This window comes from Euleptes europaea, chromosome 1 (genome assembly GCF_029931775.1).
Source record: "Euleptes europaea isolate rEulEur1 chromosome 1, rEulEur1.hap1, whole genome shotgun sequence".
NCBI classification, from domain to species: Eukaryota; Metazoa; Chordata; class Lepidosauria; order Squamata; family Sphaerodactylidae; genus Euleptes; species Euleptes europaea.
In genome coordinates, this window is record NC_079312.1 from 175,068,246 (window position 1) to 175,131,127 (window position 62,882).

At 45.3% G+C, this 62,882-nt stretch overlaps 4 protein-coding genes and 1 pseudogene across 5 annotated transcripts; 2 read left to right on the forward strand and 3 right to left on the reverse strand.

Annotated features, from left to right (window-relative positions):
• The first annotated feature begins 3,474 nt into the window (after positions 1–3,474).
• LOC130485861 (olfactory receptor 1L3-like) lies at positions 3,475–4,410 on the forward strand. Its single transcript, XM_056859011.1, has one exon. The coding sequence runs from the start codon at positions 3,475–3,477 to the stop codon at positions 4,408–4,410; it is 936 nt and encodes a 311-aa protein (XP_056714989.1).
• A 9,654-nt stretch (positions 4,411–14,064) lies between these two features.
• LOC130485871 (olfactory receptor 1L1-like) lies at positions 14,065–17,122 on the forward strand. 2 transcript variants are annotated; one of them, XM_056859021.1, is made up of 2 exons: positions 14,068–14,979; positions 17,108–17,122. In XM_056859021.1, exons 1-2 carry the CDS (start codon positions 14,068–14,070, stop codon positions 17,120–17,122), a joined length of 927 nt encoding a protein of 308 aa, XP_056714999.1. The 2 variants fall into 2 exon arrangements, with proteins under 2 accessions (XP_056715007.1, XP_056714999.1); XM_056859029.1 differs by lacking the exon at positions 17,108–17,122 and having other exon boundaries at positions 14,065–15,003.
• Positions 17,123–20,638: 3,516 nt separating this feature from the next.
• LOC130477927 (putative olfactory receptor 1F12P) lies at positions 20,639–30,694 on the reverse strand. Its single transcript, XM_056850012.1, has 2 exons — positions 29,768–30,694; positions 20,639–21,577 (listed from the first exon to the last, which is right to left on the reverse strand). The coding sequence occupies exons 1-2, from the start codon at positions 30,692–30,694 to the stop codon at positions 20,639–20,641; spliced, it is 1,866 nt and encodes a 621-aa protein (XP_056705990.1).
• An 8,012-nt stretch (positions 30,695–38,706) lies between these two features.
• Positions 38,707–56,758, reverse strand: LOC130477936 (uncharacterized). The gene is made up of 4 exons (XM_056850025.1): positions 56,708–56,758; positions 55,431–55,818; positions 49,689–50,181; positions 38,707–39,652 (listed from the first exon to the last, which is right to left on the reverse strand). The coding sequence occupies exons 1-4, from the start codon at positions 56,756–56,758 to the stop codon at positions 38,707–38,709; spliced, it is 1,878 nt and encodes a 625-aa protein (XP_056706003.1).
• Positions 56,759–58,603: 1,845 nt separating this feature from the next.
• LOC130477944 (olfactory receptor 1L4-like) lies at positions 58,604–59,535 on the reverse strand (annotated as a pseudogene).
• Positions 59,536–62,882: the final 3,347 nt, after the last annotated feature.

Below are 62,882 nucleotides of genomic sequence, written 5' to 3' on the forward strand. Positions count from 1 at the left end.
CGCATCACACTGCTGACTCATGTTCAGTGTTTGGTCTACTAAGACCCCAAGATCCTTTTCGCACACACTACTGCTAAGACAAGTCTCCCCCCCATCCTATAATTATGCATTTGATTTTTCCTGCCTAAATGCAGAACTTTACACTTATCTCTGTTGAAATGCATTGTGTTGGTTTTAGCCCAGTTCTCCAGCCTGTCCCATTGAAAGGTAGACTTTGGATCCAGGGATGTCAACCTCTGTCCTGATAGGATTAAAAATAGTCTACTACCAAGCGTCCCGTTGGCACAATCCTTATGCATGTCTATTCAGAAGTAAATCCCATGACATTCAATAGTGTTTACCATTTGCACACAAAGACTCACATGCAGGCTTAGACTGAATGGGAACTCCATGCATATTCTCTAAGGAGATAAAAGCAGTGTGTGGGGAAATAGAGGGGACCCCTTCCACACCTGCTCAGCAAACCAGACGATTGTTGCGATGTGTAGTGGTTAAGAGCGGTGCTTTGGAGCGGCAGACTCTGAACTGGAGAACTGGGTTTGATTCCCCACTCTTCCACGTGAGCGGCGGAGGTTAATCTGGTGAACCGATTGGTTTCCCCACTCCTATGCATGAACCCAGCTGGATGACCTTGGGCTAGTCACAACTCTCTTAGAGCGCTCTCAGCCCCACCTACCTCACAGGGTGTCTGTTGTGGGGAAGGGAAGATGATTGTAAGCCAGTTTGATTCTCCCTTAAGTGGTAGGGAAAGTCAGCATATAAAAAGCAACTCTTCTTCTTCTTATCATTTTTTTTTTTTAATTGGCCATTTATATGGTGTTTCTCCAGAGTCCTGCACAGGGAACTAAATGATCCCCCCCCCCCCAACTTCGAAAACTTCTCACTGGCTTCTGGGAGCACAATTGTTTGACCATTCGACCTTAATCCAAAGCAACTTATCTATTTATTATTTATTTACTGCCTTCATTGCCTGCCTTTCTCATCAGTGAGATCCAGAGTGGCTCATGAAATTCTGTCCACTATTTTAGCTCCACAAGAACCCTGTAAATTAGATTAGGCTGTGTATACCTAGCCCAAGCTTCCATGGCAGAGTGGGGATTGCTGTAAACATTAGGTAAATTGGCTAAGCCCCTGAGGCGGTGTCTCTGAGCCAGTCCCCAGTCCCCAGAGGATCTCTCAAGAGAGAACCCAACTGTCCCATCATCCCTGAGTTCTTGATATCACCGCTCCCAAGAGCCCAAAGGCAAAAAAACTTTTCAAACCTTCTGGCAGAACTACCCCCATGACTCCTAGACCTTATGCAAGTCCAATATCTCTGGCTGCATTTATTTGATGGTTTTCCCTCTGCCAAGTTGTTGGTCAACATGACTTGGGTGGTGGTTCTTCTCCTTCCAAATGGCAGTGATCTTGACTATTGTCTTCCGGTAGGGAAACCTAAGGAGGGGGCAGCTCTGCACAGCTCTGCATCCTCTCTCGGGGTGTGGCAAGTCCCTTGTGGGTCCTTGGAGCCACTCCACACAAAAACATTTCTCGGGGGGGGGCTTGCTTTAAACCTTGGGCTAATTGGCTAAGCCCTTGAGGTAGTATCTCTGAGCTAATCTCTAGAGAATCTCTCAAGAGGGAACCTGGCTGCACCATCCTCCACCCCTGAGTTCTGGATATCACAGTTCCCAAGAGTTCAAAGGCATGAAGAAAAGCTGGTGCTACCATTACATCACCATCTTCTCATGCCACAGTGAAATATGCACCAGATCTGCTCAACAGAGGAAGCTCCCTGTATGAATTTCCCTGCATCCTTCAGACTGGCAACATCGATGACACACACACAGAATTCCACCTTTTGCTTCTGGAAACAGAAAGCATATTTTGGACTTTATTAATCAGCAGGGTAAGTAGGAGCACTTTGTACCCTGCAAGATTTCTACCATCAGTAAGCCTACCAAGGTCTCCTTTCTCTGAGGGCTACCAACCTAATGTGCTCTCTACAAAGGACAACCTTGTGATGACAGAGATGTATTTATTTAGAACTTCACAGGGGCATCTCAGCCATCCTGATGTTCCCAGAATTCCTGCCACCCCATTGGGATTTCTTTTATGAAGTGTGTGGCCAGCCCTCTATCCCTCAGTTGCTGTTCACGTTATTGGCCCCCACTAACAGCAAAGGTTTTTCATACGGGCAGAAGGAAGGAAGAAACGGGAGAGAAGTTATTTTGACGTCTTGGGCATTCAAAATGGTTTAGGGAGAGCTGGAGGAATGTGTGGTGTGCCTCACACTGATGACATGGACCCTGTCCAATAGGGGCTCATCACAATGTAAATGCACAATCACTGTGCTAGGCCAGGTCGTCTCGGTGTCTTGAGAGCAGGCTGTTAGTAGTTCAGGAATGCAGGAATACGGGGGCGGGAGGGGTCCCACCAGGAGCTGGAAACCAAGATAAAGTCGGTGTGCAGAGGCAAAGTCAAAAGTCTGGTCCACAGGGTCAGAAGTCCGTTTATCAATGTCTAGTAGCGTCAGCAACAAAAGTCAGAGATCCTTTTGCAACAATTGCTTTCACAACATCTGTCTGTTCCAAGCACAGTCTTGGAGCCATCTTCTTAGTGCCTGTAGGCGCGCACTTCTCCTTTTACTTTGCAACTCCATTCTCCCTTTTTGCCTGTGCTGTTGAGTGGCTTCAGGTGAGCTGGGTGGGTCTTGCTTCTGTGGAGTTACAGCTGCATCTGGTTGTGCCGAAGGAGGTGATTCTGTGTTTACTTCCAATTCCTCAGCAGGGCTAGTGTTTACTCCTACCTGTTGTCCTTCACCCTGCCCTGCATTCTCAGCTGCCTGAGGTGCAATGCCCGTTATTTCTCCCTGCTCTGGCTCTTCCTCTGATGATGCTTCACCTGTTGAAGTCTGGGCCATGACAATCACTAACCCCACAAAAATGTGCATATACCTTCTCTTGCTGAGTCAGGATTTCATGAAACTCAGAATTCCCAAGCCCTGAAACACGACTATTTTCTAGCTTTCCTTGGCTATTCGTGGTAGTCACCTGGTTTATGTTTGCTGTATAGGCCACCATCTGATACTCAGTCCCTGAAGTAGGCAGGTTGAGTGGGAAATTATATATTACTTACAAATGCTGTAATAAATCCTAAAGGCTGTTTCTTTAAATTAGATGAATAGGAGGGCAGCGTTACGACTAGATAAATATGTATTCAGAATATTCGGTCAGAGCATGGGGAGGATTCGGAGGAAAAGGGGAATTAGCAGAAATGTGTCTAAGCACCCTGTGGTCACTCATTGCGTCTCTGCTCAAAACCGCACCCTTCCAAATGGATGTGTTTTCATGGCAGTTCAATTTCTACTTATGCAAACTGCGTAGCGAGATGAAGGCAGGAGGATTGTGTGCCTCGGAATCCATCAATCGAAATTTGAACTGCAGGATTCTCTAGTTTTCTTCTTATTTTCACCCTTACAGCAGCATCAGACTAATGGATCACAAGAACACGACTCAGGTCTCCGAATTCTTCCTCCGTGGGTTCTCATCCGAGCCAGAGGATGAAAAACTCCTCTTCCCGATTTTCCTCTTCATGTATTTGCTCACCATTGTGGGGAATGTAACCATCATCCTGTTGATCTACTCAGATAGGCACCTCCTCCAAACCCCCATGTACTTCTTCCTTAGCCATCTCGCAGTAGCTGATTTGGGTTTTGCCAGCTCCATCGTCCCCCAGGTGCTACAGAACTTGCTATCTCAGAAAAAGACCATCTCCTACCATGGCTGCCTGGCCCAGATGTTTGTTGCTATCTTTATCGGTAATGCGGACAGCTACATTTTGGCTTCCATGGCCTATGACCGCTTCGTGGCGATCTGCCGCCCGCTGTACTATGCCTCCATTATGAACCGCAAACGTTGCCTCCAGATGGTCACAGCCTCCTGGACTATCACCATGTTCCACTCGTCGATTTATACATTTTTGATGTCCCGCGTTGAGTTCTGTGACCCTGGGGAGATCCCTCAGTTTTTCTGTGACCTTTACCCTGTTCTGGCTGTTTCTTGCTCTGACTCGTACATCATAGATCTCGTATTGATGACTGAGGGGGTGGTGGAGATCCTGGGGCCGTTTGTGCTCATTATCATCTCTTATGCATTCATCTTCTTCACCATCATGAAGATTCCATCAGCCGTTGCCAAGCGGAAGGCTTTCTCCACGTGCGGGTCCCACATATGCGTGGTGGTCATGTACTTTGGTGGTATAAGCTTTGTTTATTTCAAGCCAAATTCTAATCTGGTGGTACGACAAGATACGTGGGCTGCTATGATGTATACCATGGTCAACCCCATGGTGAATCCCTTCATCTACACCCTCAGGAACAATGAAATGAAGGCAGCCCTGAAGAGAGTCATTAAGAAGCATTTTCATTAGTTTTGCAATGGCCAAACTAGCATTTTCTTGGAGATTTGTGATTGTGTGTTCCCTGAGGTACGGATCCTCTCCTATATACCTTTGAGGAGATTCCCCTCTCCATTTTGTTGAATTCCCCTCTTGCTTAACCTATATCATTAATAATGATGACCCATTTCGTCATTGGAAGGGAAATACTTTTTAAAAAATGCAATGTGGTTTACATTTATTTCATTTTTTTAAATTTAAGTCTGTTGATATTTAACATGGAAAAAATTAAATGAGATATTTTTTATTATCAAAGGAAAATATCCTTGCTTCAATAAATGATTCCTCAGGCTGCATAAAAATGTGTAGGCCCATGTTTGCTGGCATTAGAACTAATAATTTCTTTTATAACTTAAATTGTATCAACATTTTCCAACTTTTGTGAACAACCACAAACCACATTATCTATCCTATCCTGTCTTATTCTAATAAGGCTGAGGCAGTTATTTCTTTAAAAAGAAGATGATAGATAGATAGATAGATAGATAGATAGATAGATAGATAGATAGATAGATAGATAGATAGATAGATAGTTTTTCTCCATCTCCCATAATACTAGAACACGAGGTCATCTGTTGAAGCTGGAGGGTGACAGATTCAAAACAGATAAAAGGAAGTATTTTTTCACACAATGCATAGTTAAATTGTGGATTAAATTACAGCTGATCTCCAGGTGCCAGAGATCAGTTGCCCTGAAGAAAATGACAGCTTCGAAAGGCAGACTCTATGTTATACCATAGAGTCCAGGAGAAACAGAAGGCCCTCCCCTAATGTTGCCAGGTACCTCCTTTGGCTCCAGTGGGAGGTATTTTTGGTGGAGCTGAGGCAGGGATCATGTGCGTGTGGCCGTGCCGAAGTGATTGCGTCCCTTCCTGGTGTAAACCTGAAGTGATGTGATCACGTTGGTGTGGCTGCGTGCACATGCCATCCCCGCTTCCAAGCTGAACACTGGATTGGCAAGCAATTGCCCGCCAATCTAAGCCACCTGGCAACCCTCCCTTCCCCAGGTACTGCCCCCCACAAACTCCAGGAATTTCCCAAGCCAGAATTGGTAACCTTAGCTCAAGTGTGACAAAAACATGTTTGGCTGGATCCTGGGTTATTGATCCAAATTGAAGGAATGCAAAAATGGAAACTATTGATATTAAAGAAGGAATACATAACTATCTATGGATTAAGAAGTAATTAAGAACAATGCAAACTCAAGATGGAAGACCTATTTTTAGAGATGGTTTGTTAAGAATATGGTTTCAATGCATAGGTAGAATAAGTCCACCAACCTCTCCATTGACATCTCCAGTTGAAGTTTACTGTGACAACAGTAAAGGTAAAGGTCTAAAATGTCTTATTCCATGAACTGCAAAATTGTGGTCAGATGGAAGGATAAAATTAAAGTCTGAAGAAGCAAATCAACTACAAGCAAAACAAGATAAAAATCGGGGTCTTGTTACTGTATTGTTGCATGAATTATGTTGGATAGCACAGTTTTTGCTAACAGCATTTATGTGCACTTAAAATTGGAATACATAAGCAGTGTTAACTGTATATGCAAGAGTATATGATATTGTATATGCAACAGCAGCAGCTCCGAGAAGAAACATATTATTGGCCAGCTGGGATCAGCTGACCACGGAAGCAAGTGCATCCTTCAACGCGGCTCGGAGGATTCCTGTAGCCGGGTAGTAATTTTCTTGTTCCAATTCCCTGAAGAAATACCACAACACAGTGGAATACAATACAGTTATTGAGATTGATATGGGACCTTATAACAAGCTTATAACACCGGATGTTATGGACTTTGAGGAAGTCTGTATGTTGTGAACATATGGTCCGGTTTATGCACTAATATTGTATGTAACATAACTCACTGTATTATTATTTTGTAACTTCGGTATAATTGTAAATTGAATAAGTTACCAATATAAGAGGAACTGAAAAATATAGAAAAGTATAGTAATCAGTGGCAGCATGTTGATATACTGATTTTCCTATCGGAAATTTACTAAGTACCTGGAGAATGGCAACCCTAGCCTACAAACTGGCAAATATTCTCTAACCAGGGATGGTCTCAGAATTCCAACTTCCCTACCAGCTCATGGGAAGTTCTAAACCTCCCTAGTTTGTATTATATACTAAATAAAAGATTCCAGTGACTTCAGAGTTTCTGATCCTCCAATGGCAGGAGGTTTTGAGGGTGGAGCCTGAGAAGGGCGGGGTTTGGGGAGGGGAGGGACTTCAATGTCCTAGAGTCCAATGGCCAAAGTGGCCATTTTCTCCAGGGGAACTGATCTCTCTTGGCTGGAGATCATTTGTTACAGCAGGAGATCTATGTATCCGATAAGGAACCTTAAGTGAAGGATTTGCAATAGTATTGTAAGCAGTTTGGTACATTGAAGGACACATAAATGGAACTGATGAAGCTGGACAACGAAACAAGTCATTTCTACAAGACCATTTTCCTGCTGGCTGGCTTTCCCACTGGCTACATGCTGGCTGGTGGAATTTGACATGAAGTGCTTCAGGAAGGCGCGCACTGAAATTGCGCATCTCCTTGGGACTTTGTTTGACTGTATGACTATATGCACTACATCTTGGAAGTCGCTTTCTACATGCTTTGCTCAGCTCTGTTTTTGTAATACCATATCAAGATTTATAATAGGCAGCACTATGTCTTGGAAAATGTAAATTTGTAGTAGACTTATACACGTGGTATGAGGAGACAATGGAGGCATTGATATTTACATGTTATTTAATTCATTTTGAATAGCACAACATTGTTGAATTACTCTTATTATAGGTCGACCTATGTATTGTTTGGATTCAGTCCCTGGAGGATAGCAACCCTAGCCATCCACTAGGGAAGAAAGTGTTCATTCTTCCCCGCATAGCAATAGCTTTAATACTTAACGGCGATGCCCTTGTAGCGCCAATTTTACAGTGCCACAAAATCATTATTGGGATTTCCCACCATGCTCTGCTGTTAGGAAGGGAGGTTAACCAGCCCGGCCCGCTGGACATATTGGGCAAAGATCAATGGATTTTCCTATCTCTGTAAGTATGCTCTCACTAGATAGCTACATAATTTAACATATAATGTTTCAGTGCTTATTAGGGTTGACAACCTCCAGGTCCTAACTGGAGATCTCCCGCTATTACGGTTCATCTCCAGCCAATGGAGATCGGTTCCCCTGGAGATGTGAAAGACCCCTGCCTGAGACCCTGCGGGTCTGAGTAGACAATGCTGACTTGGATGGACCAAGGGCCTGATTTCAGTAGAAGGCAGCTTCATGTGTTCCTCCCTACTTTCGTTCCCTTCATGCAAGCAAAAGATATACTAGTCATGAACTTTTATAGAGTCTTCCTGACTTCATATTGAAATATATCTACTGAATTGAACATATTTATTGACTTGAACCTACCAATTTTTAAGACTATAATTGTTAGCTTAGTTTATAAGTTTTCGTTTTCTACACTCTTTGCACTTTCACTGTTGTAATTGTCCAATACATGTTTTTGCAAATTGATTGTTTGAGCCTTGTACTATTGTTTCCTCAGCCAGACTTTGCTAGTACTAGTGCATATTTCTCTCAGCAGTACCTGGAGGTTGGCAACCCTAGCTTGGAAACCCTCAACTAGGGATGGTCTCAGAATTCCAACATCCCTACCAGCTAGTGGGAGGTCCTAAAGCTCCCCAGTTTGTATTATATATTAAATAAAATATTCCAGAGCTCAGAGCTCAAAAGTACAAATAGATAAATGGATAAATAAGTGAAGTGGAGCTTAGATGAAAATCTGATATGGGCGTAAATATAAAATATAGAAATATAGGGATATATAAAAATATTTAAATGGATAGGAAAAGCTGGAATAATATCAAAAATATCAAAAATAATATCAAAAGAAATCAAGGTGATTTAATTATAGGGATTAGGGAAAAATAGGAATAGTAGGGGTAATTAGAAATTATTAAAAATAACTAGATATAGCTGGTTTAAAATATGGGTGTGGCTGTTTAAAAGCAAAAATATAATAGAGTAAAATGAAATGAAATAATCCTTGTCTAAAATAGTTATGTAGGAGCCTGCCAAGGCCTGAATATATAAAGTAAGTAAACAAAGAAGATAAGCGCAAAAGGGGAAAATGACATATTCCAGTGACTTCAGAGTTCCTGATGCTCCACCAACCACCCCACCAGACTTAGCACCAGACTTGCCAGGAAGGGTATTGATACCCTTGCCAGTAATTAGGACAGAGGAGGGGAGGGGAACTAAGGTGTCTCACCACCCCCTGGCTCCCATCATTAATGGGACTCCTATGGACTACCATGTGACCGTTGGATCTTATGCCTGGATTTCACCACTGCCAGGTCATTAGTCAATTTGACTGGTGGTTCTCCCCAATGACAAAGAAGACGAAAAGTACCCCAAGCTTGGTCTTTTGGAAGTAGCTTAGGGAGTAAGCAACTCGGCACTATTCTGCATCCAATTTCTGCTTCTGGAAAGTTCCTTGAGGATTTCCTGCTGCCATTCTATGGGAAATGTGCACGTTGTGTTTTTTTTAAGGAGAGCATGCCATAAACAGGCTAATTTGCTATGCCTTTGGGGTCGTGTCTCAGAACTCTTCCTCGGGGACGGCTCTGGAGGGAAACCTGGCTGAGCCATCCTCTGAGTATCAGAGTGCCGAAAGTGCCCCAAAGCATGAACAAAAGCTGGTGGTGCCACCGTGCCAGCACGGTTTCACGCAACAACAAAATATATGTCAGAAGGAGGAAGCCTTGGTTGACCAAGAGGAAGTCACAGCTGTGCTCACAAACTCTGCTGCTGCTGCAAACAGAAAGCAGACTTTGGGTAGCGTTCACCAGTTGGGTAAGTAGCAGTGCTTCCATGCACTGGAAAATTTCTACCAGTAAGCCTGCCAGAGCCTCTTTATTGCTTCCTTGTGGGATCTCTACCAAGGAAACCTTTGTGAACCTTCTGGTGAAAGAGAATGTTTGCAGTAACATCCATGGCAAAGTTCTGCAGGTGGATAGCTAATATGCACTGATTAAGAAATTCAGTCTTTTTAGCTGCATGTGTGTTAAGTGCCATCAAATTGCTTTCAATTTATGGAGACTGTGAATTAATGCCCTCCAAAATGTCCTATCCATTCCTTTACAGCCTTGCTCAGGTTTACTCTCCTCTGGTTAGACCCCACCTAGGGTACTGTGTTCAGTTTTGGGCATTGCAATTTAAGAAAGATGTAGACAAGCTGGAACGTGTCCAGAGGAGGGCAACAAAGATAGTGAGGGGTCTGGAGACCAAGTCCTATGACGAAAGGCTAAAGGAGCTGGGTATGTTTAGCCTGAAGAAGAGAAGACTGAGAGGTGATATGATAACCATCTTCAAGTACTTGAAGAGCTGCCATATAGAGGATGGTGCTGAGTCGTTTTCTGTTGCCCCAGAAGGTCGGACCAGAACCAACGGGTTGAAATTAAATCAAAAGAGTTTCTGTCTAGACATTAGGAAGAATTTTCTAACAGAGCAGTTAGAACAGGCTTCCTTGGGAGGTGGTGAGCTCTCCTTCCTTGGAGGTTTTTAAGAAGAGGCTAGATGGTCATCTGTCAGCAATGCTGATTCTATTACCTTAAGCAGATCATGAGAGGGAGGGCATCTTGGCCCTTCTTCTGGGCATGGAGTAGGGGTCACTGGGGTGTGGGGGTGAGGTAGTTGTGAATTTCCTGCATTGTATGGGGGCTGGACTACATTACCCTGATGGTCCCTTCCAACTCTGATTTTATGTCTTGCAGATTGAGGGCTGTGGCTGCCTTAGTAGCGTCAATCCATCTCATGTTGGGTCTTCCTCTTTTCCTGCTGCCTTCAACCTTTCCTAGCATTATTGTCTTTTCCAGGGACTCTTGTCTTGTCATACCATGACCAATATATGATAGCCTCTGTTTAGTCGTTTTAGGTTCTAGAGAGAGTTCAAGCTTGATTTTATGTAAAACCCACTTATTTGACTTTTTGGTGGTCCATGGTATCAATAAAACTCCTCCAAAGCCACATTTCAAATTAATCAACTTTTTTCCTGTCAGCTTTCTTCACTGTACAACTTTCACACCCATACATAGTAATGGAGAATACTGTGGATGAATCGATTTTGGTCACCAGAGAACACATCTTTACTCTTCAGATTCTTTTCTAGCTCCTTCATGGCTGCCCTTCCCAGTCTCAATCTCCTTCTGATTTCTTGGCTGCCATCTCCATTTTGGTTGACGACGGAGCCAAGGAATAGAAAGCCTTGAACAATTTCAATTTCTTCATCATCGACCTTGAAGTTGTGTAATTCCCCTGCAGTCATTACTTTTGTCTTCTTGATGTTCAGCTGTAATCCTGCTTTGGCACTTTCTGCTTTAACCTTCATCAGTAGTCGCTTCAAGTCTACGCTATTTTCTGCCAGTAATGTGGTGTCATCTGCATATCTCAAAATGTTAATGTTCCTTCCACCCATTTTCACTCCGTTTTCATAATCCAGTTTTCCTTAATATATGTCCTGCATGCAGATTGAACAGATAGGGAGATAAAATACATCCTTGTCTGACACCTTTGCAAATAGGAAACCATTCTGTTTCTCCATACTTGTCCTAACAGTAGCCTCTTGTCCAGAGGACAGGTTGCACATCAAAACAATCAGATGCTGTGGCACACCCATTTCTTTTAAAACCAATCATAGCTTTTTTTTAAAAAAAATAATTTTTTATTATTTTTCAAACTAATTCACATTTGATTCTTGTAGGTTATCCGGGCGGTGTAACCGTGGTCTTGGTATTTTCTTTCCTGACGTTTCGCCAGCAGCTGTGGCAGGCATCTTCAGAGGAGTAACACTGAAGGACAGTGTCTCTCTGACACAGCCCAGATAACCTACAAGAACCAATGAACTCTGACCTTGAAAGCCTTCGACAATATTTTTTAATTCACATTCAATTGTATCATTCCATTCACATAGTGTATAATATAAACAATTTTTATCTTATCACTAAAAAGATATATATATAATTAACTTCCCCTCTCCCCTCCTCTATCCATTTAATATCCTTATTTTTCTCTTTGTATTTAAAGTCTAATTCATTATAATAACCCACATTTATTATTATCTTAAAGTCTAATCTTTAACTTTGATATCTTAATTGCTTCAAACAATTTGAATTAGATCAAAACATATCCCTTAATATTTCCCAAGTTAAATTCATTTACACAGTATGTTGTCCATGCCTCCAATTCTCCCACAAATTCCGTGTTTTCCTTTTGGTTTATTAATGCAGTAAGTTTTGCCATTTCAGCCAGTTCCATCATTTTATCTATCCAGGCAGTCTTATCTTGTATCTCAGATGTTTTCCATTTCGTTGCATAGACCAGTTTTGCAGCAGTAGTGGCATGTATCAAAAATGATCTCTGAGTCACTATAGAATCTGGTGTTATACTTAACAACATCATTTCCGGTGTTTTAGGGATATTATGTTGTACTATCAACCTTAATTCGTTGTAAATCATATCCCAAATTTTTTTTGCCTTTTCACAAAGCCACCAGACGTGGTGAAAAGAACCAACTTTTTCTTGACATTTCCAACATTTTGGTGACATTGCTCCATACATTTTGGCTAGTTTCTTTGGTGTCAAATACCATCTATAGATCATTTTATAAATATTCTCTCTCAATGATTGTGAAAGTATATATTTCATATCTTTTGACCAAAGTCGTTCCCATTTATTCAAAGGAATATCATGACCCAATGTCTGTGCCCAGGTTATCATCGCTGGTTTGATTTGGTCTTGTTCCGTATATAGTATCAATAACATCTTATACATTTTTGAGATTAAGTGTTCATTATTTTCCAATAACATTCGTTGAAAAGTTGATTTATCTTTAGTAAAGCCAGTCTTCATGTCTTGTAAATATACTGATTGTATCTGATGATATTGGAACCAAGTCATATATTCCTTCAGTTCTTCATGTTCCCTTAGGGCACATTTATTATCTTCCCGTACCAAAAGGTCTTGATAAGTGACAAACTGAGATGGTCTCAATGGTCGCAATGTTAACATCTCTTGTGCAGAGATCCATAGGGGTGTTCTAGGTTCTAAGACAGGGGTGGGGAACCTTTTTTCTCCCAAGGGCTATTTGCATATTTATAACATCATTCAGGGGCCATACAAAATTATCATCTTAAAAATTAGCCTGCTATATTTGGTCAAACATTTAGCCAAGAGGCACTACCGGAGACGGCTCCGAGTGTCTGCCACATAGAGCGACTCGCTTTTGAGCTCTGCTGTCCCCAGCTGGGCCCAAGAGATTCAGGCAGAGCAGCATCCTTCTGAGCTAGAGATCTACCAGGACCCATAAAGGGCCAGACCAAATGATTTCGAGGGCCTTATACGGCCCCCAGGCCTGACGTTCCCCACCCCTGTTCTAAGAGATGTTTATATTTTAACCAAATTTTTATTAATGAAGATTTTACAATATGATATTGAAAAGCCTTATGATTTTTAAGTGTATCATGCCATAGGTAACCATGCCACCCGTATCTATTATCAAAACCTTCTAAGTCAAGTAACCGGTTATTCTTTAGTTGTATCCAGTCTTTTAGCCATACTAAGGCTGATGCTTCCACATATAGTCTATAAAACCAATCATAGCTTTTCATGATCCACCCAGTCAAAAGCTTTCCAGTAATCTAGGAAACACAAGGAGATATTCTTCTGAAATTCTTTTGCATGCTCCAGTAACCAACCTAAATTTGCAATATGATCTCCAGTGCCTCTTCCTTTTCTGAATCCAGCATGTACAAGAATAACAACAAAAGCTGGGGGGGGGGGGATGACAACGTATTAGACCCAGTAATTCTAGCTGACCAACCAGCAACATTCCAGCACAGAAATTTACAATAGGGATGCGTACTATCATTGTTGGTTCCAAGGGAATTGTAACATTTCCTTTAAGTAAGGTAGAATCCTGGGAATGCGTCCCTCTCGAAGCTTTGTGCTCGGTGGAAGAGGACGACTGTCCTAGATAGGTATGTACTGTTCTTCGGTCAAGGGTATACTGAACTATACCCGACCCCATTTTTTAAAAACAGGGCTCAGTGGGAAAATTAGATTTTGTTTTAAAATCCTGAATTTCAGATCAGGAACCTCACAGTTCTGACACAATTCTGACACAGAATCTTGATGCTGATGCACATCTCTAGCGTGGCATGAATAATGCCAGTACTTTTTCCACTATTATGTGCTGAGAATTGTGTCTGGAGGGTTGAATTAATATTGCCAGTAAGGTTGTCATAGAGAGAAAGTGCTTGGATTACATCAGAGGCACCACTCAATTCCTGCTTGAGCTCGGTCAAAACTCTGGAATCAAGAAGCCCAGAGATATTTTCAGACACTGACCGACTCGACATGAATAATGCATGAATCAGGGAGAGGGAGACAGAGATGTGAGATGGAGAGAGACTGCATCATGGAAGGGTTCTCTCATAGTTTGGTTGTTGGGTAGGTAGATAGTAGTGGAAGGGAGAATTGTGAGTCTGGGAATTTATTAGCCAGCATTGGCTGTGGGCCTCTAACTTTCTTGCTGTCTCATCCCTACAGCGCCATCGGTCCAATGAATCACAGGAACACAACGGATGTTTCTGAATTCCTCCTCCAAGGTTTTCCATCCCCTCCTGAGGTCCAAAGACTCCTCTTCCCGCTCCTCCTTTCCATCTACCTGCTCACCCTCCTGGGGAATGTAACGATCATTTTGTTGATCCGCTCCGACATGCAGCTGCTGCAGACGCCGATGTACTTCCTCCTCAGCCACCTTGCCCTAGCAGATATCGGTTTCACCTCCACCACCATTCCCAAGGCGCTAGATAATTTGCTGTCTCAGAAGAAGACTATCTCCTACCGGGGTTGTCTGGCCCAGATGTATTTCTTTATATCTTTTGGCAACTCAGACAGCTTCCTGCTGGCTTCCATGGCCTATGACCGCTACGTGGCTATCTGCTGCCCACTGCACTATTCTGCCATGATGAGTCGCAAGCATTGTCTCCTACTGGCAATGGTGTCCTGGACTGTCCCCATAATCCTCGCTTCGTTGTATACAATTTTGATGTCCCGCATTGAGTTTTGTGACCCTGAAGAGATCCCTGATTTTTTCTGTGATGTTTTCCCAATGTTGTCTGTCTGCTGCTCTGATACCAGTATCATAGAACTGATAGTGATGACCGAGGGGGTCATGGAGATGGTGACGCCTTTTGCGCTCATTATCATTTCCTATGCGTTCATCTTCTACACCGTGATTAAAATTCCATCCGCCGTTGGGAAGCGCAAGGCCTTCTCCACCTGTGGCTCCCACATTTGTGTGGTGGTCTTGTTCTATGGCTCTATAAGCTGGGTCTATTTTAAGCCAGATTCCAAGAACCCAAGCTTCCAAGAAACTGTAGCAACTGTGATGTATACTGTGGTGACCCCTATGCTGAATCCCTTCCTCTATACCCTCAGGAACAGTGAGATGAAGGCAGCCCTGAAGAGGGTCATCAAGCGCCATTTTCGTTAATTTCTTCACGAGCTAACCTACATCTGTGATTGGGTATCCCTATCTTTTCCTCAAGACTCAAGAGCAAGAGGGGGAGTGGAATTGGAACCATCCATAGGGTTGCCTGGTCCCTCTTCACCACCGTTGGGAGGTTTTGGGGGTGGAGCCTGAGGAAGGCAGGGTTTGGGGAGGAGAGGGACTTCAATGCCCTAGAGTCCAATGGCCAAAGCTGCCATTTTCCCCAGGGGAACTGATCTCTCTTGGATGGAGATCATTTGTTACAGCAGGAGATCTATGTATCCGATATGGAACCTTAAGTGAAGGATCTGCAATAGTATTGTAAGCAGTATGCTTCATTGAAGGACACATAAATGGAACTGACGAAGATGGAGGACGAAACAAGTAATTTCTACAAGACCGTTTTCCTGCTGGCTGGTGCTCCAGAATTTGATGTGAAGTGCTTCAGGAAGGCGCACACTGAAATTACGCGTCTCCTTGGGAGTTTGCTTAACCGTAGGCACTACATCCTGGAAGTCGCTTTCTGCATGCTTTGCTCAGCTCTGTTTTTGTAATATCATATCAGGATTTATAATAGACAGCACTATGTCTTGGAAAATGTAAATTTGTTGTAGACTTACCGCTTATTCCTGAGAATTGGCACAGGCGAGCCATCTCCTAAGGCCATTCCCCATACTCCAATAAACAAACAAAAAAGCCATTTCGCTTTTTTTTCTTCCAACGGGGCCTTTCGCCCCATTGAAAACAGCAAGGCTGTGCCTGCCAAACAGCAGGTGCAGCAACGCCATCCTAGCCACCGGCGTCTGGGGCCGAAAGGGCCCCCCAGCCCACCCCGGACACACCCACCACCACCACCAGCACGGCAATTCTCCGCCATGGCCTGCGCCACGAAGAGGCTGCGCCAGCGGAGGGGCGAGGCGCTGCTCTGCGGTGCTGGGGCACCGGCGGAAGTACCCTCGCTGCCAGCATAAGTGTGTCTTGTTGCGTGATTAGATGCACTTACACTGGCGGCGAGGTCATGCCGCCTCCTAAGAGGACTCGCCCCCCCCCCTCAGGAATGCACGGTTATATATGTGGTATGAGGAGACATTGAGGCATTGATATGAACATGTTATTTAATTCATTTTGAATAGCACAACCATTGCTATTCAGAGAGCCAGCATGGTGTAGTGGTTAAGAGTGGTGGTTTGGAGCGGTGGACTCTGATCTGGAGAACTGGGTTTGAGTCCCCCACTCCTCCACATAAGTGGTGGAGGCTAATCTGGTGAACTGGATTGGTTTCCCCACTCCTACACACGAAGCCAGCTGGGTGGCCTTGGGCTAGTCACACTTTCTCAGCCCCACCTGCCTCACAGGGTGTCTATTGTGGGGAGGGGAAGGTGATTGTAAGCCGGTTTGATTCTGCCTTAAGGGGTAGTTAAAGTTGGCATATAAAAGCCAACTCTTCTTTTTCTTCATTGTTGAATTACTCTTATTATACCTTGTATAGTGCATTGTTTGGGGGTCAACCTATGTATTATTTGGATTCAGTACCCGGAGGTTAGCAACCCTAGCCATCCACTAGGGAAGAAAGTGTTCATTCTTCCCCTCATAGCAATAGCTTTGATAATCACGGCGATGCCCATGTAGCGCCCATTTTACAGTGCCACAAAATCATTATTAGCATTTCCCACCATGTTCTGCTATTTGGAAGGGGGGTTAATCAGCCCGCCCCATTGGACATATTGGGCAATGATCAATGGATTTTCCTATCTCTGTAAGTATGCTCTGACCAGGTAGCTACGTAATTTAACATATAATGATGCTTATTAAGGTTGCCAGTCTCCAGGTACTAGCTGGAGATCTCCCGCTATTACAACTGATTTCCTTTTCCTTTTATCCCTTAGAAACTCCTTGATCCATTGATCTTGAGCAGCATAAATCTAATGTTTGAGGGACATAAGGACTGAAATAAATCTTGCCACTGACAATGTAGCCTTGGGATCCCTGTCACTTAATAAAAAAGGCATTATGTCAGACACAGAGGCGTTAGATTGATATGTTAAAAGGGGAGAGATATAACGTGATCAAAGTTCCTCATAAAAGTGGCATTCCAAAAGGACACGAGCTAATGAATCAGTAGAGCCAGAAGAGCAAGGACAGGTCCTGTCTGGGTATGGTATAGTCAAAAATTCTGCCCTGCATAACCATAGAGGGGTTAGCATTTGAAGGAAGTGAAAAATCTCAATTAATTTGGTTTTCACTGTGCATCACAACAGTTCCAGTAAGCGCACAAGCTAAAATCCAAGTTTGTAGTAAAGATATGTTAGTCACAGTGTAACTGTATGAGCACACATATTATAGCGGTACCACCTATAGTACCACTTCACTGAAATATGTCAGAAATGTATGAAAAGCACTTCATTGAAGCATTTAAGAGAATGTATGTATAAGCTTTAGATATCTACATAGGCAAGGAGGGACTTGGCTCTCCTCAGAAAAGTAGAAGGTAGAGAGCAGCAAGCATACAGAAGTTCACTAGATAAGACAGAAGTTTAGAAACCACTCCAAGGATTAGATCACACCTATTCAATAGGACGAAGGCCTGCCAGGATGAAAGCTTAATTGGGAAAAGGCATGCCAAAATAACATTAGAAGGTATACCTCTCATGTGTTACCTCAAGCAGGATGAGCTAAACAGGGGCATTTGGCCAGTTTCAAACGTATCGAGGTTGGCACAGAAATGAAGATATGGTACAGAAAAGGCCAAAGGCTAAAGTGCTGCACCAATTAAGCTAATTGATGGTGTGGGCTCCCGGGCATGCGTAGAAGGCACTTATGTGAGATCATAGGCATGCGCAGAAAGCAAAAAGGTAGACAAAGAACTCAAAATTGTATAAATACTCCTATGTGTTGCGTGGTGACTTGTTGTATTTGGTTGTCGTGAGACAGATTCTTCCCGCTGGCATAATAAAATTTACCTCTTGCTTCTAAAGACATAACCCGAGTCGTCCCCGTTCTTGGTGGGTCTGTGCCATTGAGCGGGGTCTGGCTTTTGCGCCCAACACATTCAGTCTAGCTAAACAGAAAGCTCTAGAAAGACGAGTTGTCAAATAATAAGTATAACTGATTTCCAGCCAATAGAGATCAGTTCCCCTGGAGAAAACGGCCCCTTTGGAAGGTGGACTCTATGGCATTGAAGTCCCTCCCCTCCCCAAACCCCGCTTTCCTCAGGCTCCACCCCAAAAATCTCCCGCTGGTGGCGAAGAGGGACCTGGCAACCCTAATGCTTATGCTTTGCTTCAGTTCTGTTTTAGAGTTGTTTGACCCCAGATTTAAATAAAGCGTTGTGCTGCAACTAGGTTAGAGACCAGACCCAGCAAACCCTGCTGGCCCACTGTAACACCTCAGTTACTCAGACGGGAAAATGTAAACCAGTGTGGTGGTGTGGTTAAAAGCAGCGGTTTGGAGCGGTGGACTCTGATCTGGAGAACCGAGTTTGATTCCCCCACTCCTCCACATGAGCGGTGGAGGCTAATCTGGTGACCTGGACTTGTTTCCTCACTCCTACACACAAAGCCAGCTGGGTGACTTTGGGCCAGTCACACTCTTTCAGCCTCACCTACCTCACAAGGTGTCTGTTGTGGGGAAGGGAAGGGAAGATGATTGTAAGCCGGTTTGACTCTTCCTTAAGTGATGGAGAAAGTCGGCACAGAAAAACCAACTCCTCCTCCTCCTCCTCCTCCTCCTCCTCCTCCTCTTCTTCTTCTTCTTCTTCTTCTTCTTCTTCTTCTTCTTCTAAACCCGAAGATCAGCAGTTTCCACAGATCTTTTGCCGTGCATTCCTGAGGCGGGGGGCAGTCCTCTTAGGAGGCGGCATGACCTCGCAGCCAGCATAAGTGCGTCTAATCATGCAACAACACACACTTATGCTGGCGACAAGGGCAGTTCTGCTGGCGCCCGAGCTCTGAGGAGTTGCAGATCCGCCTGCGCGGTCTCTCCATGGCTTGACAATCTAGTCAAACCCCTGGATGGCCTCGTTGGCAGACACACCAGCAAGCCAGAACACACACCACAGGGAGAGGGCCCCAGAGGCCCCACATGCACAAACTTTGCCACAGGGATCTGTACTTAAAAGGCACTTAAAAGGCACTTCTTATGATGCAAGATGAGAGAGAGAGAGCATGATGCACGTTTATTGGGAGATAAACGGAAGAGAGACAATTAATCCATCAGGGGTCTCCCATAGTCTACTGACTGGATACCTCATTAGTGGGGAATTGTACACCTTTGAATTTATCAGCCTTAAAGTGGGTTGCAGGTCTCCACTTTTCTTGGTATCCTCAACCCTACGGCTGCACAGAACTAATGAACCCCAAGAACACAACTCAAGTCTCTGAATTCCTCCTCCACGGTTTCCCTTCCCAACCAGAGGTTCGAAAACTCTCTTCCCACTCTTCTTCACCATGTATTACTCAACGTACTGGGGAACGAGACAACCATCTTTGTTATCCGCTCCGATTTGCAGCTCCTCCAGTCCCCTATCTACTACTTCCTCAGCCATTGATTGGTAGATTTAAGAACATCCCTGTCTGTAATCGGACCTGTCCATGCTCGCAGGACCAACCAGAAACAGTGGCTCATGTGTTGCTTTATTGTGCTTTTTATGTGTCCCTATGGGAAACCTGCATCGACCCTCTGATGCAGAAAGAGGCTTTCCTCCAGGCTGACCAGCACCCCTGTATCACAGAGGAGGTAGCAAAGTTTCTTTTAGCTGCTGTGATGATTCGAGGAACCAGGCATAAACCCATTTGATTGTTGTCATGATTAACTGATTTTATTTACATTTAAACGGTATTAGTTATCTGGATACAGCTACATTTAATGATTGCAATTGTAATTTATATGCCATTAAAGATTGATATATAAAGATATAGATATATAACTCATTGATTACATAAAGAGGTGCTCTTTGCTAGTACTTGAATCAGACCCTTGATCCATCAAAGTCAGTATTGTCTATTCAGACCGGCAGCCGCTCTCCAGGGTCTCAGGCAGGGGTCTTTCACATCACCTGCTTGCCTAGTCCCTTTAACTGGAGATGCCGGGGATTGAACCTGGGACATTCTGCATGCCAAGCAGATGCTCTGCCACTGAGCCACAGCCGAAGTTGGCAACCCTATGTGCATATATCACTATGGTGTAGGGTTGCCAATCTCCAGGTGGTGGATGGAGATCTCCCACTATTACAACTGATCTCCAGGTGACAGAGATCAGTTCCCCTGGAGAAAATGGCTGCTTTGGCCATTGGACTCTGTGGCATTGAAGTCCCTCCCTTCTCTAAACACCGCCCTCCTCAGACTCCACCCCCAAAGTATCCAAGTATTTTCCAACCCAGAGCTGGCAACTCTACTATAGTGGCATTCCACTACAGTGATATAACTACTACTGTTTTTTTTTTAAAGGTGGCAAAACAATCTCCTTTGTCAAGAGGAGAAATAGTGGGGGCAAATACATAATGCAGGAAATGCCTTGTGTGGAATCTCCATTGCTACTGTGAATACTTTTACAGTTGCAGCAGCACTGAGAGCAAAATGGGGTATTGTCCGTAGAGGGAGCAAGCAACCCGAACCACAGATCTAGCCTGGACCATGTGAATTTAATAGAAATGCCGCCTAATTACTCTTCTCATGGCTGACTTCATCTCACTGTTCCTGAGGGTGTAGATGAAGGGATTCAGCATGGGGATCACCATGGTATACATCACAGTCGCTACTGTATCCTGGAAACCGGGGTTCTTGGTGTTTGGCTTGAAGTAGACAGAGCTTACGCCACCATAGAACAAGACCACCACGCATATGTGGGACCCGCACGTGGAGAAGGCCTTGCGCTTCCCAGTGGCAGATGGAATCTTCATGATGGAGTAGAAGATGAATGCATAGGAAATGATAATGAGCACAAACGGCCCCAGGATCTCCACCATCCCCTCGGTGAGCAAGACCAAATCGATGACTTTGGTGTCAGAGCAAGACACTTCCAGAACAGGGTGGATGTCACAGATGAAATGACGGATCTCTCCAGGGTTGCAGAACTCAACACGGGCCATCAAAATGGTATAAAGCAAAGAATGGATCATGGGGATAGTCCAACACACTGTAGCCAGTTGGCGACAGCGTGTGGGGCTAATCATGGTGGAATAGTACATTGGCCGACAGATTGCCGCATAGCGATCGTAGGCCATGGAAGCCAGCAGGTAGCTGTCTGCATTGCCAAAATAGATATAGAAAAACATTTGTGCCAGGCAACCGCAGTAGGAGATGGTCTTTTTGCGACACAGTAAGTTCTGTAGAGTCTTGGGGATGATGGTGCTGGCAAAACCCATATCGGCTACTGCAAGGTAGCTGAGGAAGAAGTACATGGGGGTCTGCAGGAGCTGCGGATCGCAGCGGATCGACAAGATGATGGTCATATTCCCAATGAGGTTGAGTAGATACATAGAGAGGAAGAGGAAGAAGAGGACTCTTTGAACCTCTGGCTCGGCTGAGAAACCATGAAGCAAGAATTCAGAGACCGGAGTTGTGTTCTTTGGATTCATGAGTCAGATGCTACTGTAGGGAACAGAAGAACATAAGAACATAAAAAGAGTCGTGCTGCATCGGACCAGTGGTCTACCTAGTGCAGTGGTTCCCAACCTGTGGGTCGCGACTCCCAAGGGAGGCGGGGATGGGAGATGACATCTCTTCTCCCCCCCCCTTCCTCCTGCTTTCCTTCCCCGGCTCCTGGGAGGATAGAGTCTTGTTTGGGGGGCTTCCTAGAGGCACCTGGTTTGGCCCTTGCATGAACAGACGGCTGTACTCGATGGGCCTTGGTCTGATCCAGCCGGGCCTTTTCTTATGTTCTTTGGATCTCCTGCGGCAGCAACCTTGCTTTGCCTCCCCTTTCCGGAGTGGAGGGGGAGAAACAACAAGGCCGGGAGGTTGAAGAAAACAAAACAGACGATAATGGGGAGGGAGACTAAAAGGCGACTGCAGCGTGGTCGCTATTCTGGCCTTCCAGTGTGCCTTTCTTTTGGGCGGCCTGAAAAGTTTGAGAAAAAATGTAAATATTCAGAAGACTATCTAAAATTTGACTTTACCACCTTGATCAGCAATGGCATAGAGAAGCCACAATGCGTTTTGTGCAATGTTGTTCTCAGTGCTGAATCTGTGAAACCTTCAAAATTCAAACACCATTTAAAGACAAAACACTCAGACATGAATTTTGAAGCTTGTTACAGGAAAGTGCTCCGACCCATAATCATCTCGGTTGCTCTTTCTCTACACTTTTTCCAGCTCTGCAATATCCTTTTTGAGATACAGGCCTTTTATGCATACCTGTTTCTCTCGCTGTCACCCCTCCGACGACTTCGGGTCTTTGTTTTGATTTTGCATGCTGTTTCCTACCATCAAAGGTCGCCTTGCTCTCTCCCCCTGCGTTTCCCTGTGTTTTGCCCATGTTTTCAAATTTGAGATAAAACAGGTCCCTGAAAACGCTGGCAAAATGCGGGGAAACGCAAGGGGAGAGCGAGGCGACCTCTGACGGTCAGAAACAGCGTGCATAATCAACACAAAGACCCGAAGTCATTGGAGGAGTGACAGCGAGGGAAACAGCCATGCATAAGAGACCATAGTGACCACAACTGTATGCACTATCCCAAATGAGGCCAATATATATGTACAGGGACATTACCATGTTGGCCACCTTCAAATCTTTTCCTAATAATCCCTGTCATGGAGTTTGTTTGTTTTTCACCATGGTTGCATAGTCAATATTTTCAATGAATTGTTCACCACAACCAACCCCAAGATGTCTTTTCCCTCTCAGCTTCAAACCCTATCAAATGTAAAGTTCAAATATTTTTGTCCCAGTGTGTGTTGTGTTAAACTTGTGTGTGTGTGTAAAGTGCTGTCAAGTCGCAGCTAACTTATAGCGACCCATTTTGGGGTTTTCATAGCAAGAGACTTACAGAGGTGGTTTGCCAGTGCCTTCCTCTGCACAGCAACCCAGGACTTCCTTGGTGGTCTCCCATCCAAATACTAACCAGGGCTGACCTTGCTTAGCTTCTGAGATCTGACGAGATCAGACTAGCCTGGGCCATCCAGGTCAGGGTGTGTTACACTTACCTGTACTTAAATATATTGATCTTCATTGGCCATATAGAGACCCACACACCCAATAACAAGAAAACAAAGTTTAGTCTGATCTGGTCCAAGGCAGAGAATCCACCCACCACCACTTAGCTATCCAATCAGCAGACAGGGAGAATCCATTTCTGTCCCTTTCTGTAAATGTAAGTTTTGCTTTCTGCAATATATATTTTGGGGGGATATATTTAATGCACTCGATATCATACTTCTATGACTGGGGAAACTCTGCTATATTAACCAAATGTCCCAATAGCCCTCAGGCTCAAAAAGGTTGGGGACCCATCACCTATGAGATGAATATTCTGTTCAGGAACTGGTATGGTTCTACTGAAAGTACAACATTGGACTGTATAATTCCTGCCTGTATAGTATAATGTAGGAAGACCCAACAAGAGATGGATTGACTCAATAAAGGAAGCCACAGCCTTCAGTTTGCAAGATCTGAGTAAGGCTGTCAAAAATAGGACATTCTGGAGGACTTTCATGCATAGGGTCGCCATGAGTCAGAAGCGACTTGACGGCACTTAACACACACACATAGTATAATGTGCCCTCAACTGGTGCCTTGGAGAAATGAAAAGACCAGGCATTAGTCTTTTCTGACAGTCTGAAAGAAATGGGTTTAAAATCTTATCTTTGTGTGTGTGTGTGTCTGGGTATGTAGTGCAGTCAGAACCACTCACCCATAGAAACTTTCTGGACACTATACAATACAGAGCCAGTGTAATGCAGTGGTTAAGATTGGTGGAATCTAATTTGAAGAACCAGGTTTGTTTCCCCACTCCTCCACATGAGAGGCAGACTCTAATCTGGAGAACCGGGTTCACTTCCCCACTTCTCCACATGAGCGGTGGACTCTAATCCGGTGAACCAGGTTGGTTTCTTCCTACACATGAAGCCTGCAAGGTGACCTTGGGCCAGTCACAGTTCTCTCTGAACTCTCTCAGCCCCCATGGAGGCAGGTAACGGCAAACCCCTTCTGAATGTCTCTTGCCTTGAAAACCCAATGGGTTTGCCATAAGTCAGCCGTGACCACACTATACAATGGCCACTGATCTGGCCAGAAAGCACATTAATTTAGCATGGTGCATTTTAAAGTTGCGAGTGAGTGGGACAGCAGTGGGTATTTAACACTTTCTCTGCTACTTATCCCCCCCCCCCCATTTCAATTCTATGCTCAAGCTGTGCCCAAGGCTTCTGGATGTATATTATAAACTCAAAATGGTGAATATTGTTTTCTCTTGCATTAGTAGGTTCCAAATATATTGATTTTTGTAGAGATTGTATTAAGTAGCATAAGACTGGGAGGTGTTTGGTAGGTTTCAAGAGGGTAGAAGTTTCCCAGTGCTGGAAATGCTCTTACTTACCCAACTGAGGAAAGCAGCGAAGAAAGATGCTTTTGGTTTGCATCAGAAGCAGAACTTAGTTGCCTGCCCCTGCTGTTGCCAGTTGGAAGGACGTAGGGAACGTCACACAGAGGACTCAGGAGGCAGGGAAGACAGTTTTGGCGTTCCTTCTTGGAAATGCAGACCTCCTGCTGCTGCTGAGCAGATCTGATGCGTACTTTGCTGTAGCAAGAGAAGGCACCGCCCCAATGGCAACGTCGGCTTTTGTTCATGTCTTCAAGCCCTCTGGAACAGTGGAACCCAGGTTCCCTCTCCAGAGATTCTCCAGAGAATACTTCTGAGATACTATTTCAAGGGCTTAACAAATTAGCCTCTGTTTACAGCATGCCCTCCTTAGAAAAAATATTTTCCATGGAGTTGATGCAAGGAATCCATGTGGGATTTTTCATAAACAAGGAGAGAGCCTGGAGTAGGGTAGAGTTCTGCCCATCCTAGTTTACTTTCAGAAGACCATGCTTAGTGATTTCGTTGTACGTTTGGTTGGGAAGAACGTTTATTAAATTAAGTTATCAAAGCCAACAATCCAGTTTGGCAAGTTATGCTGGCATAAAGTCCAGTGCTCACATCATAGAACTGACAAAAGGCACAAATTTTCTGGGTTAAAATATAATTCCTGTATGATCTAATCCACCTTCTGGTCATTTTCTTCCACACTCTACTTGATGATTTTGTAATCTGATTTTGTGAGATTTGGGGGTTTAGCTTTGGGAGGATGGGGTTTGGGGAGGGAAGGGACCTCAGCAGGATATAATACTGTAGACTTCACCTTCCAAAGCAGCCACTATCTCCAGGGGAACTGATCTCTGTGGTGTGGAGGTCAGTTGTAATTTCAGGAGATCTCAATGCCCCACCTGGAGGATGGCAAACCTGGACATGGTGGGCTAAGACATAGGGCTTTCATCATCTCTGGCACTGTGATCTTCCAGAGGCACATATGAAAATATTTGTGTTGCAGCAGCAGACATAGAATCAGCAGCATCTTAATATCCATCCATCCACACCAACAAGAGCATAGTTGCAAATATGGTTTTGAAAGGTTGCAAATGAAGTACCTTAACTAGGAGCACCACTCAGGGTGGCTCACAGCATCATATACAACACATTTTAATGTAATTAAAAACTAAATTAAAATCCAGAAAAAAATACATCCACATAAATGCTGGCAGCAGAGGATAGGACTCGCAATAATGGGTTTAAATTGCAGGCAGAAAGGTACCGTCTGGATATTAGGGGGGGGATTTTTATAGTAAGAGTTGTTCGACAGTGGAATCGGCTACCTAGGGAGGTGGTGAGCTCCCCCTCCCTGGCAGTCTTTAAGCAGAGGCTGGAGAAGCACTTGTCAGGATTCTCTAGGCTCATCTTGCATTGAGCAAGGGGTTAGACTAGATGGCCTGTACGGCCCCTTCCGACTCTATGGTTCTATGACCACCACAAGATGCGTTTTCGAAAATCAGTGCAGCATCTTTGGCATAATGACAGAGATAAAACCAAGATCATCCAGTGACGAGTGACTAAGTAAGAAAGACATGAATGAGTGGAAGAGTTTTTATGTCAGAGAGGATCCACAAGATGATTATCAGGTGGCCCTCCAAATGGTCAGAAAAGCTGTGGAGAAGAAGACTGTGGCATCTTGGTGGGACCAAGAAACCTGAGGTGAACTTCAAGACACTGCTCAGTTGGAAAAGAGAATAAGAACCGAGAGTGGTGACCCCCATAGGGCCTCCTCACCTACCCAAAGATTATTCTGGTGGAATGATACCCCTACGAAGTAAGATTGCTATGTATCTGGTATTGATCTGGACTGTCTGGGGGGAAAACTGAAAAAAAAATGAAAAATTACTGGGAAATTGCTACTGCTGCTTCTTGCGTGAGCTGGGTGCTCACCACTGGTGGGGTGGTAGCTATGTTTTAGGGGTTGAAGCTATAGACATTTTATCCTACTTGTCTTCATTACTGATTCTGGCTGGGGAAGTTCCTGGAGTTTTAGGGGCAATACCTGGGGATGGACTTCTGTTTCTCCTACACTGTGTGGTATACCATAGAGTCTGCCTTTTGAAGTTGTCGTTTTATTCAGAGAAACTAATCTCTGTCACCTGGAGATCCGTTGTAATTCCAGGTGAAATCCAGCCCCCAGCAGTTAACAACAGGGATGAATAAGGGAAAGGGGTTGTCAAGAAATGCAAGTCAGGGCATATCAGAAACTGAAAGCTCAGGAACACATTGCCTCCTGGGAGACTGCCTTGAGCTGGTTAGAACAGGTGTTAACCATAACTGATGAAATAAGAGCAATGACTAAGCAATGACTCAGCTGTAAGCTGATTGGTTCCTGATGCCTGTGAAATGTATAAATGTCTATTACCCTATGACTGGGTGTGGGGAGATGTTGGTGGAAGTCGAGAGTGTAAGAGATTGCTGTAAATAATCTGTGCACTGTAAATCAACAAACACTAGCTTTTTGTAGCTTGGGTTTCTGGGTTGTATCCTGAGGACTCTAATCTAATCCGCTCGACAGGGGTATGTGGTGGTGATTGCGTTCACACTGGAGGGCAAGGGGTTCTACCATGATAGGGGGGCGGAAGAGAGTGTGGCCGGAAGAAAGCTGGCTGAGTGGTCATGTCATTGCTAAAGAGCCTAGGGGCTCTTACACACACCCTGAATAATGCACTTTCAATGCACTTTAAAGATTGTTTGCTAGTGGGTTTTGCCATTTCACACAGTAAAATCCAGCTGCAAAGTGCATTTACAGTGGATTGAAAGTGCATTATTCGGCACATGCGAAAGCACCCTTGGTGATAGAACAGAGAAATGGCATGGGTGAGGAAGATAATAGAACTTGGAGATAATAGAGTTTGGAAGGTTCATTCTGGGAGTTTCACATATACTTAATTTAGCCTACATAAAATGAAAAATGAAGATATAATTGCCCAGGCTCTATTTTCCTCCAACATTTTTTAAAAAAATTCTTTTCAAGAAATAACTGACAGCCCTCGGCCTTATAACGATAAGATAGGTTAGGCAGGGTAATGTTGTTTGGGTTATGATGGTAAAATTACAAATTTTAGCTGGGTTCAAAGAAGGAACCAAATAGGTACTAATAACTGGAGTAGAAACTCTTTTCTTTATTGATTGATCATGAACAAGGAAAGCATCTGTTCCTAAGAAAATTCAAGAAGCTGACAACTTTACTGTTACCCTAAGCAGGCAGCTTCCACTTAATTTGATATTAGCTGGAGGTAACTGGGATCAATAACCTATGTATAACAGGATAGTCCTGGGAGAAAAATCTCAAATGAGAAGGCAGTTGTACAGTTGAAAGGTTGTGTTTTTTTTTAAGAATTTAGCATACACAAAGCATACAAGAGGTGACTAAAAGAAAAGGGAGGAAGTTGGATGGCATTTCAGGGATGGGTGATAGTTACCAGTCTTGAAGGGACGTCCAGGGAAAGCAGCGCTGAAGACGAAAACCAGCGCTGAAGACCAGCGTTTTTGGGAGCAAAGGAAGGAGCCCACACACAAGCAGGGGTGTACACACAGATCCAGAACATACACACACTATGAATGGCCAAAGGACCAATATTTATGCCTCAAAATGGGTCTTAAGATGGTATGAGGTAAACTGGCAGGAAAGCCAGGGACAAAAAATTGATTGCTTTTCCAGGGTTCCAACAATAAGATAGGAGAGGTTTGGTGAGTCATCAGGACCTAAGAGAAGGCCTGGGCTAGTCTCTTGAATACTGATTGATTGCTGGGATGGGTGCAGATAGGGTATGTAGTTGTCTGCTCGGAGTGCTGACTGAATCACCTTAGGCTGACACAAGAGAGATTAGCTAGCCCCATTGTCCAGCCAGGCACATCTTAGGGCCAGGGGAAAAGTTCAGTGGTCAACCGCCTTCCTGCCCAAGTTTGACACACAAGATGGATCCCAAAACCCTCTGAGAGGCATCCATTTTGTGGGGAGCAGTGTCTTGCTCTTATGCCAGTTTTTGGCTTCCATGCCTTCATGGCACCCCTTAATGGGAGGAGGGGTCCAACTGCTTATAACCCCCCCCCCCAACAAAGACATACGGCACTGGCGTATGACTTCTTTCACACATACCAGATCGCTAATCAATCGCTGGGGTCGCCCAAGAGATAAGCTGGCTGTGAGCTGTTACAAGGTGACTCAGACAAGGGGTAGAGGGGAGAAGGGAGAGAGGATGAGGACAGTAGTGGAAAAGCAATCGGATCCGGATACTTTGTCAGGATAAAAAACGAGCTGACTGGCATGGTGAAGTTTAAGTCAGACACTACTTTCAGCGTCCGTGGGTGTGTGGAAGGGATTCCCTAATTAACCATTAAAACAATCAACAATTATTTTAAAATGGTAGAATAAATCAAAGCATATAAACACATAATAAAGCAATGAAGTGGTTAAATACTGATTGGCAATTTCAAATAAATTCAATGCATAATAAAGAACAACACACAAGGAGGATCCAGTGATCCTAACTATGTACACAACGGTAAGAGTGAGAGTCCCATCAATAGAGACTCTCAAAGTAGATTACAGGTTTTGGCAGTCACCCTCCCCTATGAGTCCGGAGCCAGTTCTTAAGTGGCACACCCCCCCCACTTGTATAACACATTGGCGATGTGCAGGCAATCAGGGGAGCCACGGGGTTGCAACTGCAAAAGTTTGTGGAGGCTGGCGTCTGAGGCTGGAACAAGCGCTGGCGGTTTTAGTTCCCAGGTGCTTTGAATGGAATGCTATTGGCTGCAGGAAAGGCGGAGCAACTGATATTGAGCCGCTGCGTGCAGCTGTAGAAGTGGATTGGCTTTTGGTACCATTGAAGGGGTGGGAAGAAAGGAAAGTAGAATCCATAGAAAAAGTCATTTTACATAGTTCTCCCCTCCCCAAGTATCTAATGGGGACAGAGATTTTTTTTAATGATGTTAGCTCGCAGGGAGTGTTTTTGCTTACTAGTCCCATGCATTCATCTTGCTGATGAACTGAATGCATTTTTTTAAAGTAATTCCCTTCCAATGACAAATTGGGTCATCATTATTGATGATAATGGTTAAGCAAGAGGGGAATTCAACAAAATGAAGAGGGGAAACTCCTCAAAGGCATACAGGGCACGATCTGTATCTCAGGGAATACACAATGATAAGATCCCCCCAGAAAACAATACTTTGGCCCTTGCAAAATTAATGAAAATGCTTCCTAATGACTCTCCTCAGAGCTGCCTTCATTTCATTGTTCCTGAGGCTGTAGATGAAGGGGTTGACCATGGGGTTGACCATGGTATACATCATAGCAGCCCAGGTGTCATGGCGTTCCACCAAATTAGAATTTGGCTTGAAATAAACAAAGCTGATGCCACCGAAGTACATGACCACCACGCAAATGTGGGACCCGCAGGTGGAGAAAGCCTTGCGCTTCCCGGTGGCAGATGGGATCTTCAAGATGGTGAAGAAGATGAGCGCATAGGAAATGATAATGAGCACAAACGGCCCCAGGATCTCCACCAACCCCTCAGTCATCAATACGAGATCTATGATGTACGAGTCAGAGCAAGAAACATCTAGAACAGGGTAAAGGTCACAGAAAAAATGGGGGATTTCCCCAGGATTGCAGAACTCAACACGGGCCATCAAAAAGGTATAAATCAATGAGTGGAACATGGTGATAGTCCAGGACACAGATGCTAGTTGGAGGCAACGCTTGTGGCTCATAATGGAGGAATAGTTCAGTGGGCTGCAGATAGCCACGTAGCGGTCATAGGCCATGGAGGCTAGAAGGTAACTATCTGCATTGCCAATATGTATATAGAAGAACATCTGGGCCAGACAGCCATGGTAGGAGATGGTCTTTTTCTGAGATAGCAAGTTCTGTAGTGCCTTGGGGACAATGGTGCTGGCAAAACCCAAATCAGCGACGGCGAGGTGGCTGAGGAAGAAGTACATGGGGGTTTGGAGGAGGTGCCTATCCGAGCGGATCAACAAGATGATGGTTACATTCCCCACAATGGTGAGCAAATACATGAAGAGGAAAAGCGGAAAGAGGAGTTTCTCGACCTCTGGCTCTGAGGAGAATCCACGGAGGAAGAATTCGGAGACCTGCGTTGTGTTCTTGTGATCCATTAGTCCGATGCTGCTGTAAAGGTGAGAATAAGAAGAAAACTAGTAGAGAATCCTGCAGCTGAAATTTCGATTGATGGATTCCGAGGCACACGATCCTCCTGCCTTCATCTCGCTACGCAGTTTGCATAGTAGAAATTGAACTGCCAAGCAAACAGATCCGTTTGGAAGGGTGCGGTTTTGAGCAAAGATGCAATGAGTTATCACAGGGTGCTTAACCCCATCTCTGCTATCCCCCCTTTTGTTCCAAAGCCTCCCTGTGCTCTGACCCATTACTCTGAATACATCTTTGTCTGCTCATAACACTGCCCTATTATTCATTTAATTTAAAGAAACCGCCTGTAGGATTTATTATTTGTATGTAATGTATAATTTCTCACCCAATTTCTCTCTTCAGGGACTGGGTGTCAGATGGTGCGCTATGCGGCAGACTTGAACCAGTTTCAAAGGTAACTACCATGAGTAACCAAGGAAAGCTAGACACTAGTAGTGTGATAAGGCTTGGGAATTCTGAGTGTCATGAGATTCTGGCTCAGCAAGAGAACATTTCTGCACACTTCTGTGGAATCAGTGATTGTGCATTTGTATTCTGATGAGCACCTACTGGATAGTGTCCGTGTCACCCATGTGATGCCCATCACCCATGCCTCCCTTCTCCCACCTAAACCATTTTGAATGCCCGAGACATCAAAATAATTTATCCTTGTCTCTTTCTTTCTTCCGCCTGCATGAAAAAAAATTATTTGTGGTCGGTGGTGGCCAATAACGTGACCAGCAACTGAGGGACAGAAGGGCTGGTCACATACTTTAGAAGAAATCCCAATGTGGCGGCAGCAGCTGCGGCAAGAGCAGATGGTAATACGTAAGGGGAAGGCTCAGGATGGCTGAGATGACCCTGTGAAGTCCTAATTACGTCTCCCCCCTTCTGTCACTACCTGATGGCAACCACCAGTAATGACATGGGGGGGGGGGTCTCCCTGTTGGTCAATGCTCAGTGGTAGCAACTTCAACCTACATGCCACACAAACAATACCACTACTCATTGTTCAGTAGTGGAGGGGAAGATAACGGTTAGGATGAGGGGTAGTTTGCTGGCTTGTAATTAATGGCTTGTTTTAATGAATGAATAGCTTTATTTTACTGTTTGGATTGTGAGCTGCCACTAGCAAGTCTCATCGGAGAGGGGGCATGTGCATTTTCTAAACAAAGAAGTTCTAATACAAAGAAGTATGATTTCCCCCCCCCCCCCACATCCCTCTGGAGAAACTTTGGGGGCTGAAAATGTCCAGTGTTTACCTGTCTAGGAATCTAGAAAGGGAGTGAGGGTGAGATTTAACAGACCACCAAGAATCATAGAGTCATAGAGTTGGAAGGGACCACCAGGGTCATCTAGTCCAACCCCCTGCACAATGCAGGAAATTCACAACTACCTCCCCCCCACACCCGCAGTGACCCCTACTCCATGCCCAGAAGATGGCCAAGATGCCCTCCCTCTCATGAACTGCCTAAGTTCAGAGCATCAGCATTGCAGATAGATTGCCACCTAGCCTCTGCCTAAAAACCTCCAGGGAAGGAGCACTTACCACCTCCCAAGGAAGCTGTTCCTCTGAGGAACCTCTCTAACTGTTAGAAAATTCTTCCTAATATCTAGATGGAAACTCTTTTGATTTAATTTCAACCTGTTCATTCTGGTCCGACCTTCTGGAGCAACAGAAAACAACTTGGCACCCTCCTCTATATGACAGCCCTCCAAGTACTTGAAGATGGTTATCATATCCCCTCTCAGTCTTCTCCTCTTCAGGCTAAACATACTCAGCGCCTTCAACCTTTCCTCATAGGACTTGGTCTCCAGACCCATCACTATCTTTGTTGCCCTCCTCTGGACACGTTCCAGCTTGTCTATATCTTTCTTTAATTGAGGTGCCCAAAACTGAACACAATACTCTAGGTGAGGTTGTCGTGGGCTCTGAGATGTTTTGTCAATTTGAACCCCATAAAACCCTCATATGAAAAGAAAGAGATGTGTTCAGAAAGCTTACTTACAAACTGAACTAAAATACACCTCCATTAAGGTCTTCCAGTGTTGTAGTAGAACTGCTTAGCAGTTCTGTCTGGGAACACTGCCTCTTTTATGAGAGATAAGAGTTATACAGTGGAGGCACCAACACAGTATTAGATAAAAGCATCAGCTGTGCTGCCTCTCGGTAAAGGTGCTAACTAAACTATGACACATTGTGGGTTATCAAGGAATCCTTTGGAACAGTAAGGTACAGTTAACCTAACTGTATCCATAACAAGGAAACAATGCTGGAAAATGTTATGGAAAACCAGAACCATGGGATGGTTGTGATACTCATGAACATTCCTCATGATCAGATAAGCACTGATCTTGAGGGGATAAAAGGAAGGAACATGCCAGCTAAGAGTTAGAGATTTCCTGGCAAGTTAACACATACGTTGGCTTGGCATGGATCTCTCTCCATCTCTTGCATGAGATGTAAAGACTTGAGACTCTGATTCTTGCGTGGACAGAAGTTCTCAGAGGTTTCTTGAAATGTTTAGCTCTTGTATGGTCTGGATATTTCAATATACCTCTAATATTTGCAAGTCTTCTTGTAGGGCTAAGGAAGACTCCTTTTGAGGGAGATTCTTTTCAGGATAACCAGTTTTTGCTAAGTCTGGATGTCTGAGATGAATGCTTGCAGACTTCTCCATACAATGGAGGCTTCTGGAATTCCTACCAACCTTAGCGTGGGAAATCTTGAGTTTGGATCTTTCCATATTTGGAACACTGAAAGCACATTTATTCTAACAAGGATTAATGGATTCTCACAAAGATCTATCAAGTCTTGCTTGGCTTCCCAGTCCTGACAAGCATGAAGATTTTGGTCCCATATTAAGGAAGATCTCCTTAATATGGGACCAAAAGCTAATTCTCTAAGCTTGTGTCAGAAGATACCTCTAGATAACAGAGAGAACTCTGAACTTTCTCTGAGCAGAAGCCAGAGGTCCTAAATGACAGGAAAGCCTCTGTAATCTGTAAAAAGCTTACATAGTGCTTCACAGATTACATGACGTAATATACATGGAGCTATTAGGCTCTTACAATGAACTACAGGTTCATATACAAATCTCCCTGAAATTGGCACTATCAGAGAGAACACTCAAAAAGCTTTAAGCTTACGCATATACAGTATTGCATGGCTTTCTCATAAGCTTTGCACTGCTGTCTGATGCAGACACAGCTATAAAGATTCCTGATCCTAAATCAGAGGCCTTTTCATAGGCTGAGAACACTGAAAGATTTCTCTGTATTTTCATGGACTTGGTCCTGGCATGGACTAAAAATATGCTTTAACGTAATGATTATAACTTCTACATAGAACCATGAAACCAGAGATTTCTCTAACCTTTATAAAGACATTGCAAAGACCGTGCAATATTAAAATAACATATAAAAGATCAAAAAGGTTAACATATCCTTAACATGAGATCCTTTCAGATCTCTCTAAAACCTTATATAGGTAAAAAGAAGGTGTACAGATGACATAACGGATATAGTCTTCTGTATTAAGATATTATGATATTCTAAATGATTTGACTTAAGATGTTTATAATCAAATCTTATTCCATTGTACTAACCATATTTTATATGATTTCTGTAACTGTCATATTCCTGAATGAAATAATATTACAGGTTTAATGTTTGAACTCTCATATGGAGAATCATAGAGATTGTTTAAGATTACTAAAGATTGCTTGCAACGTGAACATGTTTAAGACTGATGATGTCTAAACTTATATAATATTTTAAGACTTTGTAACCATGATAAAGCATATATTATGTGGTGTAAAATAAATGTGTTTTAATTATATATACAATTATGTCTCTATTCATAAATTTATTAACGCACTTCAAGAAAAAGCTTACTTTCAGGTAAGAAATGTTGATTCCTGCTCAATAGGTGTCTTGCTGAATAAGATAACATATTCCTTCTCAGGAAGGGGTCCATTCTAAGAGTTTAGGCACTGAAAGGCATGAACCGCGATAAGGTCTAACCAGAGCAGAGTAAAGTGATGCCATTACTTCATGTGATCTGGACACTATACTTCTGTTGATGCAGCTCAAGATCGCATTTGCCTTTTTAGCTACTGCATCACACTGCTGACTCATGTTCAGTGTTTGGTCTACTAAGACCCCAAGATCCTTTTTGCACACACTACTGCTAAGACAAGTTTCCCCAATCCTATAGTTATGCATTTGATTTTTCCTACCTAAATGCAGAACTTTACATTTATCGCTGTTGAAATGCATTTTATTGGTTTTAGTCCAATTCTCCAGCCTGTCAAAATCATCCTGTATCCTGGCTCTGTTTTCTACCATATTTGCTACCCCTCCCAATTTAGTATCATCTGCAAATTGACCAACACAGGGCCCAGGACAGATCCCTGAGGCACTCCACTAGTCACTCCTCTCCAAATGGATGAGGAACCATAAACAAGCACTCTTTGGGTGCGATCTGTCAACCAATTACAGATCCACCTAACAGTATCAGCATCTAAATCACATTTTCCCAAAATAAACTGGGATCCTTTAATGTACTGTATGACAGGCAGCGTAGCATCCCTGGATGTCACCCATACCCACGTAGAACTAAAGAACTCCTTAGCCTGAACTCCCTCCTGCGTCCATAATCAATGCTAAACATCCATTCACCAGCAGAATTTTGCCAGGAATGTTGTTGCAAATTTTCTCTGTCATCAGAAGGTTCCAAAAGGTTGTCCTTTGTAGAGATTACATTAGGTAGCACTCAGAGAAAGGAGACCTTGGTAGGCTTACTGGTGGTAGAAACCTTACAAGGCACAAAGTATTCCTACTTACCCAGCTGATTAATACCCCCCCAAAATATGGTTCCAGTTTGCAGAAGCAAGAGGTGGAATTGTGTGCATGTGTTGTCGATGTTGCCAATCTGAAGAATGCAGGGAGCTTCTCAGAGAGTGCTTCTTCTGTTGAGCAGTTCTGGCACATCCTTTGCTGTGGCATGAGAAGGTGGTGATGCAATGGCACCACTAGCTTTTCTTCATGCCTTTGGGCTCTTGGGAGCTGTGACATCCATATCTCAGGGATGGAGGATGGCGCAGCTGGGTTCTCTCGTGAGAGATCCTCCAGGGACTAGCTCAGGGACACCACCTCAAGGGCTTAGCCAATTAGCCCAATGTTTACAGCAAGCCTTCCTGATAATTTTTTTTTTGGAGTGGCTCCAAGGGACGCACAAGGGAATTGCCACACCCTGAAAGACGAAGCAGAGCTGTGCAGAGTTGCCCCTTCCCTAAGTTTCCCTACCGGAAGACAATAGTCAAGATCACTGCCATTTGGAATGAGAAGAACCACCACCCAAGTCATTGACCAACGAACTGGCCGAGGGGAAACCATCAAATAAATGCAGCCAGAGATATTGAACTTGCATAAAGGTCTAGGAGTCATGGGGTAGTTCTGCTAGAAGTTTTTTTTTTTTTTTTTTTGGTTCCTTTTCCATTGTGGTTGCAATAGTCCTCTGGTTTGTTAAGTAGGGCTGAAAGGGACTCTTCCCCATTGCTTTTATCTTCCGGGACTCTTCCCCATTGCTTTTATCTTCCAGGGTCCTACCACCTAATCCTTAGCTCTGGCTGCTGACACGCCAATAGCTAGTCTCTGTCCTGTGCTCACTCAACGGGAACTATTTGGGGGAAAAGGAATCCCGTACTAAGATGGGGAGAGCATAGCAATAGCACTGGAGTCCATCATACCCTTATCCTGCCACAAACCACAGCTAGTCTGTGTGTGTGTGCTATGTGCTTCCAATTAATGCCCTCCAAAATGTCCTATCATTAACAGCCTTGCTCAGGTCTTGCAAACTGAGAACCCTGGCTTTCTTGATTGAATCAATCTGTCTTGTGTTGGGTCTCGTGTTGGGTCTCGTCTCATGTTGGGTCTCGTGTTGGGTCTTCCTCGTCTCCTTTTTCCCCATTAAGTCTAAAATGTAAAAGTACTCCGGATTCTCTTCTTTCAGTCATGTTCCCTTCTGCTGTGACCACACAGGTCATGTGCCTACATAGTAGACTGACGGAAATAGTATGATCTCTCCAGAGCAATGGGTCAAGTCTTGTGGGGTGGCAGTGAGTGAAAAAGCACCAATTGTTTGCCAGGCAATGAAGATGCAGAAGAAGAAGAAGAAGAAGAAGAAGAAGAAGAAGAAGAAGAAGAAGAAGAAGAAGAAGAAGAAGAAGAAGAAGAAGAAGAAGAAGAAGAAGAAGAAGAAGAAGCGCCACTGGGTTACAATCTCATTCCCTTTCCCTCCCCACAACAGACATCCTGTGAAGTAGGTGGGGCTGAGAGAGCTCGAAGAGAACTGTGACTAGTCCAAGGTCACCCAGCTGGCTTCATGTGGAGGAGTGGGGAAACAAACCTGGTTCACCAGATTAGCATCCACCATTCATATGGAGGAGTGGGGAGTCAAACACGGTTAACCAGATTAGAGTATGCTGCTCATGTGTAGGAGTGGGCAAACCAACCAGGTTCACCACATTAGAGTCCACCACTCATGTGGAGGTATGGGGAATCAAACCCAGTTGTCCAGATTAGAGTCCACCGCTCCTAACCACCACTCTTAACCACTACACCATGCTGGGAGAACAGCTTGCTGTGATCTGACAAGGCCTATTGGACCTGTAACAGCGGCGTGAGGATATCGGGGAGCTGCTCCACTCCTTCCCTGATGGGGGCCAGCCCCAGGGCCTGGAGAGTGTCTACCAGCAACTCTCTGAGGTAGGTAGGAATGCCAAGCATCTGGACAAAAAATGCCCGATCCCTTTCATATAACCTTGAAGAAATGTTAGTTACCAAGTGATGTTCTTGACCTCCAAGCCATGGAAAACGTCACCTGCCCATTTCCACACCTCTATTAAACGGACAGGACATTTTAAAAAATCCATGTTGTTGGTTGTTTTTTATGGGGGATGAAGGGTCGAACTGAGGAAGAGGTCCAGGCATAATGATGGAAACAAGGGCCAGAGGGATGTGTTGCAGTATGGAAGCTGCTGTAGCGGTCACAGCATTGTAACCGATGCCAATGAACCTGAGTCTATGTGTTGTTGGGCAACCTAAGCAACGCTGTTATTCCAGTGGATAGTAAAAATAGATAGTTTATTTCATGTTCAATAGCAACTTGCTGAAAATATTTTAAACAAATATAAATCACACTGCATCTTTTGTAGATGTTTCCATTGCATTTAAAAATACATCATCACTATTTGAAGATAAGGGTTAAGAAGAATTGGTTTTTATATGCTGACTTTCTCTGCCACTTAAGGGAGAATCAGACTGGCTTACAATCACCTTCCCTTCCCCTCCCCGCAACAGACACCCTGCGAGGTAGGTGGGGCTGAGAGAGCTGGGACTAGCCCAAGGTCACCCTGCTGGCTTCATGTGTAGGAGTAGGGAAACAAATCCAGTTCATCAGATTAGCCTCCACCACTCCTGTGAAGGAGCGGAGAATCAAACCCGGTTCTCCAGATTAGAGTCCACCGCTCCAAACCACTGCTCTTAACCCCTACACCACGCTGGAGCAGAAAACGGTGGGTCAGAGGCTTCTAGAGGAGATAGAAGAAGAGTTGGTTTTTATATGCCAACTTTCTCTACCACTTAAGGGAGAATCAAACCAGCTTACAATCACCTTCCCTTCCCCACAACAGACACCCTGTGAGGTAGGAGAGACTAAGAGAGCTGTGACTAGCCCAGGGTCATCCAGCTGGCTTCATGTGTAGGAGTGGGGAATCAAACCCAATTCTCCAGATCAGAGTCCACCACTCCAAACTACCACTCTTAACCACTACACCATGCTGGCTCTCACCACACCACACTGGTTAAGAGGGTTGGTGGGGTTTAAATTGGGGAAGGAAACTCCTCCGGGAATCTGCAGTTCTTGAGACACCCAATCACAGATTTCCCAGATACCCCCGTGCTTGGCCCACCAAGGTTAATGAAAATGCCTCTTGATGACTCTCCTCAGGGCCGCCTTCATCTCATTGTTCCTGAGGCTGTAGATGAAGGGGTTGACCATGGGGTTGACCATGTTGTACACCATAGCAGCCCAGGTATCCTGGCGTTCGGCAAGGTTTGAATTTGGCTTGAAATAAACAAAACTGATGCCACCAAAGTACATGACCACCACGCAAATGTGGGACCCACAGGTGGAGAAAGCCTTGCGCTTCCCGGTGGCAGACGGTATCCTCATGATGGTGTAGAAGATGAAGGCGTAGGAAATGATGATGAGCACAAACGGCCCCAGGATCTCAACGATCCCCTCCGTCATCAATACTAGATCTATGACTTTGCTGTCAGAACAAGAGATATCCAGAATAGGATACAGATCACAATAGAAATGAGGGATTTCCCCAGGATCACAGAACTCTACACGGGACATCAGAAAGGTATAAAGAATGGCATGGAACATGGTGATAGTCCACGACGCTGTGGCCAGCTGGAGGCAACGCTTGTAGCTCATAATGGAGGAATAGTTCAGTGGGCTGCAGATAGCCACGTAGCGGTCATAGGCCATGGATGCTAGAAGGTAACTATCTGCATTGCCAATATGTATATTGGCGTACATCTGGGCCAGGCAGCCATAGTAGGAGATGGTCTTTTTGTGAGAGATGATGTTCTGAAGTACCTTGGGGGTGACGGTGCTGGCGAAAGCCAAGTCAGCCACTGCAAGGTGGCTGAGGAAGAAGTACATGGGGGTCTGGAGGAGCTGATGATCGGCGCGGATCAACAAGATTATCGTTATGTTTCCCAGGAGGGTGAGCAGATACATGGAGAGGAAGAATGGGAAGAGGAGTTTTTCAACCTCTGGGTTGGAGGAGAAACCACGGAGCAGGAATTCCGAGACCTGAGTTACGTTCTTGTGATTCATCAGTCTGATGCTGCTGGAGGGATAAGAAAGACAAGAAAAGTATAAATCCCGATGGCCATCGAGCTATCCATTCTGGGTGGTAGAAACGGACGTATTCAGAAAAACCATACTTGTTGGGGGGTACAATTTTGAGCAGAGATGCAGTGGGACAGCGCAGGGTACTTTCCCCACTCTCAACTGCCTCTCCCCTCCCCAATGCAGACCCAGCATTCTGGATACATAGTGGTCTAGCAACAACAAAAGGGGGGGACCTTAAGATGTCAACCCAGTGTGCGGCTGCTGTAAAAAAGGCAAATTCTATGCTGGCCATAATTAGACGAGGAATAGAGAATAAAACTGCTGATATCATACTGCCCTTGTACAAATCTATGGTGAGACCACACTTGGAATACTGGGTACAGTTCTGGTCACCACACCTGGAAAGTCCAGGGTTGCTACGCAGAGGCAGGCAATGTGAACATCACTTGCCTTGAAAACTGTATAGGGTGGCTAAGTTGGCTGGGGCTTGCACCATCGCTGCCATCAAGTAACCCTATCAAGATCTACACATTAGGAAGAATTTTCTAACAGTTAGAGCAGTTCCTCAGTGGAACAGGCTTCCTCGGGAGGTTGTAAGTACATCTTCCCTGGAGGTTTTTAAGAAGAGGCTGGATGGCCATCTGTCAGCAATGCTGATTCTATGACCTTAGGCGGATCTTGAGAGGGAGGGCATCTTCCCAGGTGGTCTCCCATCCAAGTGCTAACCAGGGCTGACCCTGCTTAGCTTCTGAGATCTGGCAAGAATGGGCTAGCCTGGGCCATCCAGGTCAAGGCAAGAGACAGAGGTGGTTTGCCATTGCCTGCCTCTGCATAGTGACCCTGGGCTTCCTTGGTGGTCTCCCATCCAAATGCTAACCAGGGCCGACCCTGCTTAGCTTCCATGATCTGATGAGATCGGGTTAGTCTGGCCCATGCGGGCCAGGGCAGTAGAAGCCTTACACTGCAGGAAGTGTTCCTACTTACCCAGCTGAGGAATACAGCCCCAAAATATGCTCTCTCTTTGCCAAAGAAGAGCAAAAATCGTGCTGGTGTCGTCGGTATTGCCGATGCAAAGGACGCAAGGAGCTTCTTTCTGTTGAGCCAATCCGGCACATACTATATAGTAGGTGCAAAGGGCCCAGAAGCTTTTCTTCATGTCTCCAGGTCTTTGGGGGCTGTCCAGAACTCGGGGATGGAGGATGACACAGATTCTGGGGATAACTTCAGAGCCTCCTCCTCCAGGGCTTAGCAAATTAGCTTCTGTTTGCAGTCCACTCTCTTGAGAAACCTGTGGAAGGGAGTCTGAATCCCTCCCAGAAGCCACCCCAATGTGAATGCCCAGACCAGGGCCAGTTCCAGATTTCTGGGGTCCCCCAGCAGAGAGTTCCCATGGGTCCCCTTTAGGGTTGCCAACCTCCAGTTGGTGGCTGGGGATCTCTCGTTATACAACTGAGATCTGTTCCCCTGGAGAAGATGGCTCCTTTGGCAATTGGACTCTATGGCACTGAAGTCCTTCCCTTCTCCAAACCCCGCCCTCCTCAGGCTCCACCCCCAAAATCTCCAGGTATTTCGCAACTTGGAGCCGGTGCTTACAATGCATTTCTCAGGGCGTGTTGGGGGGGTGCTACCAGTAGGCAGCTTCCTGTCCCCTTTCGGCCGGCATGCCAGCGGGGAAAACAGCGTTGCTGCACCTGCTTTTTTGCAGGTGCAGCCTCACTGTTCTCAATGGGGCAAAATGCCCCATTTAAAAGGTTTAAAAGCCAGCGAACTGGGCACAGCAGCCAATTCCTTTTTGGCCTCCAAAATCACCGGCATCAGCAAAGGAGAAGGGGTGGCAGGAATGGAACCCAACGAGGAACCGACTTGAGAGATGAGCTCTCATTCCCAGGAATCTCCAGGCCCAGCCTGGAGGCTGGCAACCCTACTTGTAAGCATCTGGGCATATACCGAGTCATTTCCATATGTCAAACACCCCCAAAAGAGATGAGGAATCTCAGGGATTGCTTTTCTGCATATATTGGCAGATATATTTGGTGTCTCACTAACTCCTGATTAAATTCCCCTGATGAAGAAGCCTGACATTCATTGAGAATTGATTATTACATTATAATTGCCACTTATTTTCCCTATGTCTTGCATATTCACTATTCTTGATGTGGTTTTCTTTTCTTTTTTCTTTTTTTGGGTTTGTTAATAGTCACCTATGTTTACAAACGTCCTGACCTGGATGGCCCAGGCTAGCCTGATCTCATCAGATCTCAGAAGCTAAGCAGGGTCGGCCCTGGTTAGTATTTGGATGGGAGACCACCGAGGAAGACTAGGGTTGCTGTGCAGAGGAAGGCACTGGCAAACCAGTCTCTTGCCATGAAAAACCCAAAAAGGGGTCGCCATAAGTCGGCTGCGACTTGACGGCACTTTACACACACACACACACACATGTTTACAAACAAGCACAAAGGAAGATAATAGGTATCTTGGGAACTCCCATGTAGAAAGATATACATTTAAGTAATGGTGATCTAAAAAAATGGCACTTTCCCCTAAGTATTGTTCAGTGGTTGATTCCAATAGGAGAGCCAGTGTGGTGTAGTGGTTAAGAGCGGCGGACTCTAATCTGGGTAACCGGGTTCGATTCCCCACTCCTACACTTAGGGTTGCCAACTGCCAGGTACTAGCTGGAGACCTCCTGCTGTTACAACTGATCTCCAGCCAATAAAGATCATTTCCCCTAGAGAAAACGGCCGCTTTGGCAATTGGACTCTATAGCATTTAAGTCCCTCTCCTCCCCAAACCCCGCCGTCTACAGGCTCCACCCCAAAAACCTCCCAATGGTGGCAAAGAGGGACCTGGCAATCCTACCCACCTACCTCACAGGATGCCTGTTGTGGGGAGAGGAAGGGAAGGAGATTGTAAACCGGGTTGATTCTCCTTAACGGTAGAGAAAATCGACATATAAAAACCAACTCTTCTTCTAGGTTTGAAAGTTCAGGGAAAGTGCTCTAATTCGGAATTAGGCCCTCAGTAATGCCAGCACACAGCCAAATCTATTTTCTTATGTAGAATAAAGTTGCCTACCTCTCCCAAAATTGCAGCTGATCTCCTCACAAAAGAGATCCACCCCCCTGCAGAAAGTAGCTGCCAAACTCCACCCTCCCCAGGCTCCATCTCCAAAATCTCCAGGAATTTCCCAACCCAGAGTTGGCAACCCGCCTCTTCAACTAGAATTGTAGAGTGGGAAGGGACCACCAGGGTCATCTAGTCCAACCCCCTGCACAAGGCAGGAAATGCACAACTACCTCCCCCTGACTACACCCCCCACACACCCAGTGACCCCTAACCCCTCTCGTGATCTGCCTAAGGTCACAGAATCAGCATTGCTGACAGATGGATATCTAGCCTCTGCTTAAAAACCTCCAGGGAAGGAGAGCTCACCACCTCCCAAGGAAGCCTGCTCCACTGAGGAACCGCTTTAACTGTTAGAAGTCTCTGCATATGGAGGAGGGTTCATGATCATAGGGTTCTTCTTGGCATAGAGTAGCAACCAAAATGATCCAGGGACTAGAGCAACTGTCCTGTGAGGAGCAGTTAAAACGCTTAGGGATTTTTTAGCTTGGAAAGAAGGCGGTTAAGGGGAGACATGATAAAGGTTTATAAAGTTATGCACGGTGTGGAGAGAGTGGACAGGGAGAAGCTTTTCTCCCTCTCTCATAATGCCAGAATGTGGGGTCATCTGCTGAAGCTGGAGGGTGAGAGATTCAAAGCCCATAAAAGGAAGTATTTCTTTACACAACGCATTGTTCAGTTGTGGAACTATCTGCCCCAGGATGTGATGATGGCTGTCAACGTGGAAGGCTTGAAGAGGGGAGTGGACATGGCTACTAGTCAAAATGGATACTGGTCATGATGCATAATTATTCTCTCCAATATCAGAGGAGCATGCCTATTATATGAGGTGCTTTGGAACACAAGCAGGACAATGCTGCTGCAGTCGTCTTGCTTGTGGGCTTCCTAGAGGCACCTGGTTGGCCACTGTGTGAGCGTCTAGACTGCTGGACTTGATGGACCTTGGTCTGATCCAGCATAGCCTTTCTTATGATCTTATGTTTAAGATGGGAGGGGGTGAGATCACTCTTTTTTCCTGAGAACGTCACTCCAGATCAGACCGGTTGAAACCATCCACAGACTTCTCCTGAGAGTCCACCTTGATTGGGAGTTATAGGTCATCTGACCTGGGGTCATTTATCCATAAGTTTGGCTATGCACTATGGTAGTCACTCTTTCTCTATACTTCAATTTCAGCATGTCTCTCTGTCGCTTGGAATAACATCATAGCTCTTAAGAACAGCAAGTTATGTAACAGCTTAGTAAATAAAACATTGCCCAGCTAGATTTATTGTTTTATTTTGCCAGCTTGCCTATTTGACTATGTAACTTGTATTTTAATCTCTTTTGAACTTTCTTTGATTGATCTCTTTGAGTTTACTGACCTAACCCATTGATTTTGGCTTTTCTACTGGTGTAAGACTGGGGCTCAGTCTTCATACCATGGCATCTCCAGTGAAAAGGGTCAGATAGTAGGTGATGTCAAAAACCTCAGCCTGAGATGCTGGAGAGCCACTGACAGAGTACACAGTATTGATCTTGATAGACCAAAGGTCTGATTTAGCTTCATGTGTGAACTCCTCTTTTCCCTGGGAATACTTGCATGTCTGAAAAGGTCCTTGTTTTCCCTTTGGTTGAATGCAAAAAAAAAAAGGTGGGGTCTAGCAAGAGGGTGGGGGTAGGCTTTAACAGACTACCAAGAACAGGGGTGTCAAACATACGGCCCATGGGCCAGATCTGGCCCCTTGAGAGCTCTTATCCGGCCTGCGAGGCAGCCGAGGCAGCCACACACACACCCAGTCCCGAACTTGGCTGGCAAGGCATGGCCCAGCCCGACCAAGTGACATTTATGTCACATTCAGCCCTCGTAACAAATGAGTTCGACACCTCTGACCAAGAATATACAATGGGCATCAACAGACAGTGTAGTGTCCCCAGATTACACCCATAACCCACATAGAGCTAAAGACTCCTTAGGCTTAATTCTTTCCAATTTCATAATCAGAGCAAAGCATCCATTCACCAGCAGAATGTGGCCAGGGATGTTGTTGCAAATTTTCTCTGTCATCAGAAGGTTCCCAAAGGTTGTCCTTTGTAGAGAGCACATTAGGTAGAACTCAGAGAAAGGAGAAGAAGAAGAAGAAGAAGAAGAAGAAGAAGAAGAAGAAGAAGAAGAAGAAGAAGAAGAAGAAGAAGAAGAAGAAGAAGAAGAAGAGGGGTTGGTTTTTACATGCCAACTTTCTCTACCACTTAAGGGAGACTCAAACCGGCTTACAATCACCTTCCCTTCCCCTCCCCACAACAGACACCCTGTGAGGTGTGGGGCTGAGAGAGTGTGACTAGCCCAAGGTCACCCAGCTGGCTTCATGTGTAGGAGCAGGGAAACAAATCCAGTTCACCGGATTAGCCTCTACCGCTCATGTGGAAGAGTGGTGAATCAAACCCGGTTCTCCAGATCAGAGTCCACCGTTCCGCTCTTAACCACAACACCCCTTTGGAACACTTTTCGGATGGTAGAACTCTTAGGGTGCACAAAGTGCTCCTACTTACCCAACAGATGACTATAGCCCGAAATATGCTTTTGATTTGCAAAAGCCAGCGGCAGAATTCTGTCTGTATTGTTGATGTTTCCAATCTGAAGGACGCAGGGAGTTTCACGCAGGGAACTTCTTTGGTTGAGCAGATCTGGCTCATCCTTTGCTGTGGCATGAGAAGGCGGTGATGCAATGGTACCACCAGCTTTTCTTCACGCCTTTGGACTCTTGGGAGCTGTGATATCCAGAACTCGGGGAGTGAGGATGGCGCAGCCAGGTTCCCTCTTGAGAAATTCTCTACAGACTCGCTCAGATACACTGCCTCAAGGTTTGCCAAATTAGCCTAGTGTTTACAGCAAGCTCTCCTGAATATTTTTCCATGGGGTGCCTCCAAAGGATCCACAAAGAACTTGCCACAAACAGAGAGAACATGCAGAGGTGCCCCCATCTGCTGTCTGTGGTCATCCTATTTATTTTTTAAATTTTATTTTGTTTTATTTCTATCCCGCCCTCGCCTCTGCCATAGCGAGGCCCAGGGCAGCTAACAACATATAGCCTATAGTATTATACCAATATATAAATACATAAAACTAACATCAGATTGCAAGAGCCCCATGGCGCAGAGTGGTAAGCTGCAGTACTGCAGTCAAAAGCTCTGCTCACGACTTGAGTTCGATCCCGATGGAAGTTGGTTTCAAGTAGCCGGCTCAAGGTTGACTCAGCCTTCCATCCTTCCCAGGTCGGTAAAATGAGTACCCAGCTTGCTGGGGGGTAAAGGGAAGACGACTGGGGAAGGCACTGGGAAACCACCCCGTAAACAGAGTCTGCCTAATAAATGACATGATGTGACGTCACCCCATGGGTCAGGAATGGCCTGGTGCTTGCACAGGGGACTACCTTTAACGTCAGATTAAAATATAAATATAACTCTAAAAGAGAGCCAGTGTGGTGTAGTGGTTAAGAGAGGTGGTTTGGAGAGGTGGATTCTGGAGAACCGGGTTTGATTTCCCGCTCCTCCACATGTGCGGCAGAGGCTAATCTGGTGAACTAGATTAGTTTCCCCACTCCTACACACGGAGCCAGCTGGGTGACCTTGGGCTAGTCACACTCTCTCAGCCCCACCTACCTCGAAGGGTATCTGTTGTGGGGAGGGAAAGGAAAGGTGATTGAAAGCCAGTTTGATTCTTCTGTAAAGTGGTAGAGAAAGCGTACAAAAACCAACTCTTCTTCTTCTTCAAAACTCCAAGATGGCACATAATCTTTCCTCCCCATTAGATCATCTAGATAGGGGTGTCAAACTCATTTGTTACAAGGACATAAATGTCACTTGGTGGGGGCCGAGCCATGCCTCTCCTGTCCAGATTGAGAGTGCGGGGGGAGGGTGGCCTGCCTCGGCTGGTTTGAGAGCCAGATAAGAACCCCCAAGGGGCCGGATCCAGTTTACGGGCCTTATGTTTGACACCCCAGTCTAGATCCTACTGTACATCCCTGAGACATCAGAGTTTTCTGCAGACATTACTCACCCTTGTGAAAGCAGAGCTTCTCCGGATGCTGAATCCTGAGCCCAGCAATGACTTTTTGTGCATTCCCTGTGGCCAAAATACAAATCTGCACAGTTATCTTACCATAATCTACTACCTTTAGCATGCTTTGTTAACCGCATGTTAACCAGAAGGACCACCTACTCCCTTATGAACCTACCTGCCCCCTGTGGTCATCTTTAGAGGCCCTGGTTCGGGTGTCCCCCATCTCCGGAGATTAGGCAGGTGGCAACCCAAGAGAGGGCCTTCTCAGTAGTGGCACCAAAATGCTGGAACACCTCCCACGGAGAGTCGACTGTCCCTTTCTGTTACCACCTTCCGCCAGCAGGCGGAGACTTTTTCGCTTCATTTGGCATCCTCTCAGTTATCCCTCCTTCCTCCCCAATGTTTTAACTGTTGTCTGTATTGTAAGCTCTGTTTTTAAATTGTCTTAATGTTGTATTTCTGTGGTTCTTGTAGGTTATCCGGGCTGTGTAACCGTGGTCTTGGTATTTTCTTTCCTGATGTTTCGCCAGCAGCTGTGGCAGGCATCTTCAGAGGAGTAACACTGAAGGACAGTGTCTCTCAGTGTCAAGTGTGTAGGAAGAGTAATACATAATCAGAAAGGGGTTGGGTTTGAGCTGAATCATTGACCTGCAAAAAGTATCAAAGGTAATGATTCAGGTAATGATTCAGGTCAATGATTCAGCTCAAACCCAACCCATTTCTGACTATATATTACTCTTCCTACACACTTGACACTGAGAGACACTGTCCTTCAGTGTTACTCCTCTGAAGATGCCTGCCACAGCTGCTGGCGAAACGTCAGGAAAGAAAATACCAAGACCACGGTCACACAGCCCGGATAACCTACAAGAACCAATGAACTCTGACCGTGAAAGCCTTCGACAATATTTTGTATTTCTGTGTTGGTTTGAATGGTTTTTAGATGATATTTCAATTTGTATGCATGCATGTGTGTACGCGGAAAGGCTGAGGGACCTGGGGATGTTCGGTCAGGAAAGGGGAGGTTAAGGGGCGGGGGGACACAATTGCACTCTTTAAGTATTTGAAAGGCTTTCACTTAGAGGAGGGAAGGGAGCTGTTCCTGTTGGCAGCAGAGGAGAGGACTCGCAATAATGGGTTTAAATTGCTTGCGGAAAGGTACCGGCTGGTTATTAGGTTTTTTGTTTTGTTTTTACAGTAAGGGTTGTTCGACAGTGGAATCGGCTGCCTAGGGAGGTGGAGAGCTCCCCCTCACTGGCAGTCTTCAAGCAGAGGCTGGACAAACACTTGTCAGGGATGCTCTAGGCTGATCCTGCATTGAGCAGGGGAATGATTCCATGATTCTAGGAATTTGTTGGCTGCCATGGTAGTTCAATGAGGTCAGAAAGGCAGGGTGAAAATCTTGCAAAATAAATAAAATGAAATAGCCTGCCAGGAAGAGTTGCCAACCTCCAGGTACTAGTTGGAGATCTCCTGCTATTACAATTGATCTCCAGTTGATAGAGATCCGATCACCTGAAGAAAAGGGCCACTTTGGAAATTGGAGTCTACGGCATTGAAGTCCCTCCCCTCCCCAAGCCCCACCCTCCTCAGGCTCCCCCCCAAAACCTCCCACCAGTTGCAAAGAGGGACCTGGCAACCCCACTGCCAGGATATTCACAACAGGGAAAGCAGTAAGGCAAGGGGGTGCAGCCACAGCTCATCGGTCACAGAGTATTTATTGTAGACACAAGATCACGGGTTCATTCCTGGGCTATTCCAGCTCAGAGGACCTCAGCTGGGAGAGATCTCAGCTTGAGACCTGGAGGGAGCTTTTTGCAGACAGACACCCGGCTAACTGGACCGGCCACCTGCTTCAGCATAAGGCACCTGCAGGTATTCTAAATGTTCTGAAACATTGCTTATTTTACAAAGAAAACATGTGACTTAAAACCAAAGCTTAGAAGACCAAAAATGTATGACCCAGAACTGAAAAGGTCCTGAAGACAGTTTCCTGATGACTGTCTTCATGGCAGAATTCATCCCATTGTTCCTAAGAGAACCAGCATGGTGTAATGGTTAAGAGAGGTGGACTCTAATCTGAAGAACCAGGTTTGATTCCCCACTCCTACACATGAAGCCAGCTGGGTGACCTTGGGCTAGTCACAGCTCTCTTTGAGCTCTCTCAGCCCCACCTACCTCACAGGGTGTCTGTTGTGGGGAGAGGAAGGGAAGGAGATTGAAAGCCGGTTTGATTCTCCTTAAGGGTACAGAAAATCGGCATATAAAAACCAACTCTTCTTCTTCTTCAATGTAGATGAAGGGCTTCAGCGTGGGGTTACCATGGTCCAGATCAACGTCGCCACCATTTCCTGGATGCTGGGTTCTTGAAATTCAGCATGAAATAGACATAGTGCCATAGAACGATGCCACCACAGACATGGGGCTTCAGATGACCCCTAGACCCTTTCGCAGAGCCTGCTGGATCTCACTGTTCCTCAGGCTGTAGATGAAGGGGTTGAGCATGGGAGTCACCGCTGTGTAGGCTACAGACATCACCCGGACCTTAGTGCCAGAATACGTGGAGGAGGGGCGGACATATACAGCAATTACAGTCCCAAAGAACAAAACCACCGTGGTGAGGTGAGCACCACAGGTCGAAAAGGCCTTACGCTTCCCAGCTGATGAGGGGATCTTGAGAACCTTATAGAAAATGAAGGCGTAGGAGAGGACGGTGACGGTGAAAGGGCCCACCATGACCACTGTCCCCTCAGTGAGAGTTGTCATCTGAATTGCTGAGGTGTCTGAGCAGGACAGCTTAATTAAGGGGTGGAGGTCACAAAAATAGTGGGGGATCTCCCGGGAGGCACAGAAGGAAAGACGAGACATCATCACAGTGTAGAGTAGGGAGTGGAGAAAACCCAAGAGCCAACAGCCGGAAGCCAAGAGGAGACAGTTCTTCTGATTCAACAGAATGGCATAACGGAATGGGTGACAGATGGCCACATATCGATCATAGGCCATGGAGGACAGGAGAAAACTTTCAGTGTTTCCAAAGCCCAAGAAGAACATTTGGGTCAGGCACCCACCATAGGATATGGTTCTGGTACGAGTCAGGAGGTTATACAACATCTTGGGAATTGTAGAGGAGGCAAAACCCACATCAGCCAATGAGAGATGGCTGAGGAAGAAATACATGGGGGTCTGGTAGAGGCGGACGTTGTAGTGGATGAGGAGGACAATCAGCAGGTTGCCGAGTAGAATCATCAGATATATGAAGAAGAAGATGGGGAGGAAGAGACGCTCATGCTCCGGCTCATTGGAGAGACCTTGTAGGATGAATCCATAACTATAAGTTGCATTGGGCTGAAGAGCCATGGCTGGGAAGAAGGGTGGAAAGGGGTCAGTTACATGTTCGGATTGTGCACCCAGGCCTACATCCACACATTGTTAGAAATGGTACTATTCATGCATGAGAGTACTAAACATTCTTACTTAGGAAGAAGCCCCATCATTCAAACTGTTGTACCCACAGAGGACTATCCACCTGCTAGAGTCTATTGATTGTTTTCAAAGCTCTGAATTCAGAGGAACGAATAGATCATGCCCTAAAAAGGTTGGCCCAGGCTAGTAAATCTTGGAAGCTAAGGAGGGTTGGCCCTGGTTAGTACTTAGATGGGAAGTACAGGATTGCTACAGGATTGCTACCAAGGAAGTACAGGATTGCTACACAGATGCTACACTTCTGTTCATCTCTTGCCTTGAAAATCCTACGGGCTGCCAGAAGAAGAAGAAGAAGAAGAAGAAGAAGAAGAAGAAGAAGAGGAAGAGGAAGAGGAAGAGGAAGAGGAGGAGGAGGAGGAGGAGGAGGAGGAGGAGGAGTTTTTTATATGCCAACTTACTCTACCTTTTAAGGAGAATCAAACCAGCTTACAATCACCTTCCCTTCCTCTCCCCACAACAGGCACCTTGTGAGGTAGGTGGGGCTGAGGGAGCTCTACGAGAACGGTGACTAGCCCAAGATCACCCAGCAGGCTTCGTGTGGAGGAGCGGGGAATCAAACCCGCTTCTCCAGATTAGAGTCCGCCGCTCTTAACCACTACGCCACACTGGCTCTTCCACAGGTGTTGGATTCTATGCTGCCATTCCATTGGTGTAGCAGTAGCCAATGGCTGAATTTCCACCTGGGGGGGACAGATTTTCCAATTCCCCCCTCTTGTATCCGACACCCAGCATGGTTCCAGTACTGTACCTTTGGCTCCACTGAGCCAAAGAAGCACTATCCCTGGGAGCAAAGAAGGGTGTGGCAAGAGCAGGAAAGCAGGCAAGTTGTCTCCCTCCAGGATGACTCTACTCGTGCTGCTTTGGAGCCAATGGAAGAAAAGCAAGGAGAGCCAGCGTGGTGTGGTTAAGAGCAGCGGACTCTAATCTAGAGAACCGGGTTTGATTCCCCCCTCCTCCACATGAGCGGCAGACTCTAAACTGGAGAACCAGTTGGTTTCCCCACTCCTACACATGTAGCCAGCTGAGTGACCTTGGGATGGTCACAGCTCTCTTAGAGCTCTCTCGGCCTCATCTACCTCACAAGGTGCCTGTTGTGAGGAGGGGAAGGGAAGGGGATTGTAAGCCGCTTTGAGATGCCTTAAAGGTAGAGAAAAGCGGGGTATAAAAACCAACTCTTCTTTTAACAAAAAAGGGACTGAAGATAATGGAACTCACCTGGTTAGAAGTCACCAGTGCTGCAGAAGCAGGAAGAAGTACATGATTTCCAGACTTTCTCTTCCATACAAAGATTATTCACAGTGGGTAGCCGTGTTAGTCTGTCTGCAGTAGTAGAAAAGGGCAAGAGTCCAGTAGCACCTTAAAGACTAACAAAAATATTTTCTGGTAGGGTATGAGCTTTCGTGAGCCACAGCTCACTTCTTCAGAAAGCTCATACCCTACCAGAAAATATTTTTGTTAGTCTTTAAGGTGCTACTGGACTCTTGCCCTTTTCTACTAATACAAAGATTAGAGATTTAAAAATGTGTTGAGATAATAAAGCTGGATTCCATCACTAAACATCAGTGCCAGAATTACTGAGGACAATAAGGCAATTGCTCTTCAAGTAATTTTTTAAGGTGTAATTCCCTAAGTAAGAATGCACAGGATCACAGGCAGGGTGAAATGTGGCACATCGCAAAGGTAGTATACCCCACATCCATCACGAGGACTTTGGCTTATGTGCCAAAATGACCAATCAGTTGACCCTGCACTGGTAGGGTTGCCAACCTCCAAGTACTAGCTGGGGATCTCCTGCTATTACAACTGATCTCCAGCCGAGAGAGATCAGTTCACCTGGAGAAAATGGCCACTTTGGCCATTGGACTCTATGGCATTGAAGTCCCTTCCCTCCCCAAACCCCACCCTCCTCAGGCTCCGCCCCAAAACCTCCGGCCGGTGGCTAAGAGGGACCTGGCAACTCTACTGCACTAGTGAGTCTAACAGGAGGAAACTGTCCCTTCTTTCCCTGGACTTTCTAGACAGCAGACATTTTCCTCCCTACGTGGTAGTCAGAAGCAGAGATGCATATCTGTCTGTGGAGAAGACAGTTGTGTCAACTTGAGGCTTTTTCATTAGGTGGGAAGGTGGACCCCAGAGACAGCAGCTTGTACAATTGGTCCATCTGAGACCAGTTAACTAAATCATTGTTCTCTTGTGGTCTATATTTCCCTAGATGGACCTCAGGGAACGGAGCTGCTCAGCAATGGGAACAATACAACTTTGCAGAATAAACTTTTCAGTATTTCAGGGTGGAGATCGGAAGACGAACCTCTCTCATGCCACCTTCACAGCTGGCTATTGCCACCGCAGCCCACCGGCTTGAAGCTTCCATGCTTAGGGGACTTAACTACACCTTACATTTTATCCAGGGGTGTCCTGGAGCATCTCAAAAGATGTGATGTGGCAGTTTGCATTTCCCAAGTGGCTTGTTTGGATTGGCACCATGTAGGGTTGCCCAGTCCCTCTTCACCACCAGCGGGAGGTTTTTGGGGTGGAGCCTGAGAAGGGTGGGGTTTGGGGAGGGCTGGGACTTCAGTGCTGTAGATAGGGTTGCCAACCTCCAGGTATAGAGTTTCCAGTTCCGTGTTGGGAAATACCTGGAGGTTTTGGGGGAGGAGCCTGAGGAAGGCAGAGTTGGGAGAGGGGAGGGACTTCAATGGCGTAGACTCCCATTGCCAAAGTGGCCATTTTCTCCAGGGGAACTGATCTCTATTGGTTGGAGATCAGTTGTAATAGCAGGAGATCTCCAGCTAGTAGCTGGAGGTTCAGCAAACTAGAAACAGCACTTCACAAGCTAGACACAATGATTATAAAGTAGTGGTATTTAATAACATATCCACCACTGATAGTATTTAGGCAAAAACATGTGTTGTTAATTATTGCCTTAAAAGTAACACCAAAGAGAGGACTATGCCTTGTTACAAACAAATAGCAGTATTATAGGTAAGTCCATGAAAGGGGGTGCCAACCTCCCTTTCTTCCACAGATATGCTTCTTGAGAGTAGCAATGTACCTGGAGAGTACCTGGAGGTTGGCAACCCTAGCAGTATGATGTGCAGAAAGAGGGACTTTAGACCTCCCCACCACCACCAAGTACGGTTGCCAGGTCCCTCTTCCCCACTGGCGGGAGGTTTTTGGGGCGGAGCCTGAGAAGGGCTGGGTTTGGGGAGTGGAGGAACTTCAGTGCCATAGAGTCCAATTACCAAAGCAGCCATTTTCTCCAGGGGAACCTATCGCTATTGGCTGGAGATGAGTTGTAATACAAGATCTCCAGCTAGTACCTGGTGGTTACAATAATACAATCACCTGTGCCGTGTTTAACTTCGTTACAGAAATGGGCGGCACGAAAGGCTCAAAATATAAACCAAACTGGAAATTTAACACCAAACATATATTCAAAATGAAGCATTACATCATGCAAGAATCAACAGAATACAGTCATGCTCGACTTAAACAATAACAATAAGCCCACAAAAGAACTGGTTTTCAAAATGGGGCGGGACCTTCCCGTCCAAAAAGTCTCTGCATGTCCAAAAAATGGAAGTCCGTAAAGATTCAAACGAAAGTTACAAACGGTGAAAACGAAGTCCAAGGAAAGAAGGAAGGAGGAGAACGTGTGGCTAGTCGCTGGTGCACGTTTCAAAAGGCTTTCTTCAGCTCCAGTAAAACAAAGCAACCTCAGCTTTTTAATCCATTTGGTAGTAAGCCGGTTGTCAATGAGACCGTCAGCTGTGAAATGTACAAAGCATTGCATTGTCACAAACATAAATACATACAACAATAAAGTGTGTATAGACCCAATTTAGGAAAAGCAAACTTACCAAATGCGTCTTAATGAAACTCAATAGCGCATTATCTAAGAAGTCAGCGGTGAGAAGCCAACAGGAAGAAGGTTCTTATATGGCAACCAATCCGCATAAACAAGTTCTTAAAGGGACATGACATGGAGATCAGAAATATAAGCTAAATCACACAAAATATGATAGATCAAACTCATTGTTCAAACCCTTAGGAATGAGAGTTTGGAAGGCATATATTAAGTGTGATTCTTGTTGGAGAAGTATTTTCTTGGCATCTTGGATATGAAACGGTTTTGATTTGAACTGCCAAAGAACAAAAAATAATAAATCTGTATTAGAGTGGCGTGCTTGTATGTAATGTTGTACAAGTGGTGCCTCTAAATTCCGTGCGTGTATGAGCGCACGGTGCCCGCCAATCCTAAGTCGAATTGGACGAGATGAGCAACCAATGTACATGAGACGGCACAGGCACAGAACCGCATAAACAGAAATGGGGATGCCACAATTACTAAATTGTCGTAAAGTATAAGAAAATTTTGAAGAGCTGGAATGAACATCTTTGATGGGCAGGCTATACGGACACATAGAGCAATGGCCGCATTTATGATGGCCCGTGATCTGCGATGATTCCTTAGATTGGAGCACATCTGTTTTTATAAGGATATCCCTGATGGAAGAGGTCCTTCTCATGCCCAAAATTGGTAACTGGGAACAGCCAGGAACGGTGTGTAGTAAATGCCAGTGGCAAGTCAAGATCTTTTTAATATCATGGGTCAAATGTGAAAATTGTAAAGAAGCCACAACTCTTGAGTCAGGTTTAGAAAGGTTAAGTGTAGTAGAAGAGGAGGTCACATCTGTGCCTAAAAGTTGGGCATGAGATCTATAGTGAGTTTTATGGAAAGATCATTGTATGATCTCAGGCGGATATCCTCTTCTTTGAAACTTTGAAGCCAAAGCATCCACTGTTGTGATGGTCTTGTTCTCTGGAAGCGTTCCTTTTAATGCGCAAAAATTGACTGAAAGGTAAGTTCGAATGCAAATGTAAAGGATGAAAAGAAGAAAAATGCAGGTTAAAGCCAGAATCAGTGGGTTTGGTAAATGGTTTGACTGCTAAGGTGTTGTCTTGAAGACGAAAAATCGTGACGTCCAAGAAAGCAATCTCATGTGTATTGATGCAGCCAGAAATATTCAAAGAATTGTGTAGGGAATTGAGCCAAGAGGAAAAATTCTGAAAATGCTCAGCATTGGTAAGAATGGTACAGACGTCATCAATATAACGTCTATACCAAAGAACTTGGTAGTAAAAATATTGGAAGAGAAAAGAAGCGTCTTCTCAAAATGAGCCATGAAAATATTGGCGATCGAGGGGGCGCAAGCCGCCCCCATGGAGACGCCGCTGATTTGTAAAAAGAAAACATCCTGGTACCGAAAGAAATTGTTCTCAAAAAGAATATCCAAGAGATTCATTAAAAAATGAGTGGGAGGTGATGGATCTGGTCTGGAATCCAATCGGTCTTCAATGATGACACGGACTTCATCCAATGGGATGTTTGTGTACAGTGATGCCACATCAAAGGTGGCAAGCGCTGCATCTGAAGGGATACTAAGACCCTCAATCTCACGAATGAGATGTCTGGTATCCAAGAGGAAGGAAGGGGTATCAGTGGCATAGACCTGAAGAAAAGAATCCAGATATTTAGAAATGGGTTCTAAAAGTGATCCCACGAGACTGATGATGGGTCTCCCGGGTGGTAGTGATAGAGATTTGTGGATCTTAGGGAGGGTATAGAAGATAGGTAAGCGAGGATGATCCACAATCAGAAAATCAGCAGTACTCAGGTATATAATTCAATGCGGAAGCTTCACAATAGTAGTTCTAATGATGTTTTGTATGCGTTTTGTAGGGTTGGTCAGAAGTTTTTTGTAGTATGAGGTGTTATTCAATTGCCTCCAATTCTCCCGATCATAATCTTCTCGATTTTGAATAACCAAGCCTCCGCCTTTATCGGCAGAACGAAAAATAAGGGAAGAATCTTGGGCTAAATCATGTAAAATGTGTAGCTGAGATGTCGAAATATTCCCCGCGGGGGGATGGTTGGCTTTACAGATTTCCAATTTTTGCAAATCCCGAAGTGCAGGAGATTGAAAGGTGGAAAGAAAATGACTTCAATTCTTAGGGATGTAAGTTGATTTAGGTTTGAAGACCGACTTGGGTTTGGGCAAAGAGTTTGCCGCACCGAATTATTCCTTTAATTTGAGCGTTCTAAAAAACTTGTAAAGATCCACCCTACTCTGAAATCGAGAGTACCGAGGAGTGGGGACAAATCCAATCCCTAATTCAAGCACTTCTTGTTCTTCAGGTGTTAAAATCCGAGAGGAGAGATTAAAAATCAGGTTTTTTGCTTCTGACGTCCTCGAGGTTTGGGATCCTTGGGAAAATCCGTACGACCAGATCTTAAAGAATAAGAAGAGCCATAGGAGCCAAGGCTAGAGGCACTGGAGCTATGACGGTCAGCTGAAGAATCAGATCGGTGCGACTGTGGAGCATGAGCTTGAAACCTACGTGGGCGTCTGGTGCCCTGGCCGACCCAAAAATAAACGCGATCTTGCGCATAATCCTCCTGGTCTCTAGCAATTTTCTTATTTTTATAGTTGTCAATGTTTGCAGAGTAGGCAGCCAAATCCTTTTCTAAGGAAGCAATTAAGGAAGTAAACGTGTCATCAGGTACTGTCGCTTTACATTCTTCCTGAGCAGAAACTGCTTGTTCCTATATGGTATCTCTAACCGTGAGTGAATGTTCAATGATAAGGGTCATTAAATCAATCAAACATTTATTCAAAATTGCAATCCACTTGTCCCCAAAATCTTTATTAGACTGGTAAAGGGCAGGTGCTTTTTGAATACGCAATCCTCGGGGAATGATGTCAAGTTGTATGTATTGAGATAAATTCAAGGCATGAGCTTCACAGCGTAAACTCTTTTTGAAAAGATTAATTACTACGGAAAAATCCTTAGTATTGGTAACATTGGAAGGTTTGTTCTTAAATTTAGGCAACAGTTTAAAAATTCTATCTCTATCAGAAGCCGAGTAGCTAAAGGTAGGTAAAGGTTGAGCCATAGTTAAGTATGCTACAATAATACAATCACCTGTGCCGTGTTTAACGTCGTTACAGAAATGGGCGGCACGAAAGGCTCAAAATATAAACCAAACTGGAAATTCAACACCAAACATATGTTCAAAATGAAGCATTACATCATGCAAGAATCAAAAGAATACAGTCATGCTCGACTTAAACAATAACAATAAGCCCACAAAAGAACTGGTTTTCAAAATGGGGCGGGACCTTCTCGTCCAAAAAACGGAAGTCCGTAAAGGGTGATTGTAAGTATAATTGTAATTATATTATATATGTGTTTTATTTTATTTTTTCTTGCAAAATAAATGAAATGAAATAGCCTGCCAGGAAGAGTTGCCAACCTCCAGGTACTAGTTGGAGATCTCCTGCTATTACAATTGTTCTCCAGTTGATAGAGATCCGATCACCTGAAGAAAAGGGCCACTTTGGCAATTGGAGTCTATGGCATTGAAGCCCCTCCCCTCCCCAAGCCCCACCCTCCTCAGGCTCTGCCCCCAAAACCTCCCGCAGTTGCGAAGAGGGACCTGGCAATCCCACTGCCAGGATATTCACAGCAGGGAAAGCAGTAAGGCAAGTGAGTGCAGCCACAGCTCATCGGTCACAGAGTATTTATTGTAGACACAAGATCATGGGTTCATTCCTGGGCTATTCCAGCTCAGAGGACCTCAGCTGGGAGAGATCTCAGCTTGAGACCTGGAGGGAGCTTTTTGCAGACAGACACCCGGCTAACTGGACCGGCCACCTGCTTCAGCATAAGGCACCTGCAGGTATTCTAAATGTTCTGAAACATTGCTTATTTTACAAAGAAAACATATGACTTAAAACCAAAGCTTAGAAGACCAAAAATGTATGACCCAGAACTGGAAAGGTCCTGTGGTTTCAGTTTCCTGATGACTGTCTTCATGGCAGAATTCATCCCATTGTTCCTAAGAGAGCCAGCATGGTGTAATGGTTAAGAGAGGTGGACTCTAATCTGAAGAACCGGGTTTGATTCCCCACTCCTACACATGAAGCCAGCTGGGTGACCTTGGGCTAGTCACAGCTCTCTTTGAGCTCTCTCAGCCCCACCTACCTCACAGGGTGTCTGTTGTGGGGAGAGGAAGGGAAGGAGATTGAAAGCCGGTTTGATTCTCCTTAAGGGTACAGAAAATCGGCATATAAAAACCAACTCTTCTTCTTCTTCAATGTAGATGAAGGGCTTCAGCGTGGGGTTACCATGGTCCAGATCAACGTCGCCACCATTTCCTGGATGCTGGGTTCTTGAAATTCAGCATGAAATAGACATAGTGCCATAGAACGATGCCACCACAGACATGGGGCTTCAGATGACCCCTAGACCCTTTCGCAGAGCCTGCTGGATCTCACTGTTCCTCAGGCTGTAGATGAAGGGGTTGAGCATGGGAGTCACCGCTGTGTAGGCTACAGACATCACCCGGACCTTAGTGCCAGAATACGTGGAGGAGGGGCGGACATATACGGCAATTACAGTCCCAAAGAACAAAACCACCGTGGTGAGGTGAGCACCACAGGTCGAAAAGGCCTTACGCTTCCCAGCTGATGAGGGGATCTTGAGAACCTTGTAGAAAATGAAGGCGTAGGAGAGGACGGTGACTGTGAAAGGCCCCACCATGGTCACTGTTCCCTCAGTGAGAGTTGTCATCTGAATTGCTGAGGTGTCTGAGCAGGACAGCTTAATTAAGGGGTGGAGGTCACAAAAATAGTGGGGGATCTCCCGGGAGGCACAGAAGGAAAGACGAGACATCATCACGGTGTAGAGCAGGGAGTGGAGAAAACCCAAGATCCAACAGCCGGAAGCCAAGAGGAGACAGTTCTTCTGATTCATCAGAATGGCATAACGGAATGGGTGACAGATGGCCACATATCGATCATAGGCCATGGAGGACAGGAGAAAACTTTCAGTGTTTCCAAAGCCCAAGAAGAAGAACATTTGGGTCAGGCACCCACCATAGGATATGGTTCTGGTACGAGTCAGGAGGTTATACAACATCTTGGGAATTGTAGAGGAGGCAAACCCACATCAGCCAATGAGAGATGGCTGAGGAAGAAATACATGGGGGTCTGGTAGAGGCGGACGTTGTAGTGGATGAGGAGGACAATCAGCAGGTTGCCGAGTAGAATCATCAGATATATGAAGAAGAAGATGGGGAGGAAGAGACGCTCATGCTCCGGCTCATTGGAGAGACCTTGTAGGATGAATCCATAACTATAAGTTGCATTGCGCTGAAGAGCCATCGCTGGGAAGAAGGGTGGAAAGGGGTCAGTTACATGTTCGGATTGTGAACACAGGCTATATCCACACATTGTTAGATATGGTACTATTCATGCATGAGAGTACTAAACATTCTTACTTAGGAAGAAGCCCCATCATTCAAACTGTTGTACCCACAGAGGACTATCCACCTGCTAGAGTCCATTGATTGTTTTCAAAGCTGTGAATTCAGAGGAACAAATAGATCATGCCCTAAAAAGGATGGCCCAGGCTAGCCCTATCTCCGTAAATCTTGGAAGAGAGTTGGCCCTGGTTAGTACTTAGATGGGAAGTACAGGATTGCTACCAAGGAAGTACAGGATTGCTACACAGATGCTACACTTCTGTTCATCTCTTGCCTTGAAAATCCTATGGGCTGCCAGAAGAAGAAGAAGAAGAAGAGGAGGAGGAGGAGGAGGAGGAGGAGGAGGAGGAGGAGGAGGAGGAGGAGTTTTTTATATGCCAACTTACTCTACCTTTTAAGGAGAATCAAACCGGCTTACAATCACCTTCCCTTCCTCTCCCCACAACAGGCACCTTGAGAGGTAGGTGGGGCTGAGGGAGCTCTACGAGAATGGGGACTATCCCAAGGGCACCCAGCAGGCTTCGTGTGGAGGAGTGGGGAAACCAACCCAGTTCACCAGATTAGAGTCTGCCACTCATGTAGAGGAGCGGGGAATCAAACCCCCTTCTCCAGATTAGAGTCCGCCGCTCTTAACTACTACGCCACACTGGCTCTTCCACAGGTGTTGGATTCTATGCTGCCATTCGATTGGTGTAGCAGTAGCCAATGGCTGAATTTCCACCTGGGGGGGACAGATTTTCCAATTCCCCCCTCTTGTATCCGACACCCAGCATGGTTCCAGTACTGTACCTTTGGCTCCACTGAGCCAAAGAAGCACTATCCCTGGGAGCAAAGAAGGGTGTGGCAAGAGCAGGAAAGCAGGCACGTTGTCTCCCTCCAGGATGACTCTACTCGTGCTGCTTTGGAGCCAATGGAAGAAAAGCAAGGAGAGCCAGCGTGGTGTGGTTAAGAGCAGCGGACTCTAATCTAGAGAACCGGGTTTGATTCCCCCCTCCTCCACATGAGCGGCAGACTCTAAACTGGAGAACCAGTTGGTTTCCCCACTCCTACACATGTAGCCAGCTGAGTGACCTTGGGATGGTCACAGCTCTCTTAGAGCTCTCTCGGCCTCATCTACCTCACAAGGTGCCTGTTGTGGGGAGGGGAAGGGAAGGGGATTGTAAGCCGCTTTGAGATGCCTTAAAGGTAGAGAAAAGCGGGGTATAAAAACCAACTCTTCTTTTAACAAAAAAGGGACTGAAGATAATGGAACTCACCTGGTTAGAAGTCACCAGTGCTGCAGAAGCAGGAAGAAGTATGATTTCCAGATGTTCTCTTCCATACAAAGATTATTCACAGTGGGTAGCCGTGTTAGTCTGTCTGCAGTAGTAGAAAAGGGCAAGAGTCCAGTAGCACCTTAAAGACTAACAAAAATATTTTCTGGTAGGGTATGAGCTTTCGTGAGCCACAGCTCACTTCTTCAGAAAGCTCATACCCTACCAGAAAATATTTTTGTTAGTCTTTAAGGTGCTACTGGATTCTTGCCCTTTTCTACTAATACAAAGATTAGAGATTTAAAAATGTGTTGAGATAATAAAGCTGGATTCCATCACTAAACATCAGTGCCAGAATTACTGAGGACAATAAGGCAATTGCTCTTCAAGTAATTTTTTAAGGTGTAATTCCCTAAGTAAGAATGCACAGGATCACAGGCAGGGTGAAATGAGGCACATCGCAAAGGTAGTATACCCCACATCCATCACGAGGACTTTGGCTTATGTGCCAAAATGACCAATCAGTTGACCCTGCACTGGTAGGGTTGCCAACCTCCAAGTAGTAGCTGGGGATCTCCTGCTATTACAACTGATCTCCAGCCGAGAGAGATCAGTTCACCTGGAGAAAATGGCCACTTTGGCCATTGGACTCTATGGCATTGAAGTCCCTTCCCTCCCCAAACCCCACCCTCCTCAGGCTCCGCCCCAAAACCTCCAGCCGGTGGCTAAGAGGGACCTGGCAACTCTACTGCACTAGTGAGTCTAACAGGAGGAAACTGTCCCTTCTTTCCCTGGACTTTCTAGACAGCAGACATTTTCCTCCCTACGTGGTAGTCAGAAGCAGAGATGCATATCTGTCTGTGGAGAAGACAGTTGTGTCAACTTGAGGCTTTTTCATTAGGTGGGAAGGTGGACCCCAGAGACAGCAGCTTGTACAATTGGTCCATCTGAGACCAGTTAACTAAAGCATTGTTCTCTTGTGGTCTATATTTCCCTAGATGGACCTCAGGGAACGGAGCGGCTCAGCAATGGGAACAATACAACTTTGCAGTACAAACTTTTCAGTATTTCAGGGTGGAGATCGGAAGACGAACCTCTCTCATGCCACCTTCACAGCTGGCTATTGCCACCGCAGCCCACCGGCTTGAAGCTTCCATGCTTAGGGGACTTAACTACACCTTACATTTTATCCAGGGGTGTCCTGGAGCATCTCAAAAGATGTGATGTGGCAGTTTGCATTTCCCAAGTGGCTTGTTTGAATTGGCACCATGTAGGGTTGCCCAGTCCCTCTTCACCACCAGCGGAAGGTTTTTGGGGTGGAGCTTGAGAAGGGTGGGGTTTGGGGAGGGCTGGGGCTTCAGTGCTGTAGATAGGGTTGCCAACCTCCAGGTATAGAGTTGCCAGTTCCGTGTTGGGAAATACCTGGAGGTTTTGGGGGAGGAGCCTGAGGAAGGCAGAGTAGGGAGAGGGGAGGGACTTCAATGGCGTAGACTCTAATTGCCAAAGTGGCCATTTTCTCCAGGGGAACTGATCTCTATTGGTTGGAGATCAGTTGTAATAGCAGGAGATCTCCAGCTAGTACCTGGAGGTTGGCAACCCTAGCACTATGATGTGCAGAAAGAGGGACTTTAGACCTCCCCACCACCACCAAGTACGGTTCGCAGGTCCCTCTTCCCCACTGGCGGGAGGTTTTTGGGGCGGAGCCTGAGAAGGGCTGGGTTTGGGGAGTGGAGGAACTTCAGTGCCATAGAGTCCAATTACCAAAGCAGCCATTTTCTCCAGGGGAACTTATCTCTATCAGCTGGAGATGAGTTGTAATAGCAGATCTCCAGCTAGTACCTGGTGGTTGGCAACCCTACCCCCCAGCATCATTTTCCCAACTTGAAAAAGCCCCAGAAAGCCACTAATTGACCCCTTGTGGCACAGCCAGTTCCAGGTTTTGGGAGGTCCTGGGCAGCCCCTTATGCCACTACTAGGCCCATCCACCTGTGTT

Excerpts from the sequence above, each read along its gene's own strand:
- LOC130485861 (XM_056859011.1), top strand. The coding sequence starts at position 3,475 with ATGGATCACAAGAACACGACTCAGGTCTCCGAATTCTTCCTCCGTGGG.
- LOC130485871 (XM_056859029.1), top strand. The coding sequence starts at position 14,068 with ATGAATCACAGGAACACAACGGATGTTTCTGAATTCCTCCTCCAAGGT.
- LOC130477927 (XM_056850012.1), bottom strand. The coding sequence starts at position 30,694 with ATGGATCACAAGAACACAACGCAGGTCTCCGAATTCTTCCTCCGTGGA. Across the intron at positions 21,578-29,767 it reads GGAGAGTCATTAGGAAGCAT|CTCATGAATCCAAAGAACAC; the intron begins TTTCATTAATTT and ends AGTAGCATCTGA.
- LOC130477936 (XM_056850025.1), bottom strand. The coding sequence starts at position 56,758 with ATGCGCAAGATCGCGTTTATTTTTGGGTCGGCCAGGGCACCAGACGCC. Across the intron at positions 55,819-56,707 it reads CCAGGGCACCAGACGCCCAC|GTCTATGCCACTGATACCCC; the intron begins GTAGGTTTCAAG and ends TCTTTTCTTCAG. Across the intron at positions 50,182-55,430 it reads TTTTACTACCAAGTTCTTTG|CCATGGCTCTTCAGCCCAAT; the intron begins GTATAGACGTTA and ends CCTTCTTCCCAG.